The sequence below is a fragment of the Saccoglossus kowalevskii genome, chromosome 3, assembly GCF_978046115.1.
Source record: "Saccoglossus kowalevskii chromosome 3, keSacKowa6.1, whole genome shotgun sequence".
Taxonomy (NCBI): domain Eukaryota; kingdom Metazoa; phylum Hemichordata; class Enteropneusta; family Harrimaniidae; genus Saccoglossus; species Saccoglossus kowalevskii.
Window position 1 is genome coordinate 12541637 of NC_140643.1, and position 60948 is coordinate 12602584.

General features: G+C 36.2%; 2 protein-coding genes across 2 annotated transcripts in view; one reads left to right on the plus strand and one right to left on the minus strand.

Moving 5' to 3' along the window:
- Positions 1–1456, plus strand: part of LOC146747486 (uncharacterized) — a 1932-nt gene extending 476 nt beyond the window's left edge. Inside the window, exon 1 of the mRNA XM_085497288.1 lies at positions 1–1456. This exon is cut by the window's left edge and continues 476 nt beyond it. Coding sequence (XP_085353414.1) covers positions 1–1456 — 1456 coding nt within the window.
- A 28860-nt stretch (positions 1457–30316) lies between these two features.
- On the minus strand, positions 30317–58962 carry LOC102805561 (glycine receptor subunit alphaZ1-like). The gene is made up of 9 exons (XM_078013762.2): positions 58892–58962; positions 53432–53526; positions 52690–52757; positions 41066–41289; positions 36912–36994; positions 36136–36273; positions 34408–34637; positions 32393–32518; positions 30317–31307 (listed from the first exon to the last, which is right to left on the minus strand). The coding sequence occupies exons 1-9, from the start codon at positions 58960–58962 to the stop codon at positions 31017–31019; spliced, it is 1326 nt and encodes a 441-aa protein (XP_077869888.2). The 3' UTR covers positions 30317–31016.
- Between the last annotated feature and the right edge of the window lie 1986 nt (positions 58963–60948).

The window sequence follows — 60948 nt, forward strand, 5'->3', positions numbered from 1 at the left end:
GGCCATAACCGATGATAACATAAATATCCCTTCCGCTAGAGATCTACAAACAAATATTTATGTGGACGAAGTCGAGCAATCTAAACAATATTACCGTGAAGCCAACAGACTTCTTGCTACAAAGAATTTCAACTTGCGTTCATGGACATCCAACGATTCAGACATCCGTGATCTTGCTGAGTCGGACAATAAGCATAAAAATAAACAGCAAGTTGGAGTACTAGGCATCTTGTGGAATACTGTGAGTGATACGTTATTATATAATGACACAGGTGACCCACCTGAAAGTGAACTATTAACTAAACGAGACATTGTAAGTTTTGCCCAGAAACTGTATGATCCTCTTGGACTATTGTCTCCAATCCATATTAATGCCAAGCTCATGATTCAACGTCTATGGAAACTTCGTCTGCAATGGGATGAACCTGTTCCTGACGACATAAATAGTGATTGGAAGAATGTCCGTGATAATATACTCGCTGCTAGAGATGTTACTATGAATAGACTCTATTTTCAGAATATTCCGACACGTAGTGATGTCGAAATACACGTGTTTGCTGATGCATCACCTAAAGCGTATGGTGCTACAATCTATCTGACAGTTGCTGGTCAATCTGCACTTGCCATGGCGAAATCACGTGTTGCGCCTGTCAGCCAGTCTACATTAACGCTACCACGCCTGGAACTTATGGCGGCCGTAATCGCCACTCGTCTGAGTAAATTTGTAACTGACGCATTATCATCGAAATACAACATAACAGGACATACTCTCTGGTCAGACAGTCAAATTGTACTGCATTGGATAAATAACCGAGGTAAGCAACCTGTATTCGTCTCAAATGGGGTGAAAGAAATAAACAATTTCAAACAAATACACAAATATGTGCCTTCAGCTTCCAATCCTGCAGACCTATTAACGTGGGGAATCACTACAGCTGAACTTATTAACTCCCAACTATGGTGGGAAGGGCCTTCCTGGATTACTCGCCGCCAGGACTGGCCAACATGCGATCTATTTGATCCTATCATCAATCATATATCTGTGACACAGTCACCCGATCAGATAACCAACTCGCGTGGCATCGTTAATGACGCTTCAACTCATCTCAATGAAGATGCTATAAAAAGAACCAACTACGCTTTGACTAATGACGTCATCCGTGCAAATGACCTTTCGGTACCCATCACCATGGATACAAATCCCCTCTCTTTGATCCAAGATACAGAAAACCTTTCAGATGAACCCATTAGCGGTAACGCACAACCAGAAACTGACCTCCTTAATACGTGTAAAGGTTTATCGGAAATAATCAAAGTTCAACGCTTTTCGAGCTACAAACAACTGTTGAGAACTACCTCCTTTGTTCTACGCTTCGTGAATCGCCTAAGAAATAAACCTGTGCCTGAAACCATAACAATTACTGCTTCAGAAATAAATAATTCTGAACTTCTGTGAATCAAGAATGTACAAAGAGAATGCTACCCAGAATACTATGCTCCGTTGCAACGCTCCCAACGTAAATACGGACTATTGACCCGGCAATTAAAGGTATTTATCAATAGTGAGGGCATACTTCGCTGTGGAGGGCGACTCCACAATGCACCCCTTGAGTATGATGCCAAGTTTCCAATATTGCTACCACATGGACATAAATTGTCATCGCTGATAATACGCGAAATTCATCAAAAACACCACCATGTCGGTACACAACAAACAGTCACATTGATTCGTCAACACTTTTGGATAACCAATATTCGTCGCACCGTAAAAGCTGTCTTGAGACAATGTAACATCTGTAAACGAGTTGATGGAAAGTCGTATACATTACCTGTAGCTGCGCCATTACCCTACAATCGAGTAAACTCAACCCGTCCTTTCCAGACATGCGGTGTTGATTTAACGGGACATTTATTATTCAAAAATATAAACAACACCATTGTAAAGGCCTACGTTTGTTTATTCACCTGTGCTGCATCACGGGCCATTCATTTGGAATTGTTACCAGACTTGACCGGCAAGTCTTTTATGTTAGCCTTCCGTCGTTTTGTTTCTCGATGTTCCTTACCTGCACAGATGATGTCCGATAATGCGACAAACTTTCTATCTGCCTCCAAAGAACTGAATGAAAATTATGCACGATCCAGAAGTACACAAATACCTTGCGGAGAACCGTATAGAGTGGATCCACATACCTGCAAGAAGCCCACATTATGGCGGTTGGTGGGAGAGACTCATAGGCTTGACAAAAAATGCTATCAAGAAGACATTGGGTCGGTCTTGTGTCACATACGAGGAACTACACACACTCATCGTAGAGGTCGAAGCCACACTGAATGACCGCCCCCTCACATTTGTCTCAGCTGAGGTCAATGACCCGATGCCATTGTCACCATCACATCTTTTAAACGGACGAATGATTACTTCACTGCCATACACCACAGTAATGCCTACGAGTGGAATCGCAAATGTTGACCACTATTCTTTGAACTTGCGTTATAAATGTTTAATTGAACTCAATGAGGCCTTTTGGAGGTGTTGGTCCAGGGATTATCTTACATCTTTACGTGAAAGACATCTATGCGCAAGGTCAGGTACTAAACGCAATACAATTAAAATGGGAGATGTCGTACTTGTTCACGATGATGTCACAAAATGCATTCGCTGGCCCCTAGGAAGGGTCATGAAATTAATCACCGGTCGTGATGGTATTATTCGCGTGGCAGAACTACGTATCAAGAACAGATTCACTACACGCGCCATAACAAAGTTATATCCCCTAGAAATAAGTGTGACTGATGAGGTCAGAGACACTCCTGTTACAACTGCGGACAATACTCCTATTGAAGAGGAATCTATTTCTCCAGAAGCGGGGGAGACCCCACCCCTGAGAAGATCATCAAGGAAAGCAAAGATGTATGCCTGCAAACGTATACATCAACTTGCAAGAACAAATAGACTCTGACAAATTCTTAAAAAGATGCACACAATCACCAATTAATTAATTACACACACCATTTCCTTCAGGTATTGAACTTATTGAACTCTTCTATGGACACTAAAATGAGATGTTAAGAATTCTAGCCAGTAGTGTAACTTCAATATACCTACCAATTGTGTTAATTGTGAATGTCATGATCCCAACAACAGATCATATCATTATCTGACCCTCAAGGTCAAAAGCATGTGATATTGTAAATATTTTATTCTGATTTACTCGTTCTTACAGCGATATATTTCTTACCTTCGTTTAATGTCGCTCTTTCAGACGGGTCGCGAATGGCGCCCCCCAGGATGTCGTTGAGACTATCGATAATACATTGAGAATATTTGCAATCAATAATATATCATTTATATCGTTATCATTTATTGTATTTTTACATAGTACATCGATTATATCATTTTACATTTATTCATGATGTAAGAGTGATCGCTGTTTGACCAATCATGACTCTTTGCGGGCTTTTACTCTCAATAGGGGACCCCCCTATTCAAAAAGGTAGAATTCGAGAGTTGTGTTATTGTTTTACCAGTGAGCCGTCTGCTGTAAGTTTTGTCGTGGAACTTTACATTGTAAACCTACATAGTTTTGTACTTGCTACTGGACATTGTGTTACATTGTGTTAGTGTTTGGTTCCTTCAAGAATTCTGCGATAATAAAGTGGTTCGAGTTCAGTGTTATCGCTGTGATCGTGATTCTGTCAACCGGCGAACTGTCCATTGCGGCAGTATTCCAGGTGAAACCCCAAGTTAAATATTTCGAACCTAGCGTGGGGACCAAGTTTAACGACGAGTCCCAGATAGTTATTCAGTATCAAATTGTCCCCCCAACACTGTAGACCAGATATAAATTGGCATGGATAGTGGGAACATTGGATACTGAAGACCAGATATAAATTGGCATGGATAGAGGGTACATTGGATACTGTAGATCAGATATAAATTGGCATGGATAGTGGGTACATTGGATACTGTAGACCAGATATAAATTGGCATGGATAGAGGGTACATTGGATACTGTAGACCAGATATAAATTGGCATGGATAGTGGGAACATTGGATACTGAAGACCAGATATAAATTGGCATGGATAGTGGGTACATTGGATACTGAAGACCAGATATAAATTGACATGGATAGTGGGTACATTGGATACTGAAGACCAGATATAAATTGGCATGGATAGTGGGTACATTGGATACTGAAGACCAGATATAAATTGGCATGGATAGTGGGTATATTGGATGCTGAAGACCAGATATAAATTGGCATGGATAGTGGGTATATTGGATACTGAAGACCAGATATAAATTGGCATGGATAGTGGGTACATTGAATACTGTAGAGCAGATATAAATTGGCATGGATAGTGGGTACATTGAATACTGTAGAGCAGATATAAATTGGCATGGATAGTGGATACATTGGATACTGCAGAGCAGATATTAATTGGCATGGATAGTGGGTACATTGAATACTGTAGAGCAGATATAAATTGGCATGGATAGTGGGTACATTGGATACTGAAGACCAGATATAAATTGGCATGGATAGTGGGTACATTGAATACAGTAGAGCAGATATAAATTGGCATGGATAGTGGGTACATTGGATACTGTAGAGCAGATATAAATTGGCATGGATAGTGGGTACATTGGATACTGCAGACCAGATATAAATTGGCATGGATAGTGGGTACATTGGATACTGTAGACCAGATATAAATTGGCATGGATAGTGGGTACATTGGATACTGAAGACCAGATATAAATTGGCATGGATAGTGGGTACATTAGATACTGCAGTGCAGATATAAATTGGCATGGATAGTGGGTACATTGGATACTGAAGACCAGATATAAATTGGCATGGATAGTGGGTACATTGAATACTGCAGAGCAGATATAAATTGGCATGGATAGTGGGTACATTTGATACTGAAGACCAGATATAAATTGGCATGGATAGTGAGTACATTGGATACTGCAGAGCAGATATAAATTGACATGGATAGTGGGTACATTGGATACTGCAGAGCAGATATAAATTGGCATGGATAGTGGGTACATTGGATACTGCATAGCAGATATAAATTGGCATGGATAGTGGGTACATTGGATACTGAAGACCAGATATAAATTGGCATGGATAGTGGATACATTGGATACTGCAGAGCAGATATAAATTGGCATGGATAGTGGGTACACTGGATACTGCAGAGCAGATATAAATTGGCATGGATAGTGGGTACATTGGATACTGAAGACTAGATATAAATTGGCATGGATAGTGAGTACATTGGATACTGAAGAGCAGATATAAATTGGCATGGATAGTGGGTACATTGGATACTGCAGAGCATATATAAATTGGCATGGATAGTGAGTACATTGGATACTGCAGAGCAGATATAAATTGGCATGGATAGTGGGTACATTGGATACAGTAGACCAGATATAAATTGGCATGGTAGTGGGTACATTGGATACTGAAGACCAGATATAAATTGGCATGGATAGTGGGTACATTGGATACTGTAGAGCAGATATTAATTGGCATGGATAGTGGGTACATTGAATACTGTAGAGCAGATATAAATTGGCATGGATAGTGGGTACATTGGATACTGAAGACCAGATATAAATTGGCATGGATAGTGGGTACATTGGATACTGTAGAGCAGATATAAATTGACATGGATAGTGGGTACATTGGATACTGCAGACCAGATATAAATTGGCATGGATAGTGGGTACATTGGATACTGCAGACCAGATATAAATTGGCATGGATAGTGGGTACATTGGATACTGAAGACCAGATATAAATTGGCATGGAGAGTGGGTACATTAGATACTGCAGTGCAGATATAAATTGGCATGGATAGTGGGTACATTGGATACTGAAGACCACTTATAAATTGGCATGGATAGTGGGTACATTGGATACTGAAGACCAGATATAATTTGGCATGGATAGTGGGTACATTGGATACTGCAGAGCAGATATAAATTGGCATGGATAGTGTGTACATTGGATACTGCAGAGCAGATATAAATTGGCATGGATAGTGGGTACATTGGATACTGAAGACTAGATATAAATTGGCATGGATAGTGAGTACATTGGATACTGCAGAGCAGATATAAATTGGCATGGGTAGTGGGTACATTGGATACAGTAGACCAGATATAAATTGGCATGGATAGTGGGTACATTGGATACTGAAGACCAGATATAAATTGGCATGGATAGTGGGTACATTGGATAATGCAGAGCAGATATAAATTGGCATGGATAGTGGGTACATTGGATACTACAGAGCAGATATATATTGGCATGGATAGTGGGTACATTGGACACTAAAGACCAGATATACATTGGCATGGATAGTGAGTACATTGGATACTGAAGACCAGATATAAATTGGCATGGATAGTGGGTATATATTGGATACTGAAGGCCAGATACAAATTGGCATGGATAGTGGGTATATATTGGATACTGAAGACCAGATATAAATTGGCATGGATAGTGGGTACATTGGATACTGCAGAGCAGATACAAATTGGCATGGATAGTGGGTACATTGGATACTGAAGACCACATATAAATTAGCATGGATAGAGGGTACATTGGATACTGCAGAGCAGATATAAATTGGCATGGATAGTGGGTAAATTGAATACTGAAGACCATATATAAATTGGCATGGATAGTGAGTACATTGGATACTGCAGAGCAGATATAAATTGGCATAGATAGTGGGTACATTGTATACTGAAGACCATATATAAATTGGCATGGATAGTGGGTACATTGGATACTGAAGACCAGATATAAATTGGTATGGATAGTGGGTATATATTGGATACTGAAGGCCAGATATAAATTGGCATGGATAGTGGGTACATTGGATACTGCAGAGCAGATATAAATTGGCATGGATAGTGGGTACATTGGATACTGAAGACCAGATATAAATTGGCATGGATAGTGGGTATATATTGGATACTGAAGACCAGATATAAATTGATATGGATAGTGGGTATATATTGGAAACTGAAGACCAGATATCAATTGGCATGGATCGTGGGTACATTGGATACTGCAGAGCAGATATAAATTGGCATGGATAGTGGGTACATTGGATACTGAAGACCAGATATAAATTGGCATGGATAGTGGGTATATATTGGATACTGAAGGCCAGATATAAATTGGCATGGATAGTGGGTATATATTGGATACTGAAGACCAGATATAAATTGGCATGGATAGTGGGTACATTAAATACTGAAGACCAGATATAAATTGGCATGGATAGTGAGTACATTGGATACTGTAGAGCAGATATAAATTGGCATGGATAGTGGGTACATTGGATACTGTAGACCAGATATAAATTGGCATGGATAGTGAGTACATTGGATACTGCAGAGCAGATATAAATTGGCATGGATAGTGGGTACATTAGATACTGCAGACCAGATATAAATTGGCATGGATAGTGGGTACATTGGATAGTGAAGACCAGATATAAATTGGCATGGATAGTGCGTTCATTGGATACTGCAGACCATATATAAATTGGTATGGATAGTGGGTACATTGGATACTGCAGACCAGATATAAATTGGCATGGATAGTGGGTACATTGGATACTGAAGACCAGATATAAATTGGCATGGATAGTGGGTACATTGGATACTGCATAGCAGATATAAATTGGCATGGATAGTGGGTACATTGGATACTGAAGACCAGATATAAATTGACATGGATAGTCGGTACATTGGATACTGAAGACCAGATATAAATTGGCATGGATAGTGGGTACATTGGATACTACAGACCAGATATAAATTGGCATGGATATTGGGTACATTGGATACTGAAGACCATATATAAATTTGCATGGGTAGTGGGTACATTGGATACTGCAGACCAGATGTAAATTGGCATGGGTAGTGGGTACATTGTGTACTGAAGACCAGATGTAAATTGGCATGGATAATGGGTACATTGTGTACTGAAGACCAGATATAAATTGGCATGGATAGTGGGTACATTGGATACTGTAGAGCAGATATATATTGGCATGGATAGTGGGTACATTGGATACTGAAGACCAGATATATATTGGCATGGATAGTGAGTACATTGGATACTGAAGACCAGATATAAATTGGCATGGATAGTGGGTATATATTGGATACTGAAGGCCAGATATAAATTGGCATGGATAGTGGGTACATTGAATACTGAAGACCAGATATAAATTGGCATGGATAGTGAGTACATTGGATACTGCAGAGCAGATATAAATTGGCATAGATAGTGGGTACATTGAATACTGAAGACCAGATATAAATTGGCATGGATAGTGAGTACATTGGATACTGCAGAGCAGATATAAATTGGCATGGATAGTGGGTACATTGTATACTGAAGACCAGATATAAATTGGTATGGATAGTGGGTATATATTGGATACTGAAGGCCAGATATAAATTGGCATGGATAGTGGGTACATTGGATACTGAAGACCAGATATAAATTGGTATGGATAGTGGGTATATATTGGATACTGAAGGCCAGATATAAATTGGCATGGATAGTGGGTATATATTGGATACTGAAGACAAGATATAAATTGGCATGGATAGTGGGTACATTGGATACTGCAGAGCAGATATAAATTGGCATGGATAGTGGGTATATATTGGATACTGAAGACCAGATATAAATTGGCATGGATAGTGGGTACATTGAATACTGAAGACCAGATATAAATTGGCATGGATAGTGAGTACATTGGATACTGTAGAGCAGATATAAATTGGCATGGATAGTGGGTACATTGGATACTGCAGACCAGATATAAATTGGCATGGATAGTGGGTACATTGGATAGTGAAGTCCAGATATAAATTGGCATGGATAGTGGGTTCATTGGATACTGCAGACCATATATAAATTGGTATGGATAGTGGGTACATTGGATACTGCAGACCAGATATAAATTGGCATGGATAGTGGGTACATTGTGAACTGAAGACCAGATATAAATTGGCATGGATAGTGGGTACATTGGATACTGCAGAGCAGATATAAATTAGCATGGATAGTGGGTACATTGGATACTGAAGACCAGATATAAATTGGCATGGATAGTCGGTACATTGGATACTGAAGACCAGATATAAATTGGCATGGATAGTGGGTACATTGGATACTACAGACCAGATATAAATTGGCATAGATATTGGGTACATTGGATACTGAATACCATATATAAATTGGCATGGATAGTGGGTACATTGGATACTGCAGACCAGATGTAAATTGGCATGGATAGTGGGTACATTGTGAACTGAAGACCAGATATAAATTGGCATGGATAGTGGGTACATTGGATACTGCAGAGCAGATATAAATTGGCATGGATAGTGGGTACATTGGATACTGAAGACCAGATATAAATTGGCATGAATAGTCGGTACATTGGATACTGAAGACCAGATATAAGTTGGCATGGATAGTGGGTACATTGGATACTACAGACCAGATATAAATTGGCATAGATATTGGGTACATTGGATACTGAAGACCATATATAAATTGGCATGGATAGTGGGTACATTGGATACTGCAGACCAGATGTAAATTGGCATGGATAGTGGGTACATTGTGTACTGAAGACCATATATAAATTGGCATGGATAGTGGGTACATTGGATACTGAAGACCAGATATAAATTGGCATGGATAGTGGGTACATTGGATACTAAAGACCAGATATAAATTTGAATGGATAGTGGGTACATTGGATACTGCAGAGCAGATATAAATTGGCATGGATAGTGGGTACATTGTGTACTGAAGACCAGATATAAATTGGCATGGATAGTGGGTACATTGGATACTGCAGAGCAGATATAAATTGGCATGGATAGTGGGTACATTGGATACTGAAGACCAGATATAAATTGGCATGGATAGTGGGTATATTGGATACTGAAGACCAGATATACATTTGAATGGATAGTGGGTACATTGAATACTGAAGACCAGATATAAATTGTCGTGGATAGTGGGTACATTGGGTACTGAAGACCAGATATAAATTTGAATGGATAGTGGGTACATTGAATACTGAAGACCAGATATAATTTGGCATGGATAGTGGGTACATTGGATACTGCAGACCAGATGTAAATTGGCATGGATAGTGGGTACATTGGATACTGAAGATCAGATATAAATTGGCATGGATAGTGGGTATATATTGGATACTGAAGGCCAGATATAAATTGGCATGGATAGTGGGTATATATTGGATACTGAAGACCAGATATAAATTGGCATGGATAGTGGGTACATTGAATACTGAAGACCAGATATAAATTGGCATGGATAGTGAGTACATTGGATACTGTAGAGCAGATATAAATTGGCATGGATAGTGGGTACATTGGATACTGCAGACCAGATATAAATTGGCATGGATAGTGGGTACATTGGATAGTGAAGTCCAGATATAAATTGGCATGGATAGTGGGTTCATTGGATACTGCAGACCATATATAAATTGGTATGGATAGTGGGTACATTGGATACTGCAGACCAGATATAAATTGGCATGGATAGTGGGTACATTGTGAACTGAAGACCAGATATAAATTGGCATGGATAGTGGGTACATTGGATACTGCAGAGCAGATATAAATTGGCATGGATAGTGGGTACATTGGATACTGAAGACCAGATATAAATTGGCATGGATAGTCGGTACATTGGATACTGAAGACCAGATATAAATTGGCATGGATAGTGGGTACATTGGATACTACAGACCAGATATAAATTGGCATAGATATTGGGTACATTGGATACTGAATACCATATATAAATTGGCATGGATAGTGGGTACATTGGATACTGCAGACCAGATGTAAATTGGCATGGATAGTGGGTACATTGTGAACTGAAGACCAGATATAAATTGGCATGGATAGTGGGTACATTGGATACTGCAGAGCAGATATAAATTGGCATGGATAGTGGGTACATTGGATACTGAAGACCAGATATAAATTGGCATGGATAGTCGGTACATTGGATACTGAAGACCAGATATAAGTTGGCATGGATAGTGGGTACATTGAATACTACAGACCAGATATAAATTGGCATAGATATTGGGTACATTGGATACTGAAGACCATATATAAATTGGCATGGATAGTGGGTACATTGGATACTGCAGACCAGATGTAAATTGGCATGGATAGTGGGTACATTGTGTACTGAAGACCATATATAAATTGGCATGGATAGTGGGTACATTGGATACTGCAGAGCAGATATAAATTGGCATGGATAGTGGGTACATTGGATACTGAAGACCAGATATAAATTGGCATGGATAGTGGGTACATTGGATACTAAAGACCAGATATAAATTTGAATGGATAGTGGGTACATTGGATACTGCAGAGCAGATATAAATTGGCATGGATAGTGGGTACATTGTGTACTGAAGACCAGATATAAATTGGCATGGATAGTGGGTACATTGGATACTGCAGAGCAGATATAAATTGGCATGGATAGTGGGTACATTGGATACTGAAGACCAGATATAAATTGGCATGGATAGTGGGTACATTGGATACTGCAGAGCAGATGTAAATTGGCATGGATAGTGGGTACATTTGATACTGAAGACCAGATATAAATTGGCATGGATAGTGGGTACATTGAATACTACAGACCAGATATAAATTGGCATGGATATTGGGTTCATTGGATACTGAAGACCATATATAAATTGGCATGGATAGTGGGTACATTGGATACTGCAGACCAGATATAAATTGGCATGGATAGTGGGTACATTGGATACTGAAGACCAGATATAAATTGGCATGGATAGTGGGTATATTGGATACTGAAGACCAGATATACATTTGAATGGATAGTGGGTACATTGAATACTGAAGACCAGATATAAATTGTCGTGGATAGTGGGTACATTGGGTACTGAAGACCAGATATAAATTTGAATGGATAGTGGGTACATTGAATACTGAAGACCAGATATAAATTGGCATGGATAGTGGGTACATTGGATACTGCAGACCAGATGTAAATTGGCATGGATAGTGGGTACATTGGATACTGCAGAGCAGATATAAATTGGCATGGATAGTGGGTACATTGGATACTGCAGACCAGATGTAAATTGGCATGGATAGTGGGTACATTGTGAACTGAAGACCAGATATAAATTGGCATGGATAGTGGGTACATTGGATACTGCAGAGCAGATATAAATTGGCATGGATAGTGGGTACATTGGATACTGAAGACCAGATATAAATTGGCATGGATAGTCGGTACATTGGATACTGAAGACCAGATATAAGTTGGCATGGATAGTGGGTACATTGAATACTACAGACCAGATATAAATTGGCATAGATATTGGGTACATTGGATACTGAAGACCATATATAAATTGGCATGGATAGTGGGTACATTGGATACTGCAGACCAGATGTAAATTGGCATGGATAGTGGGTACATTGTGTACTGAAGACCATATATAAATTGGCATGGATAGTGGGTACATTGGATACTGCAGAGCAGATATAAATTGGCATGGATAGTGGGTACATTGGATACTGAAGACCAGATATAAATTGGCATGGATAGTGGGTACATTGGATACTAAAGACCAGATATAAATTTGAATGGATAGTGGGTACATTGGATACTGCAGAGCAGATATAAATTGGCATGGATAGTGGGTACATTGTGTACTGAAGACCAGATATAAATTGGCATGGATAGTGGGTACATTGGATACTGCAGAGCAGATATAAATTGGCATGGATAGTGGGTACATTGGATACTGAAGACCAGATATAAATTGGCATGGATAGTGGGTACATTGGATACTGCAGAGCAGATGTAAATTGGCATGGATAGTGGGTACATTTGATACTGAAGACCAGATATAAATTGGCATGGATAGTGGGTACATTGAATACTACAGACCAGATATAAATTGGCATGGATATTGGGTTCATTGGATACTGAAGACCATATATAAATTGGCATGGATAGTGGGTACATTGGATACTGCAGACCAGATATAAATTGGCATGGATAGTGGGTACATTGGATACTGAAGACCAGATATAAATTGGCATGGATAGTGGGTATATTGGATACTGAAGACCAGATATACATTTGAATGGATAGTGGGTACATTGAATACTGAAGACCAGATATAAATTGTCGTGGATAGTGGGTACATTGGGTACTGAAGACCAGATATAAATTTGAATGGATAGTGGGTACATTGAATACTGAAGACCAGATATAAATTGGCATGGATAGTGGGTACATTGGATACTGCAGACCAGATGTAAATTGGCATGGATAGTGGGTACATTGGATACTGCAGAGCAGATATAAATTGGCATGGATAGTGGGTACATTGGATACTGAAGACCAGATATAAATTTGAATGGATAGTGGGTACATTGAATACTGAAGACCAGATATAAATTGGCATGGATAGTGGGTACATTGGGTACTGAAGACCAGATATAAATTTGAATGGATAATGGGTACATTGAATACTGAAGACCAGATATAAATTGGCATGGATAGTGGGTGCATTGAATACTGAAGACCAGATATAAATTGGCATGGATGTTATTAAACAATTGAAATATACATGAATAATGGAAATCGGGGGCATGTGCCACTTCAGCTATAATACCCTTCTCAGCCAAAATGACAACATTTGACCTAATTAGCATAATCATGTATATAAACATTGTGTGTATGCGTCCAGTCATGTGATCAGATCACACTTCAATCAAGTAACATCGTATCGCTTTTATCCTCGCAATATTCACTGCTACATTTTGAAAATAAAATGGAAAAGAGAACATCGACTAATAAAAAACGGTAAAACATGTTGCTGAACATGTACATACCTCGATTGACAGACCAGAAAGAACTAATTTATTATTGTTTTATTTTTATTATTGTATTAATTGCTACAATTATATTTCTATTGCTGTCAACTGATTTTTAATCATATATGTAATACTGCTTTTGTATACTATATTGTGCACATTTTTTTCTTCTTTATTAGTAAAATGCAGTGCTTAGCAGCAATAGAGGATTTCGAGCTGATTTGCATGGCAATATTTTAGAAGATTCTGAATCACTTGACTTTTGACTTTCTCATAATTTCTGACAGCGTTGTCATAGTGAGTGAGATTATTCATCGCCATATTTACTATATCTACATTAATAATTTACTGAGATGAGAAAGATATTACAACAGCAAGTTTTTCCGACAGTTAGATTAATAGCAAGATTGCTTGCAACTTGCAAAACACAAGGAGGGTGGTCAGTGTAGTAAATTGTAAATATTGAAAATTGGGTGCTGCTGAAATTAACTGAAACATAAGCATCCCTAGTTTATGGCAGTCAGTGGAAAAATGGACTGATCACAATCAGAATCGTGCAAGTTTATAATAACACCATTTCAGTCAGTGCCAACCAACTTGATTAGTGCTCTACAAAAACAGTGCTGATATATTAAACTTCTGCTAAACAGAAATGTAAAAAAATTGGGGTTACTGATGTTTCTGTGAAAAAGAAAAGATTCTGAAAAAAAACTTGTTTTTGAAAGGTCTAATTGACAGTTAATAGCATTACCACAATACAGGTTCTATTCAGAACCACTGCAAGTAAATTTGTACATATAGCTGGAGGCAAATATCATATCTACATATATTATAAGTAAGAAAAGCTGAATACACCTTTCCTACGAGTCACGCCCCCAGTGACGATGATGTAAATGATCTGAAGTGGATAATCAGTGAAGATTATGCTTTTTTTATTATAGTTCACAAACGACCACACAACCAAATACAGTTGTCATTTGAGCGATCTTGCCTACTTCCATAAACGTCATTTGGAAGTCACAGGAGCGCTGCGTCACACAGAACGCGAATAATTTCTTTGAATGGTGTATCACAAGTTTAGGAACAATCCTTTTTTGAGCACGTGCATATTGAATACATTTTGTTATGAAATAATCTTAATATTTCTGAACTCACTTGTCAAAATATGTTGTTTTATGGGTTTTTCCTGAAAGGAACGAAAAGATTGCACAATGTCTTTATTGTAGTGTTAGGGTCTCCCAATGTTCTTACGCGAAGGAACACACGTTAATATTCGATCTGTGATATTTATGAAGTACATGGATTTCTAATTATATGCATGAATACTACCCCCAATAATCACACACATAAACGGTTAAAATCAAACCAAGCTTCAGCCGATCCCGCCAAATACCCCGGATGTTCTTATTCGAAAATCGCATTTGTGTAAAGGAGAAGCTAAGTAATACAGATGTAATTTGATTTTGCAAGTCCTAAGAAGAAAAAAAAATAAGACGAAAAAGGCTACTACAACGATACAGCTCTAAATCTAATTAGTGTCACGCTTTGTCACGCTTTCTAATGCTTTAATTCCGACTTTGAATTCAACAAAGTGCTTGTTGTTTCTTCAGATAAACTCAAAGTACGTAATTATTTTAGTTTGTTATATCCACATAATAACTTTTATAGTAATAATATCATACTAACTATTGTATTGTATTCCTAGTACAACTATTATTGCCAATGCGTTGTATTTTTTAGGACATTATAATCAACTGTACTGCAGCTTCTCACTTCACCGTGAAGTCATATACTACATTCTTGAGCATTATGTACCATCTACTTTGATGGTCATTGTATCGTGGGTATCGTTTTGGTTAGACGTAGAAGCAGTTCTTGCCCGTGCCAGTCTAGGTATATTAGCCACGCTCATTTCAACTGCAAGGTATCAGATGGCGAAACTCTCCTACACAAAAGTAAGATAGATGAATTTTAGGAGCAATGTCAGTTACGTAGTATCTGTAACACTACAGTTGCAACCCCCAAACTGTTTTGATCATAAATTGTTTCACTAAGTATATTGACAATGCAGTATATAGAAAATATATATAGCATATTAACAGTGTAGTATATAGTTTATAGAAATGATCATAATGTAGGCTATACCGACAAATCTAACATTGGTTGTACGTGCCTCTGTTTACAGAATATCGACATATGGATGTTGGTATGTACGTTGTTTGTATTTGCGGCATTGGTGGAATTTGCATTAACAAGTTACATACACAATAAATCGAAAATATTCATTGGTACGTCACAATGGACTGATGTGCCACAGGTGCCACAGGTACTTATTTATTTTACGGTTATTAAATAATATATTATTTCAAACATTTAAATTAAAAAAACTATAATATAGATATTCTACGTATGTTTATTATACCATTATTAGTACGCCGACTCTACCCTGGAAGCCCCGAGATACATATATCTTCTAGTGTACGGAGTGGTAGGATCGGAGAAAGGCGCCCTCAAATTCGGACATCTGAAAAATTTGTGAATTTGAACTCAAGGGGCAGGTTTCTAGAACAATTGTGTTGGCTGTTAATCAAGCTACCAACAGAAAGAGGAGTGACATTGCTATGCCACTGATAGAATGATAAATACTTAATTCTAAAATAATTAGGCCTAGGCAAAAAAAATCCGGTAAATATAAACAAATATTGTGCGATTGACGTTATATGATGGGGAGAGGGGTTACTTGTATTTTCGACAATTCCACTCTTTTACGAAGGTGATTGTATGATTTAACTTGTACAATTTTTCAGGAAGGTGATGAAGATTGTAAACCGAAGGAACTTCGAGTCGATGACATGAACACCTTAGAAAGACGTGTTAGCAGCGAAGTAATTGAGAAAGAATCTACTGATGCCGAGCCCCATAATAGAAATAACATCTACTATGAGAGTATTTCGAAAAAGTTTGACCAATACAGTAGAGCTTTATTTCCATGTGTGTTCGTTCTCTTCCATTTGATCTATTGGATTTATTATATACACAATCACTAAGAATTTAACCTGAGGCCTAAAGAATCTGTCACCGGAATACTGCCAATAGTTCTATTATATATTTCTCACTAATTGGCACTAATCTTATCACATGCCATCAGTCCACCTAAATCCGAATAAGATATGCTTATCTTAACAAGTGATTAGTATGTATTCCTTATCTGCGCGTAATTTACCAACAATACTGGATATAATGACTCTGAGTTCATATTCCAAATTAGTCAAAATGTCATCTTAATGTGTCTAGCAGCATGTGCACATTCTTTGAATGTGTAATCTCAGCCTGCTGTCATACATGTGCAGCGCCCTCTACGCAATGCACGAGAAATGTTCTTGTTAAAATTAATTATTAAAAAAAATCATTTTACCACGCAACTATGTTAAAACGTTTCAATCTGCCATCGACTGTACAATATTCAATATTTTCGTTGGGTGATTGCCGTAACTTTTATTTCATGCCAGCCCTTGTATGAATTGATGATCCAAATAACAACTTGAACATGATTAATGTAGTTGGTAGTGGTAAACCATTCATGGATTATCGAGTATATTTTTTATGATATGATATATACATTATTTTTAGGATAATTTTATGCTAAAAATAAAGAATACATTACACACTACACTGACTGACTGATATCAAATAGAACTTGTTTGACTATCTGTTCCCAATGAACTCTACAAATACTCCATTACTAGATATATTATTAGATATTACGATCAATGTCGACCTCGTTATTTTATATAACCATCACTTAACAGTGTTATATGAATACCATGCTGTGAATTTGTGTTCGATAGTGCCATGGTGATTTTATCCATATACCCTGTATTCAATTTATATCTGAAAAAAAGTACTGATCTTTATTGAATTGGATTGATTTCAGGAAAAAACTGTATCGAAAATTAACCAGGTTACTCAGTATGATATCTTATTATTCATTTAACAATACTATTACTATCGACACAACAAACCTACTCTACCAATTTTGTAAATTATGTCAATCAACGAGTGCAGAGCACAATAACGTAATTTGAAAATGTTCCAATGTTAATCAATCGGCCAATAGAAACCTCTTGTTTCAGTTTGAATTGTGAAATTCAGAAATATTCATAGCAGTTAAGGGAATATGTTTTTTGTGTTGATAGTGTAAAACAGATGAATTCACTTTGAATGAGCAAACTGCTTAAATTGTGCTGAGATTGACTACCTTATTTTGCCCCACTTGTTTACAATGATGACGCTCTTCTTATCATGGTCAATCATTAAATCGATAAACATTTTATTTTGTTTCCGGATTTTGTTACGTTACCACAATGTTTATATATGTGCCATATGATTCGATGTTGAACCTATCGCGTAATGAGAACTTATTAACCGTTAAGCAAAGTTCTTATATGAATGCGATTTTCGATCTGTGGCACATCGTGGCCATTTCACAATGTAATCTCATTCTTACATATAATTAAATACAAATTTAGTAATTAGTCTTATTTTTGACTCGCTGTTAACATAACTATGTACTATGGTATTGATGATATATAAATTGGGTGCCATAGGATGGTACTTGATGGCCAACCAACCTAATAAAATATGTATTTTGCATTGTACGAGTGCAAAATAAGTTATTAGGAAATTAGAATATTAGGATATTAGTACCAGCTGTTTTTACGCATGCGCATCCTGTCAAATCCCGTCATCTGTTTTGGGGCGTGTCTGGTCGATGTGAAATTGTTTCAGCCATTGGGTAACGGAATTAACTGGTGTCGGCGTGAAAACCGCTGTAAAGTGGTGGTAAAATGATGAATTTGCGCGGTTTTTGCGTTGCCATTTTTTGAATTATTTGGAGCAGCAATGGAAGCCGACCATTTAATTGATACAAATCTTGTCCAGAATATGATTTTAAATGGCCGAACTTATAGAGAAATCAGTCTCGTATTGGAAAGCATGTTTCCGGGAAGGAGAGGTGTCGAGGTGGCGTGGCGTGTTGAGTAGAATTCCTCCCCGGGAAGCGTCGGTACCGAGAGAGGCGGTGAATATGGTGTCGAGCGACCAACATGACTTTGGTGTTGCAAATTTAGCACAGAAATAAAATACACGCCCACAGTTGGACAACCAATCATTTTATTATTGGTCACGATCCCGGGGTCACGATGTACCACAGATCATCTCCTCGTCCTTTGTAATACCACACACACGACGTTCCGCCATCCAATGGCGGGATGAGCGGCTTCCTTTGTGCACAATCAGATTCAACTTCATGAGAAAAACACGACGCACTTGCTAAGCCACCGTCTGATGGCGCACTACTATTTAATCAATAACCAAATATACTAGTATCCTGTTCCCGAGTTGGGCATTTGTTTATTTGGAGTAATTTCCAATTCTACGCCAGGTTCTTAGTAATTAATGATTCCACGTATTTATTTGGCCGTTATTTTACATACGGAAAATGCCATAATGTTAATTCACGGAAATTTAAACACACTGATACTGACAATGAATTACAAATTTGTCAAAAAATACTAAATTTGCTATCCCATGGAAATAATTGAAATCAAAATATTTGGCAATATATTAAGTTTTTCGTCGCATGCACACGATTAAAATATCATATAAAATGGTCCTAATATACTAATGTTGTATTTATTTAATTGTAAGAACGAGTTTACACCCTGGAATGGCCACGATGTACCACGAATCTTTTTCAGAAGTGTATCGTTTAGCTGTAGCACCATCGACGTTTAATGTGGATATGTATTTGTTTTTATTTGTCGTTCTTTTCTAGTTGCATTAGTTTTATAGATTCGTCTTTTGTTGGATAAAATTTCACATGTCTTCTTCGATAATTCTATATTTTGTAATGTATTAGTTTAATATCTACGCCGCAGTGTCACAGCCCATTGTAACGAGTTATGGGGCGAATTGATTCCCTGGAACAATCTTCTATTGTGACGCACTTCACCCATCATGCAGTTCGCAACTGAGCATGCTATCAACACCCACCATTTTGTCTTGGTTGGTTGGTGTCTGTGGTTGTCTGGAGCTACCCTTATTCATATAGTGCAGTTCTTCTGTTTTATTTGAAATTGCCAGACTTTACTGGACGTGGGCGTTTGGAAGAACCGGTATTTGACTTCAAGTATGCAAAAAGGAACGTCAGACATTTGTGGCAGTGATTTTGTGTTACCGCCGTCACTTGTAGTCTGTGCAACTTATCGTCTGCTGCAATCTGGGAAAATCTGATTCTTGTCACTTACATTTTCTTGGTGAAATGTTCACGAAGATGTATTTGGATGGTTTTGAAAACCGAACCATGTTTCAAATCAGTGTTTTACGGTTTTCCTTGTGTTTATCATAGACCCACAACAAGAGGAAAATGCCTCGCTTCATTTTAGTCGGTTGTCCTTGTCTGTACCATGCTCCACGTAGCGAAACCCTAATAATAACCGTTTTTATGTTTGTTATGCTAATTTACAGTGCAGTTAACAGTGTAGCTGAGCGCAGTTGCTGCTACAACACAAATCATTTTTTTAATATTTATTTTTTACAATCAACAATTGTCGACCAGTGTCTCGTAGTTGCTCGTGCTGCTCTCTTTGGGTTCTTGTTGTATTGTAAATAGGCTATGTATTGCTGTGTTGTACCACAAATAACATATTACCATTACACCACAACCTTGAACATGCAATTCGCTATGGGTTGTCATATTTATTATTTTTGAAGCCGGTGTCTGACATACAAGACGCTGTGATTTTTATTGCCCTGGTCCCAACTCCCTACAATGTCTACGATGGTCAAGCACGTCTGCTAGCAGTCCAACTCTCCAGCAAAGTAGCCGTTCGCTTGACGAATACATGTGTTACTTGTACGCAATATTAGAGAGTCACAACTTATTCGAAATCCAACAGTTTTTCAAACTCATTATATTAAGCCTAGTTTAACGAAGAGCCAATCTGCCAAATTGTAATTTGTGCGGATGCATTCAACTAAAATTTTTAGGTTGGCTGTTTTTTTAATTTTATCGTCAAAAACATTTCCAGCAACTAAAATATGAGTATTTAGTGAAGAAAGTGGAGTTTATTTTACTATTGTATATATTAATCGAATATATTGCCAATGCATTTCGTATTGTATGTTATTTAATCCTATTGTTTGATCACAGTACGGAATTTTAGAGTTGGTCCATCGTTTGAATCATCTTCAGTGGGATTGCTGGGTCTGACAGCCGCATTTGTACTAAGCTGCCACGGTATCTGTAAACCCACAAAAAGTAATCCAAGTTGAACATAAATCACCACATCCTATTACAACCAACATCGCGAACACCTGGTTCCCTATTTGTAAATTTTGCTCATATTTGTATGATTGGTGGCGATCATCCAATAGCGCGTCTTTTATGTTTTGTTTAGTAGTGTTCATTGACGTACTTCACAATTTTCATTCTTGGAATTAGTGAAGCTTGCAGTCACTGCACTAAACTGAGCTATATTCAGCCTAGATTTGTCTGACAAATATTCCTGTTGTTATTACACACAAGACAATATATAAAACAAAAAAACTGTGGCCTTAGATGTCACAGATAGAGCTTAATAAAAGTGGGTTCATTTGATTGTAAATAGTTTTATTCAATATGAAACCTGCCCAGGCCACATTTAGGACTGGTTGCGAATGTAGAAGAGAAGAAACCTACACAGACATAGCTGTGGGTCCATTGCTCTTCTTGTGTCGGTCTTTAGTCTGCGTGATGATATTTTAGTAATGTCTGATATATATGGTTTTAAAGAGCTATGGCTCCTCTCATAGACAATATCAATGGTATCATAAATTAAAGTAGGTACAAGTATACCATTTTTACTATCACACCATCGAAAGTATCTCCAATTGATAACATCTTAAATCTTACCAGAGCGAAAGTCGAGCCAAAAAGATCGGTTTAATGTTGCTGGCATGTTTTAGTGATTTCTCGTCCTATTCTGGTCTGTGGGAGCCGCTGTAAAATATGATATAACTTTGTGCTTATTATTTGGCTGATTTATTAAAAAACGCACTAGTAGTAGCATTGTATCTTAACATACATTATTGATATCACTGTTTACCTAAATTGTTGTACAGGGCGCACATTCGGGGATATGTAATCAAATATGTGTTAAGATATGTTTGATTTGTATCACCAAATATGTGAAGTACAATAATCTTTCAGCAAATAAAAGCAGTGAGCGAAATTAATCTTTTGACTACTACTCAATTGACAGTAAATTAATGACTAGTACTAAATACTCGTACACTGGATAATGTCTCATGGCTTTAAAGTTAATACAATTTTTCTCAAAAGTTATTTGTTTGCTCAAGAGATTAACAAGAAAAAACATGAAATATCTTACTTCCGAACAGATTGATTCGATATTTGCCTTAAGTTTATTGAGATTATGTGAAGCTAAAATGATGTATATGTATTGCATTGCAAACATATATATTTTTACACATATATATATACACATACTGTGCTGAAATTTGTTTTTACAAGATGGCGTTCGCATTTATATTGTTATTTTGTGTTTTCGAAAATGACACTGTAATAGATAAAATAATTAAAACTCTCAGCTTTGATAACGCATTCTTATATCGTTGATCTTGGCCCGCAATCCTGGTCACATAATACAATAAACATACACTATTTCATAAAATACTAACATTATCATAAATACATCTACATTAACTAATATCTCCATACTGACAATATAACTGAATTATCTCCCGCTCAATTTGTAGTACGTTATACATGTTTAAAATTATCGTGATATTATTTTGCGTCTGGAGATATGATTATGGGTAACTTTGATTTACGTGTATTTGTAACTGACATTTTGTTGTGTTATATCACCTGGATTGATTTGTGTAGACTGTGAGGTGCTGTTGCATATCACCAATAGGAGTGGGATTGTAGATGTAGTATTCTGTGATATATCACCTGGATTGTTCTGTATAGCCGGTAGGTTGGTGGTATACATTCCCTTGCCGAAATAGAACTAGTGTCATTCATGTTCTGGACAAGTCTGGAACATGTCTGGCGACTGTGTCATGAGCCATTCTTCAGATGTTTTTCGAAACATGTTCCAGACACTAGTTTGAAACTAGCTACAGCAACACAGATTTGGAACATGTTTAGAGCTTTATTGAAACATTCTACGTAAAATTTATGTAAACATATCTGAAACATGTTTCAAACATATCACAAATATAAACCTGTTTCAGACACATTTCAAACATGAATACAATTCGTGGTCATAGTGAATAAATACACCTATAACTGTGGCTTTGAAGCTGTGTTGATATTATATATCACTCGAAGTTGGTTGTAGCCGATATTCCGCGTGATATAGCACCTGGGTTGATCTGTGTGGTCGGTGGGTTGATGTTATATATCACTCAGAGTTGTGTGGTTGTAGCCGATATTCTGCTGTGATATATCACATGGATTGATCGGCGGGTTGATGTTATATATCACTCGAATTTGTGTTGTTGTAGCCGATATTTTGCTGTGATATATCACATTGATTGATCTGTGTGGTCGGTGGGTTGATGTTATATATCACTCAGAGTTGTGTTGATGTAGCCGATATTCTGCTGTGATATATCACATTGATTGATCTGTGTGGTCGGTGGGTTGATGTTATATATCACTCAGAGTTGTGTTGATGTAGCCGATATTCTGCCTGGATAGCCGGTAGAATGATTGTGGGGTTGAGGGTCATATTCACCTGTTACTTCATATTTATTAATATGTTGTAGTTGGTGGGCTGTTGTGACTTATTACTTGGGTTTCTGTGGTTCGCGCTGATATTTGATTGCAGAAACACTTAAGACTTTAGCGACAAAATCCGTGGATTCGGACCATCTTATTTCAACTCAATCTGCGGACAGAAACGTTTCATATATCATTTTGCTGTTGGGTATGTAATTCATATATTATTGAATTGATATAGGCTGCATTCTCTCTCGAAATCCGACTCGGTCATTGTATGTATAACTGACTTTGTTGAGTGAAGAATGAAATTAAACAGCAGTATCGGTTATCCGAAGCAGTACAAACAATTGTTTTCTCAGTCAAAACCAGGTCAACCATATTAAAATATTTGTCGCGCATATCTTATTCTCAGAATATGTTCAGAAAATTCAAAATATGGCCAATTTGTTTCCAATGCCACTCACATCCAAATCATTAAATATCTACTTAGAATTGACAAGCTATGGACATCGTTAATTAGTTTTGAACAAAATCGTTCAAGCATATTTTATTTTGACCGCATCCAACTATTTATAGATTAAATGTCTCTAATCTGCTAATTAGGGTGATGGCACAATATCATGAAACTTTTACTTGGGAAGATTATGTATCTCATGAGACCGTTTTCATACATTGTATCCTAGGCAACATACCTGTAATACACCCAGCCTACTGACGAACAGCGCCATCTAGGCACAGGGATAATAATATTAGTTTTTTTGTTCTGCCTGTGATTAATGATTTTCAAATTTCATGTATAGGGGCTGTGTAATGGACCAAAATGTAGAAACAGATTTAACAATGAGAGTATATTTTTCAATTATCCAGACAAAATTACAATTATAGACAAGATATAGCATCCGCTGTTTCAAGAAAAAAATGTTAATAACACAACCAACAGTTCATGGTGAATCAGACAAAGTCATTATAATTGCTTGAAAATGACAAAACCTCGACCTAGATAGTACTCTGGGTAACAGGTGCAACCAAAGATCAATGCTTTTAAAAAAATTAACAATTGCCGGCAGAAAGCAATCCACTTGATTTTCGACTTCATGTCTCCCTCCAACTGAACATTTGCTCACTTCATAAACAGACAATTTTCAAATCTTCCCAAACGTTATATGTTTCTTTTTCTGAAACCATTCCTCATTTGCATTGTTCCTCGTTAACTGCCTTTTAAATGCATTTATAAGAATGGCACGGCAACTAATTTTAAGAATATCTTGGAAAACTCGTTTACTATTAATGAATCATAAATGAAATTCCATTGACCTCAACACATTTTAAACAATCGTCCTGTCTTGACATTTTAAAACATTCGCCCAAATATTAATCTGTTCAAAAGAAAGTGTTATGGAAAGGTTTTTAGAAAGCCCTCGCTTCCCAACATTTTTCGAAACTGCATATCACATTTGGGTGTTCAAATACAAATATTATTCATATAGCATATGCTGACTAATATTTGTATTGACGTAAAATTATATAAAATTGTATCTTTTAAAGCAGTGTACATTTTGGTCATTTTTGTCAAATGTTATATATGTGCATATTTGACACTCCGGAGTCTTTGTCGGGATTTCGGATTTCACATTTGTTCTTTGATATCGATGTTTACAATACGTATAATGGAGGTCTATGTCCATGGGATATATTGAATTGTTTTTATTTCGATGTACTTGTATTTTTTGCTGTATCGGACGATGGGCATTTTCGCTATGGAAAATAGTACAACAGTCTGTCATGTATACACCGCATTACGCAACGTGTTTTGTTATAGTATGCTATGTAAACATAATATGTTCGTATTGTGAGAATAGACGAATACAAATATCTCTCTTGGAATATTTTTATTTCACCATATCCACTTCACTTGGGTTCTCTGAAAGTGAACTTTATCCGTACAGCGCAAAATCAGACACTGTAATCAGTATGACTGTATGCAAGTATCTGCATATATTAAAAAATTAAGTTTTCAATAAAAGATTACTAGTAACGATAACGAAAAAAACAAACAAACAAAACAAACTCAAGCTGTGTATTGCGCAGTGTAAGGGGGATTGCTCGAAGTCGACAATGCAGTTTAATAAACGATAGAGATGTACAAAGTCAATTTCGAATTGACAAAGGACTGACAACTCAGGTTATGGACATACATACGACATAGTTACCAAATTGTGTATTATTTAGATAGCGTGCAGTTTTAATTTTATAATGGCAAACGTTACGCGTTTACTAGAATAAGTTATAGAACATAATACATATAGCGATTGGATAATATAAATTGAAGACCGTCATCACGTTCGTCGTAGGTGATATATATCACTTAAATCTTTGAATTAGATTAATGATTCTAATTGATCCTAAAAGGATCAGATATAATTGCTCTTTCTTTATTTGCATTTGATATACCCTGCACCGATGTTCTTGTCTTTCAAGGCAGTGAGTCGGTACGCTAAAGTAATAAATTTTGTGCTGAGCGCTGCTAGAACATTAACAATCCATGAAGTAATAGCTGTAATGGTACTGAGTAATTATCTTCTGGTAATCTATCCAATCTGATCAAGATCGCAATTATAAAAAGATCTGCCTGGGCCAAGTACTTAACTAATTGCTATAACTTTATCTTTTCATTATAGATTATCATGTGATTTAATCTTCTGTCGGTCATCGGGGAGGCGAACATCGATATGTAACACCGAGATTCCAGAATAATAAGAGAAATGCGTCTGCAAGTAATTCAGTTGTCAGTATATTTCGTTATATTCAGTTCCATGACTTGTTATATAACGTCAACGTATTTGTATGGAGACTGACTGTTGCCATACAACGAAAAGAAAGAACTCCCCCATTTGCTTTTGCTGTTTTATATTATATATAGGCATGGTTATGAATGTGATTGTTGGTAGTAAGCGGTAATGTACCCAAACCACGGACCATCAAACAAAACACACATGGAAAATACAAGACAAAACATGATAACACTCAGTTAATTAATGTTATATGAATTCAGTTGTATACAACCAAGAGCTGAGTGAGTACATCCTGCTCCACACGTGGCACCTGCGATATGTCAATGGGGGACAGGGCGCAATCTCCTAATGTTTTTTTGAAAACAATTTATCGTTTGTAAGAATATTATATCGTACATACTTTCAGAGTATGCCAAGTGTGGTCAACAGTCAACTAGACAATATATAGATTTTTTAACTTGCCCTTTCATAGAAGAGGTGGAATCATCTTTGATCTCATCATTCATTCTGATAACATAAATGAGGACGGGGAATGGTATTGCCATCTTCTAGATCCAGTGTTTCAATTAGATTCATATTTCGAACCGCTGAGTATTGTGACCTTTAACCGTAGGTCTTGTAATGATACATTTCAAAATCTACAAGTTGACGTGTTTGCACTGGATTCTTCAGAAATTATATTCGTTATACCGGAGAAGTGACTGTTACAACATAGATTGACGCTCACTTCAACATGTCTTGCACTATATTCGACACGGAGTTGAACGAATACGTCGGGAGACCTAACCTTATTTTCACCAAACAGGGCTCCAATCTCATCAGAATGGATTATGTGCGACGACCTGGTTAACATAGATTTAGCGGTTTCTCTTTATGTCGTTATCAACATTTTGAGACCATGTCTATTTGAATGACGAGATGCACCGTTTCTGGTAACCGGTACTTTTTGATTACTAATCCCCTTCTCTATATATTAATACACAGACGTCATGTCAAATTGTCAGTTTAACACACAAAAATGAAATTGAAACACAAAGCCACTCATATACCGAGACGAAGTCATAACATTCTTTAATGTCCAAATGTCCGAATATGATTCCACATTTAATTTTATTTTGATGACATAAAAGCTCATTTAATTTCCTAACCTAATTGGTGTGTGAGTTTACTCGAATTGTGCTTATTCATAAATGGCCGACGAAATTTCGCAAAGATCTCGTCGAGCCATGCAAATCGCCATGATTGCACATGTTCTTTGCACCTGAATAGGGCATTCTGTAACGTCATCGCATCTACTGTTCTCCTGGACACGGAAACCATTATGAATAGGATATATTGTGCAACAGTAATGAATATAATAATAATTGTTATATTATATACTGCAATGCGACTATAACATTGTTATCTCACTCAGAAAGACATAACACATCATTCTCGGGTTAAGTTTTGATGAAGTATTAAACATGGCACATAATATAATGAGAGCAGTTATCGAATTCCAACATTGTCCAATCAGCACTCGACTCACATTCGAATGTCAAAACAACGCCATAATATTGGTATATTAGTATCAACAACTGTAGAAAAATTCAAACATATATATTTGGGAGAACTGGTATATTGCTTAAACGCTCAGACGCCTCTTTCAGACTAAAGGAGCGTGTCTTACTACCAAGTAATTCTGATTTGCATAGGGCTTAAATATGCTGACGCGCTATCTATATATCTATTTGAAACACCGCGATATCCTGAAAAAACAACAACATTTGTTTGCATGCATGGGATAGTGATCATGCGCTCCATGAACATTTTCAAACGAGGCTTCCAAATATCATTTGCATCAAAACCCCGCTCATGGTCACATGCTAGTTTTGTGACCTGGTTAAACCAATTAATTCTGCTTTTGTGCCAAAATAATCCATAGAAAGTCAACATATGTTATATGACATTCATGATGAAATTGTCTTGTCACTACTCGTAGCACTCCCGATTATTTACACCTTTGCATTAAACACACATTGTAATATTGGTACACGTATCATCACGTATCATTACTACTATCCATGAGTACACTATGAGGAAAACATATTTAAAAACCCTATACCATGGCGGAAATTGTATAATTTCCTTTTCGGCACACACAAAATAGGACATACATGTGCGATTTTTACTTACCCCACTATACATTCTATGCCAGCTGCATCTAAATTACGTATGACAAACTAATTAGTGAACGGAAAATTAATAGATTTGTCGGATTCTTGTATGTATTTGACCTATGTGTGTCCTACATATTAGACCCCAGTAGAGTTCATGTTTTGAGTGTATTGACATTCCATGTCTCGGAATTGTATGTTTGGGAGACGGAATTGTGTGTATGTGTGGTTGGTTGGAAGTCGAATAAACACAGTTAGAATTCAATTGTTCAACGTGGACTTATACACCAATGTATAATTCAAATGCCAGGCACTGCTGAATGGCTTTCCTAGAAATTATGGCTATACATTTATTCGACACGTATTGTATACATGTAAGCGAGGACGCAGCTAATACTATCAACACAGCAGTGTTCGTGATTTTCGCTTGAATATTATCTATGCCTGATTGTTTGAAAGTACGACTTGTATGCATTTTGACCAACGCTAAATTCAAAATGATAGCCGATGTTGGAAGTAACGCCTCGGAGGAAGTCATAAAACCATTATTACTTGGAAATAAGATCGGATAACCTCGCGTTGTATTTTTAATCGTTCTTCTAAATATACCATATTTGACAGTTAGACGAGATAAAGTACAGTGATGCAGAATACATTCTACGTTTTTAATAGTTCAGGTTAGCATTTACCACTGCACTTGCGATGCCGATTTTATCACAAGTAGAGAAATCACCTGGCGTTGCTTATTACATTAGTTTAAAAATACGTACTTGATGACGTTAATTGCCTTATGTTACCATATAAGATATTTGTCATTACGTCAAGTAACACTACACTGACAACAGAAACATTGAGAGTAATCTTCTAGTAAATTAATTCCTTGTGCAAATTCATCTAGCAAAATCGATGAGATGTAGCTGTCGTGTATATATCACTACATGATGACAAAACGGAAGTCATTGATTTATACTACAAATACTATGGCTACAGTACTTTTGCACAGTCAGATACTTAATGAAATAATGTTAAGATGAGTCACTTTGCCCGTTAATTTGATTTGATATTTACAGCCACATATGTGTTACGTCATAGCGGTTTGTCGAGTTTTACTAGCGATTTGTTTGTCCGAATCAAACCTATTGCATATCAATGAGGTGATAGTGACGTCACTCAAATCAACGCAATTGTCCTGCGATCCAATGACTCGTCTCAATCATTGACGTGTTTTTAGCTGAAATTTACCCAACGATTGTTCACATGTGGGGAATAAATAGTGTTCTTTGTGATTTGATAAATAGTTGTATGACATATTATTGTGCAGATTTTATAGAGAGGAAAACCACTTGACTCCCCAAAATGACCTTCTATATACTATTTCCAAATCACTGTATCTGTATTGCTATTTACACGTGAAATTACATGTTTTCTGCAACAATATACTAGAATGTTACAATTTTAAAAAAAATGTGCGTTGTTTTAAAAAAAGGAGAACAAATCTTGAGATAAGATAGATGGATTGAACAGACGTCTATTTTTATGCATAACGATTGCAATACCCTTTAATATATATGTTTTGTATTGGAAAATATTCATTTACAAATAATTGAAAAAAAACAAACAAAAAGTTCGACGTTCGGAACTCAAATGTCATCGCAGTACACACAATAGGAACAAACGCACATCGAAATCAACATTCACATAGATTGAAAACAAAAATAGCTGTTTTTATCCAACATCAACAACAGCAACGTAATTTCACAATAAGTACTATGCGCATGTGCGAAAGAATAATTGTACCAACACTTTTTTCACATTTCCAAGTACATTATAATGAAGTTGTTATGCACAATATTACTCGGAATAATTGACAATTTTCCGTTCACTGAGAGATACCGCGGCAAACAAATGCCTTAGCGTTACAGGGGCTTCAAAACATAACGTTTTGGGAAATTTCCACGCTTAAAAATATGGTATATACATAAAGATTAAGGCATTTCGACATTGAACTATATAAAAAAGAAAATTGAATACCAAATCACCCAATTTTCGCGGCAGATGTCTGATTCGCGATTTACATGCATTAAGACGTTTTGCTTTGAAGGGCAAATTACATATTGTATCCCCGTCAAAATATGAAACTGTTGTTTTTGTTTCAACAATGCAAAAACGTGTAAAAATACATATCATTATATTTTGATAGTATATCACGATATGATGCGAATGTTATCACGACAGTGTCTTGGTTAGAATATATAGTTTCTATTTAAAAAATCAACCTTCATGCAAGTCGCCACGAAGGTAAATTGGCCAGTAAACAATATTGAACAGTAGAAAAACTAAGGGAAATAATCCCCGTGAATAAATATCAATATTTCTTGAAGCTCGAAACAATCTTTCTGGATCCTTTGCGGTTTTGCGTTTTGTTATAATCCTTTTTCCTATATGTGATAATGGCAGATCGATATTCAGCATAGCAGACTCGTGTAGGCAGTGCCTTTCTTCTATAGATATCTCGGTTGATCTTATACGCCTCTTCAGCGGGCTGTTGCTTACTGGAGAGTCCTGTGGGAAACAGTTATATTACGTTTATTTGGCAGTTACTAGAAAAAAAAACACATACGATTTTTTCTGTAAGCCTAGTTCTTTATCGTCTTCATTAGTACCACCGAGACTGGCTTAATCGTGCTCTAGAGAATAATAGTTTTCAGAGGAAATCAAAGGAAATGCCCACAACACAATTTGACACCTCGGGGCTTAGCAGTCATGGCAAATATTGTTACGTATGTAGGCCCATATCTACTTGCATTAAACTGACAGCTACTCGTAAAAAGGGATAACGTGTTACTTAGAAATTTGAGTCATCTAGGTTTATGGGATGGGCTGTGAAAAAAAAAATTACTGATGACATAACACTTCAACAATTCTTGCATATAACTCAAAATGTCAATTTCCCAAGTAAAATACGAATTCCTTAACCTGTTTATGAACAGGGACAGAACAGTGATTTGCAAACAACAATAATATGATGATAAGTCGATTTGAGAACGGTTAATATCATTCCTTGCTATTTTTATTGACACCTTCTGAAAGAAGCATTAATCCTATTTCATCGTGCTGAGATATGAAGACTTATCATATGCATTGCTGAAATATTCAAAACAATTAGCACGTATCACTGAGTTTGACAGGCGCCATGCATGACACGATCAAAATAATCTGTAAATGTTACAATTTCATAATATGAACAGAAATATTATTTGACTAGAATCCATCAGCAAATGCATTCTAGAAATCGATAACTGTCTATCGTGAGTGCTTTAATTCATAACATCAGTACTCATTAACTCGACGAGTGTGTAACTTAATTCAATACGAACACTCCGTAAAAAAAACCTTGACATGTCATCTACATAGTCAGTTCCATCATAATTGTTTATTCTTTGTAGTCTCGGTAACTAAGCTAGTTGTATCATAATTGCTTCGCTGGATAGGTGTTATGTTTGGATTGTCGAAAACGACCCGATTTAAATCACCACTAACAATGAAACTAACAATATGACAACTTGTGTACTGCACGGGAATTCAATGATTTTGTACAGAATATATTGATTGTTTGATTGAGAATAAAACTTAATAATATATCTTACCAATGGTATATGTCTGTACTTTTTGGACATCCCAGTCGCTTTAGTGTGTACATAACTCGTCATAGCAAACTCCAACAACGCAGCAAATACAAACACCGAACATATAAGCATCCATATGTCGATTGCCTAAAATTAGAGAAACAAAAAATGCAATGTTTTCATTGTATGCCTATATAAAGAGCCACGCATGTTTCAATGCGGGTTCACATATTACTCATCAACGATTGTTTTTAACATACAACATCTAGCACGGATCAACAAGCTGCAACTTTTGTTGACAACAAAAGTTGCAGTGTGCTGAAACATAAGTTGCATCTTATGACAGAGTTCAACATTAGTTGTCACCTCGATTTAAAATGGACGCGGAAGAAGGTTGTTACGGCTCAGTGCAGCGAGTATAGTTGTCATCTATTACTTAATACAGCGTATTCCAAACATACCATAATGATATGTCATAGACACGTTATACATACACCTATTGACTATAATACTCACATAGAAACGTCATTGATATTTAAAGTCCAAATATTACAAATGTTACATTTTCTCAATCAAATATACTCTATTCTAATAATTACTAGTATACTACAGATACAACTTGCAACATTGTATGATACACGAGTCAACTTTTGTTGTCAACAAAACTTGCCCCGTGTATCATGGCTTTAAGTTATTTGTAATTATATATGTTTTGAATGAAACAAACATTTGTAGTGATTTGTTAATAAAAATGTACAATAATGACTTTGTTTTCAGATGAGATAGGCTCTGCCCTAATGCGTATAGTTGACTAATAATGTGTCCAATTGCAATGCAAATGTTTCTCTGAAACGTTGTTTGATGGATGTTTCTTCAATAATAAGAGTGTCATTTTGTGCCGATTGTCGAGGTTAACATTATTTTAAATATTTTAAGTACACTTACGTAAATTTGTGTTTGTTGTTTCTCGGCGCATGCGCATATGCAGTGTAGCATTGATCCACTACAAAACAACAACACTCTGCATTGGACGCGTGTTATACGTTTAAGAGAGTGTTTTATGCATTTAATTGGGAACTATTATTCGCCAATATATGATGAACAGGTTTTAATCCGGCCACCACTTTGACAAGTTAAGTATGTCAATGAAGTAATAACATGAGTGTGCATCTGTATGTTGACGATAATCTGCTAATTTAAATGCTTAACGTGCCAGAGGTTACATGATGCTGTCAAACGAATACTTTACAAAATAAACCGCACGCCAGAACGCTCCATCTATTCAATACTGACATCCGTTTTACAAGGACGCAGATGTTTAATTCACACTGTCATATTGGCAAAATGGGGGAAAATACGGTTTTAGGAATACTTTATCTGCGATAGATCAAAGACTTGGAGCCTCATTACTTTGCATGCCGCCTTCTTGATACATGAATGTAAACCAATTCTATGAATGTAACCTACTAGATGTATGTTTGCTCTTATCAAGCGATGAGTTGAATTGAATATCTGAAGTGGTCCTGTCACCACCTGATAATTTGTTATTCCGAACCTGTTTACGTTAAATCGCGATCGAACTAGAATATTTCTAATGTTATGTCTGCGAATGTCTTCGAATAGTTTACAGACGTGCATGGTTTTACATAGATTCGCCATTGTTCGAGCCGCAATGGTGAGTACGAGCGAACCCCTGATTATTTTCCGACAATAGTCACAATACTCAATAAACTACAGAAATTATCTCAGAGTGCAAATGTAATGGTCACTCTCATCCTGTCATCCGCAGGCACATTTCTCATACTAAAACGTTGGGAATGCAATTGCGTGATATAACACTGAGTTAAAGCGGAGGGGTCGTCCCCCATACGCACGCGTGGGAATTAAGTCTCAAGTGACGATAAAAATAACACATAAAAAAACGTAAAGATCCATGGGTAGACGCTTGTGTGTAAACAACAGCACGCTATGGCCGTCTGCCGCATGCGCAGGTGGCGACTCTCCCGTTTTAAATTAATGCATGATAAAAGACGTACCTTGGTATATGAAACCCTCGCCATGTGCGCACGTGCAGCCGAGCTTAGCGTTGTTAAAGTGAGTGCAGTGGTGATGCCTAAACTGGCCCTAGCCGGTGATGCTTCTATATTCAGCCAAAACGACACCCACGAGAGCACTACAAGTAAGAACGACGGTACATAATACTCCATTACGTAGAAAATCAGCTCTCGAGAAAGTGGGAATGTGCACTGAAGTTGGTCGTAGTAACCTACAATAAAACACCACACAGTATTACTTTTATGAAATATGTAACTGACTTGTATGACACATTTGAGTATATTGCTAAATCGGGCAAAACTACCAGGAAACAATACCAGGTGATCTGAAAAAAGTTCATTTCAGAAATTATAATCTGCACTGATGCCTCGAGGTTTCTAATTAAAGGGTGGTAGTCGTCGCGCCACGCATGCGCGAGATATATGGGTCTCGTATAAACAGAGATGGCGACTTTGACTGTTGCGCAGATCAACGAGTACAAACTGAGACGTTATCAAGCTTTAATTAGGTATTTGTAGAGAATTGGAAGGTATCGCAGGAGTCACCGGCGGTAATTAGTGCAAATCGTGCCCATGCCAAACTTCAGACTTGTGATTTCCATTAGAAGAGCGCATTGGATTGTGGGAAAATCAATGTTTGTCAACACAAATGTCGCACATGTGCAGCGCGACGATCACCGCCCTTTAGCATAACCTTATCTAAAAATCTGCCTCCTTAGTAAGTATTATAGATATAAAAATATGCATATGATGTGTTTGTATAATAACGCTATGCAGCTTTCATAACCATGTACGTTGAAATACGATAAAGAGCATATCCGACACGAGCGCCGTTTGTTCATTCTGACCAATAGAATCAAATAACCAAGTCAATATCCATGGGAAGGATTTATTGTAGAAACGCAAATGAGGAGCCTGTAACTATTCAGCGAGGCAGAACATGTACAACCGCTGGAATTGCACAAGGGAACTAGCAAATATCTGTTGCGATTTTGTGACCATCTCACAAATCACGTGACTTCAAAGGGTATCTTCATGTCATATTACATCAGTTGCATCCCTTATCTTATATTCTCAGGGGCGGAACTACGTCACAGAATATACTATGTTGCCAAGACGCGCACCACTGTACCACGTATTTTTATAGGGCTCTGCGCGAGCTACTGCGGAACGCCGGCCAAAGAGACGGTGAAAACAGCTAAATTCAAAAACACAGCACAAACTCAAGTATGAGACTTGAACCACCAAATTTGGATATCTTGCAATCTTATTATATACTGTTCAGGAGAGTCCCAACAACTAGCACAAAGTAAATGTTTTGAGAGTTTTCGACCTTTTTTCACCGGTTGTGGATGCCAGTTGAAAATGACCGGATGTTCGCTCCAAAAAATACAATATTTTACGTAGATATTTGAATTACAATTTACACATAGAACAATATCACTAATAGTAAATTCCAATGCAAATATTACATAACATCATCACGCTATGTGTCTGGGCAACACAATTGTGATTATATTCATAATATGACGAATCGTTGAATCAATCAATAAATTTATTTATTGGCATGACTGGATATATAATAATAATGATTATGAATGTTGTCTGACTATTACTATTTCCACATTAAAATGAGTATGCATTGCTATTACATCCTAATAAAATGAAGACATGGTAATATATTTCCATTCAAATATACCGACTAATTACCTAAACCAGGATAAAACAGCACCTTTCTGAAAGCCACGGGCTCGCCAATAGAGAACTCAGGCATTGCCAGTTCAGAGTCTAGATGCACCTCGACTTCCTCGTCCCAGAATAACTGAATATCCCGCGTTGTATAGCCAACTAATGATAAAATGGACAAATTATGATCAAGCTGTGCATCTCATTCATTTTGTTTATGTACAAATTTAAAGAACACTTGTTACGATGACAGATATGTAATATTCATGATTATAACGTTGTCATTGCTATATGTAATAATATTTTACCCAAACTCAACCCCAGAAACCCAGTTCTGTTTGAGTAGGTGCATTACAAGTAACTGAATCAGTTATAGTCACATGCATTGTGTACAGGAGACACATTACGAAACAATCTAATAGTCTACAGTTTGATAATTACGTCGACAACTAAACCCACACTCCATTCGCCTAAATCTCATTCACTGTATATCTACCCCATAACCGATGCAAGTCACGTACATTTGAATTGCGTTATTAATTTGACCGTTACCTGAATCAAAAGTACTAAAAAATACAATATACCAGATTCGGTACATCATGTCTTATGTAATTGTCATCGAAGAGATCGGTACACGGTACTTAATTTTGACTAATTTGTCAAATTACTTTGAACGCTTATTGAAATGTCGTTGTACATATCTTGAAGGGGGGCTCCCAAACAATATATATGAGCGCCATTCATCACTATAATAGCAAACTGATTGAGGTTAAGGAAATTAAAGCATACTGTCGACTCACAGCTTTCTAATTGAATCCCACAGCTCTGCTCGTCCATTGGAAACCGATGAAGATAAAGATGGCAGATCAACGTTAGGCTTACCCTGTATAATATAAGAAAGTGATATAGGTAATTGCCAACTTATTTACGGTGTCACTTCAAAGATACGCAGCGTCATATCAACACCGTATTGCGACAAAGTAATTTTATAAGCTATGCAAGTAAATGAGTATTTGCCACACCCTCTTGACAGCAATGTTTATTGTGGCTTTGTTCCAGTCTAGTGGCGAGCAAAGCACCTGCTTTGATGGGAATGTGCTGTTTGGTGTCATGCGTTTATATCAATCAATCAATCAATTAATCAAAAAACGTGTTTAGCGCACAACATGTAAATGTTAGAATGTCTTTTCTTCCATCCCTGGCCGCTGGCCATTACGTACCCGTGCGCATTGAACGTCAGCTGTGAATTTTTTGTCAGCTACTAATGTGAGACAGCTTACGTTTACTGTGAACACGTATCGAGGTTGCGCCCCCTGTACAATAGCGTATTTTGAGGTGATTCGGGAAAAAACGTCTGTGATGACATTTCGCACCTTCGTTAGGAGAAATATTTTCCAGGCATTTGGACCCTAGGATTCTATCAATCAAATATATGAGTCTATATTTGGCAACTATAGATGACTGGCACAATTCAAGTGTTTCATAAAGCAGATGCTGTATGCAAGAAATCGCTGTGTGATCTGAGCTCACACAGTGGCATGGCGTAGACATATGTCATTTGAACGAATTATTTTCCAATGTGGCTTAAATCAACAATATATACACCTCGTGTGTTTTGAAGGTTATTACCAGAACATTGTATTGTATTATGTCCTGTACATAAAACGCAGTTGAAATCTTTTAGAATGTATGAGGTATGATTTTCTAGCACGCTGGAGTTGGAGTGGCATGATATCTTTGAATGTATACCATGGTCCATATAATTTCTCTGACTGATATGACTATGTAGTGTTGTGTACTTTTCAGTTGTTTGATTTTAATTAGTTCAAACTTGTTTTGTTTAGGAATCTAAATTTGGGGGGGGGGGTTATTTCCACTTCAGATAACTGCAACCGACAGTTGACAAATCCAGGGATAAATGACAGATATTAACTATATTATAATGGTTTGTTCAATTGCCAACGGTCAATAAAATCTTCAAGTTATGGAAAACACGTTTGCTTATTTGTGAAACTATGTATTGAGTTTACGCGACGGCGAAGGCATACAATAAAATATGGCGGAGAATGAAGATAACATTATCAACGATTTTGTGTGTGTAGGTCTGTTAATTATATAGAATATGGATATAAGTATACGGCGATCGGAGAAAACTTGATTTACTGTAATAGTGCAGACTCAGACAAACCTCAGTATAGAACATTACATTTCACAATCTTTGAATCAGGCTACTATCATCACAATAACTGCCTTCGTACGCTTTCCTTTGGTATTTGAATAACGTGTGTATCAAATATTAAATAGAGCTTTAGTAAGAGCTGAATATATAATATAAACTTAAAAAAACAAAATTGTTTTCAATATTGTTTGTTTAATTAGTTGATAAAGAAGCCAGGAAATCTTCATTTCTTATATTTACTAAATACGTTCATCGACCCATTTTAATTTAGATTGCGGATGACGGGCGATTGCCGTCAAGGTCGCTTGAGATTAATACAACCTTGGCGGTCACTCGTGCACATTATATCAAACTATGAACACACTTATCAATCGAATGTCAGACATAAAGATATTCCTTAAGCTTCAATGAATGGAAGAATGGATTGATGGATAAATCACTTAGGGAACCCTTCTGTGCTGCATGCGAATATAAGTAACTAACAAATAATACTCGCCGATGATAATTCTTCATATAAAAGCCAACGCACGCATTAACAATTTATAATTTGGGCAGCACACCAGAAACACCGAATGTTGATTTCAGTAGTACCGAATTTCAGCAATTGAAACTAAGATAATATGAGAATGCCCTGAGAAACTTCTGCTTGCAACATAGTTGAAAACAATCTTGAAATATTCGTTATATTTTTATGAATCCAAGTAGCTCATTTGAAACATGATTACCCACCGTTGCGTATTACCGGTTATCGTGTTCTCCAGTCCATAGTTCACATGATTTAATAATTAAACGAAGAAAGATTTAATCCCCCGAGGATTCGGCAGCTTTCATGTACATGTATTATGGCTCTACTCTTCTGATTTTTTTTAAATAATTGCCATGCATATGTACTGCAAGTCCCCCTTGTATCTTCAATAAATGCATGACGTTGATTGGTTCTCAGCAGTCTTAACAACAATCACTTTGTTTGAATGAGAATGAAGTAGTATACTGTCGTTAACCTGTATCTAGACCTCGCCTAGCCTTATTTTTTGAACAAATAGCGACTACAACTAAAGATAACGAATGACTTCACATTGGCATAACACCACAAAGCTGTTTTCATGTCAATAAACAATTTTTTGCAGCAATATTACTGTCATAATTTTACATTCCCAGGCAGATACATTCTATTGTCAGCAGGGGCACTCAACAACATATTATTCCAATTTATGACTTTTCCCACAAGCTGTGTCACATTGTATGTGTGTTACTATCTTATGAGACGAGACATCAGTTCACCTGGTTACATACTTGATTTTTAACGAATATGACGATGACAACACCTGATGCGACCACATCCGAAACCTAATCATTCAAATGACGGATTAGAAGAATTGACGTTTTTCAAAAAAAGCAGTCGGTAAAACTAAAATGAAGAGTTTACAGTTCTTAATACTAATTCTATTGATATAAGTCACGTGACATGAATATCCGGCTTTATATGAATATTCGACTTGGTCACTTTGGTAATGTGATTGTAAAAGTATCATACCCAGAACGATAAGAAAATGTATGTCGTCTACTAATATTAGAGTCAACGAAATGAATAGACTACAATTAGAGGTCTACTGTAAGTTGATAGAAAATGAGATAACCAGTACAGCAAAGTAATTTAATTGTTTCTCTTGGGTCTCAATTGAACATTTTTGCCCCAATAGATTTAATTTGCTTACGGCCTATATACTAAAAGTTTGTTTATAGCAAGCAAATCCATACATTCAATAGTTTTTATTACGTCTAGTCGATTGAGAGAATTTGAATTATTATCAAATCATTACACGAATTTGTAAGTGTCATTTTGTATCTTCCTTTGTTTACAACTGATAAAACCGCAAGATTAAATTATGAATGGACATTTTGAAAGATGAATTATCAACGTTAATCATGTTACAACAACGAGACAGTAGATGATGCGAACGTCGGAAAATGAGACCCAATACACTGTTTACACTGATATTGATATGTCTTTGTAGTTTTACTTTTGTTCAAGCGACCACTGCTTAAATATATGCAATACACGTCTATTAATGTTACTATTGTCGATATAATCATATACTTGTAGTCTTCTGCAAAACGAGACGCTTCAGTGCATTTGTCATTCAGTGGAGAATGCAGCGTTATGGAAGCTTTTCAGATACAAAAAATGACGATAATACAATCCCCTGATCATCGACCCTAATATACTTATCAATAGTCTAGGGTTGGGTGCGCTTCATGTGCAATTTCCATTACCCCGTTCGGGAACACAAAAGATTAATTTATAGTAAGCTGAGAGCAGCACATGTGAGTTTTTTCGCCCTGCGTCTCGTCGCAGTTACGATTGGAGTGATCTCAGAGGCTTCTAATTACTCTTTATTTCAGTATTTCGGCATTCTTTTATTTAAACCTTAAAGTGACCTTCCGGGGATAAATTCCTTGATGAGCTGCTCTGATTAAATAACGAGTATGTTGTTTGTGTAGCAGAATGCACCGTCAGATACTTAATAATGGAATCCATATCATGGAAAGTATGTTATTACTGATAATATGGTCGACGAATGATATGAAATTGGAATTTCAGCAGAATTTTATACATGGATGATATTATACACGAGTATATTATTACGTCTTTCATTGAGGATCAAACTTTCACTATTATACTTCACAAGCTTGGTTTATCAGAATCTCTAATGTAAGTTAGTACCCTTGTGATCATTTTAGGAGGGCAGTGCCCACTTTTTTCTTAGAACTCACCTCATATCGTACAAAATACGACCATCTGGATGTACTCTGATGTGTTTGTTCTTGACTGTCACCTCATGTAAAGAACCTTCCTTGACGTTTACAAAGTATAAATCTGGAGTCCAAATCTGTGAGAGCAACTGTGAATCCGATCTTAGATCAATTGCTTCTGAACCATTGAACTCCAGCCGTGGATCTCCCCAGTGTAATGATAAAAATAGCGTTATTCCATAATCCTGAAGGAAAATTACAAGAATATAAGTGGAAAAACTAACACAAAATCACGATAAATTACGAAATTGTTTGAACGTCAAAGTCTACTTGTCACTGTTCACAAAATGCACCTGCATATTTTTCTGTTGAGCCAATGGAAAATTAGGTCTGTTTGATCTAACATTTTATTATAGTAAATAATTATAGTATAATAATTATAGAACAATACATAAATATATGCAAAATATTGCACCAAATAACGTTTATAGCATTAAGTTTATCAGCTCAAAAATCTCGATGGTGTTTTAGATATCCCGCTCTTCAAAACGTATAGTCTCCTAATTTATAACCAGGTATTGATATTGATGTATCAGCCATGGCTATGCCAAACACACGCGTAATTTAACTCAGAATATATTGTTTAGTGGTCTCATTTGTCTCTGCTACGTTTCCTCTATATTCCTAATGAGATATAAATACAAGTCTTAAAGCACTAAAATCATTAACGCATCATTAACAATGTCAAACCATTTACAAGTCTGATTCCACAGGACATTTTAATAGAATTAAGGGATTGACTTCACTGGCATTCGTATAATTTCCTATTTACGTTGCTGTGCGCAAACGTCACTCGACCATTAACTTACCGTAGTTACTGGGCGAATCATTATCAATAAATGAAACCTAGTCATCAAACTCAAAATGCGGCTTCAGTAAACCACTGTGCTTTGAATCAATGTAGTTTAGCTCTTTGATCGCTAAAATCTATATTTGTCACCAAATACAACATAAATTATTACATTTTTCGCAGATCGTTTTCCAACATTTTGAACAAAACCTACAGCTAATAAAAAATGATGTCCATTTAGCTCACAATTATCAAATAAATTATAGAAGTACATAAAAAGAGAAAAATACTGCATCAATGATTAAACACAATCTTTCAAATATCATTCTTCTTAACGTTTGCCTTTGCTAATTTACATATAACGAATCCTTATAAGCATTATCTTTATGATAAAAATCTGGTAATTATAGTAGCTAGAGTTTGTTATAGTATTTTCTTCGTGTGTTGTTCCAGAGTAAATGACAAATCTAGTCTGATTGACACCGGGTCTGGGTGTTATCACGAACACCTAATTACACTCAACTACCCATCAGCCCGTCCAATTGAAAACTGACAAACAGGCTAAAATTGATAAAATCGAAGTCGACATTAAAAGACACATTCAACAAACAACAAGCTGAATTCTATACGCTGGAAAGTACGGCTCAATTTAAGAGTTTCATTTTATTTATGAATTAGCTATAGATTTCAAATAATGTTAAAATGCAGAAACCCATATAAATCAATGTTGAAATAATCTGAAATCATTAATATCTGTCATATAAACTTATAACCGTAAGCCGCCGTCTTTACAAGACAGCTGTAAATAATATGTAATCTCGGAATTGTCACCATTCATCATCTGAATGCGACCAAACTCATATATCACGACAATTCACATTGATTACATTCATGCAACCATTTAAAGTGGATACTGATGACTTTTTCCCAACATACAAAGATTCAAGTAAATACTCTTTAACTTGCAGAGTATTTACGTCATGATATTAAGTAAAACTTGAAAACAATTATTTGATTGAATGCTGTGAAGTACCTAGATGTAATCCCGGACGTGATACTTGCTTTTCAAATAAGCAGTTCACACATACATTACTCAAGGCTGTCATTTAAGTTGATATCACATACATATATAGGAGATGTTTTTTATTTATAGATATACACGATGTATTGATGATCCAATGTCACAATTTTGTTCGCTTGCAATTTATCAAACCATATCAAGTATATGTAAATACAATTTAATCTCCCTCTTAGCGGTTACAGTGTGGAAAGTTTAACTACATTGCTAGGTCTACCAAGAAGGTAACTTTGCTGTAACTGTTTATTGTACATATGTTATTTCGGCTGAAGCATAGACAATTATAATTTTACACCGCAAATTCACTTTTGCTGGTACATGAATACAAGAGTTTTGTATGGGATTTCAACTGTCAGGCCCAATGTTATCAGCGTGGACTACAGGAAAGGAAGATTTAGAAGTCATTATAAGGACGCCGACATTCGACACGAACACACACAAATGTTGGATTTTTATTGATGGGTTCCAGCTCTATTTGTTAAACGGATAACGAAACTCTTTATACGACAATGTTCGCAGACATTGTAGTTCTGTTTTTATAATATTTATACAGTAAACCAGTGTGATTGTTATTCCATCATTCTACTGAAGCCCCAAAACGTGGTTTTATGATCTACAAAATGCCTCGCTGAATATATTTTTCAAGGACGATCTCATTTAAATTTGGCATATAGGGTACATATTATTCACATACATCTCTGTACGATCAAAGATGTATAGTCAGCGAAAAAACGCACTGTATTTTTGTTGATTTGAACAAACTGACATTTAAGAAATAAATCATGCATAGGGTCAGACTGTGGTCGATATGGTTAATTCAACAGAGCCGGGCTTTTGCCGGTATATCAAGGTATCTAAGCAATCCCAGTGTATTATTTTCAGGGATTTTCAGGATGATTTCGGCGGTCGTGTGTCATGTTTCTGTGATCATCCCTGAAATATCATCGGTTATTAAGACATCATTGAGGGTATATGCACCTGAATATGATGAACACTGTTGTAGTTTCCTCTGATCGGTTTTATTCTATGACGAAACACAGCTGCTGTATTTGAAAGCATGGTGAAATAGTATACTATAATAATGCGTTATCTACGTAGTTCCTTGAAACAAGAACTGTTTAACCTATAATATAGATCGTTTTTTCTGTGTGTCACTCATCCTCTGCAATGTGTCATATTGTCAAATTTCCGGATTTTGCGACTCGCAAATAATTTACGTAATCGTATTTGTTATTTCCTGGTAAAACATCGCATTCAAAACTCATGTGTTTCTTGCCCTATTATAATCCAAAAAAGGACTAATAATTTACATTGTGGTCATGCGTTCGTCTGTCCATCAGGCGTATTCTTCTGCAAACTTCGGTCATTTTTGTTAAAATATTTTACAATTACCTGGATGTACATACGCACATTGTTTTAATTCAACTTAATGGGGACCATAAAACCCCATTATTGAAATGTCCTCAACTGTGCCTGTCCTGAAGACAGCTAATAAGTCAAAACCTCGCTCATTCAAGGGCATACTGAAAGATGCACATATGCATGTAAATTTCTTTATTATCTAATACAAGCTGTCTGACTCAGATACTGGTTCAGAAACCCAAATTTTATATTGTGTTCTTAAGCACTCCTTGGCCGATTGCAACAAAAAATCAAACATAATGTCGTACCAAGTTGAGGCAGGCATAACTAGATTCAGAAATACGAAAGATGTCATTTAAATTGGTCAAAAGACGACAATATGTTCAATTGTATTTCCAGTGTACCCATTTCTACAAAATGGAAATGCATTAGAAGTAAATTGTTTATTTCATTTGTGAATTCTGGAATCACCTATTGTACTCACTAAGATTCACTAGGACTGAGAGACTTACTAAACAGGTGAGAAAATATATTGATTTAATATCACAAGCAACATTGTCGAAGCCCAAGCAAGTAGGTGTCATAACAATTTTAGATGAACGCATTGATTCCACACCCGGTGTTTTAGCGTGTCCAGGTTTTTGAGGCTCATGAAAAACGGCATCTGGGTCCTGAATATTCAAGACGGCCACCAAACCACAACACAAACAGGGGCTGGCGCCAAGACCACACGTAATATTCTGCAGATCGAATGAGAACAATTAATATTACGTGACCAAATGATGTCGGACTTCCCTCGTAAAGTGGAATAGCGAAGACGCGCGGACATGGTTGTCTACTACTATTAGTAGTGTACAATGTGCTGATTTGTATTAATTGTTATTGTCTATTGTTTTGAAATGGTCGTACATTTTCTACACAATCTTTCAATCGACTGTCGAAGTACATATACTCATTTATAGCAGACAACATTACGGGAGTATCTAAAAACTACTCTCTACGGTGATGTAATGTGGTCAGGTAATATCGTACTCGTTTGACCTGCAGAAAATGTTTCTCGCCAGAGTTACGTACGGCTTAGCAAAACTCGGGATAAGAACATCACACCGACTGTTTTGCGTTAAGATGTTCGCTCAAACACAAGTTTGTGGTGTAGATAACATCTCAAAATTCAAGAATATCAACTATAAAGAAACTAAATCTAATCGGAAACACAACCACAAACAAATATAATTGCATACTTTGTATCGTTTCCGTTCACGATCTACTCCATTATGACTACAAACAGGAACATATGTAAAAATCAATAAGGCTATCATGCGAATACTGCAATGTATGAAGCCAGACAGGACAGGATCACGTCGATCTTCTCGAACACATCGGTCGATACGATCATCGTAATAATTTCGTACAATCATTGAAGTATTCTCAGAATAACCTCTTATTGTTTCTCAATATATGAACGTAGGCACGTTCAGTTTTTAAAAAAATCAATACTACTTTGTAAATGTGAATAAAGCAAGAAGAGCATATACCGTACCTGTTCGGTTTGAACGCCTGCCTTTATACTCAACTGATATCTAACATGCATACTTTACATTATGCAATGTGTCCTATTGTCTATTTACAGATTAATAACCTTAATTAACAACGCTTCCGCCAAATTAATATTCAATATTTATACGCTGCATAAAAAAGCTAGTTATTTTTTAACTAAAATTGATCAAATTCGGATTCAAAGATTTACAAAAGCAATATATGATTGAACACTAGTTGCAATTTAAACCGGCGTCGACAGTAGTGTTAGAAACACTTTGTCCAAAAATATGGACACAATTCGCAATTGTCTGTCACACACCTGGGGACTTTTCGCGACGCTTCATATAATACGTCATTCGTGTGTGAGATATCGTTTAAAGCAACAGTATTTGTACAATAATTACAATTCTTTCTAGATTCCTTAAAATGTTTCATACGTGTGCGTAAGATGGATCCTACCATCAACAAAACACCCTCCTAACCATGTTTATTGTGCAAACCGAAGGTACGGAATTATTCACCAAATAAAGCCACGAGCACATTGCAAATCCACACTTATACACGCCAGGCCACAACGATTAAATGTTTTGTATACCCTAACATTTTTTAATAACATAAAATAAGCGTGGGCAATAGTTTTGTTATATATTGGTTAACTTAAATAGCGCGACACGAGAAAGATCACAAATACAACATGAATACTGTATTTTCAGATTTTCAGTTTATTCACAAAAACTACGTGCACGAGTACAGACAGTTTTATTAGAATGGCCTTTACCTGAATGAAACGCAATTGTACTAGAGTCAAACTGTTTTAATTATTAACTGCATTCATACATAATTGCAATGCAATTTGAAAGAGTCCTTCAGCTATGTTTAAATTGTATATGACTGAAGCAACAAGGTTTTGTTATAGAACGAGGGCTTGACAGGCTGGTCAACATTACATCAATTGCATAGCGTGGGAAACAACAGACGTCGCCTATATGTAAGATACTGGTTTTTAAATCACGGCGTTTTATCAAGATTAAATTAAACATATAAGTAATATTAAATGCCACAATAAAAGATTCGTTAGTCTATGTAACACTGCATTAGGTTATAATGTTATTAAGCAATCAACCTTTATCTGTCATGGTATACCACGTGTTATTGCACGGCAACAAGATTTTACAAACGAGGGCTAGTGGGTCTGTATACTGAATACTACAGTGCAAAATCGAGTAGTACACCTGTCCGAGAGATGTGTTTTCCATAATCGTGTCAGCCCTATGTACTTTTACACCGAATCATACATGGGTTACCAGTTTCGTGGACATTACCGTATTTAGATACACCGAGTGGTCTCGTAGTCATAATTCTGTTCATTTTCACACGTTGACAAATTTAGTATTATAAACGACCTATTTTCTATACATAGTCACTACATAACACAGGTTTAGGGAACGTGTTTGTTGTAAGGCTATCGTCGTTTGCGTTATACTGAATTCCAACTTAATATTAATACCTATTATTATACATCTGTCACCGTAACGCCATAAGTTACAGTGTGTCGTAATTTTGCGGTATTTCACGAAGTACTTTCATCCTACCATATTAGGAAACGCGAATTCCAAATATGGAATGATTACGCGCACAAGTGTCCTCAAATAGTAGAAACACCAGGGTTTGACCGGACTCCAGACAAATAAGTTCGCTAATTCTGTTCTAAACATTTTGCATTCCCATGATGTATCCTTGAGAGGAAAAGATGTATGATAATAAGGTTATTACGAGTGTACCTCAAAATATGCACTCAGGCAGTACACCGTCGCATTGACCTCCGCTGCGCGCATACTTTGAGGAATCCTCTTAGTAACCTCATAATATTATTTGAATACTATAATAATATTCACAGTATAATTTTGTTTTCATTTACTTGAAGTAGTGTTCACTTGATTTTGAAAGTTACTGGTTTAGTATGAATATTTGAAATTCATTGCTCGGACCTGAATAATAAAACGTCATAATGATGGTATATCGCGCATATAGGAATAGTTACCGAGGTCACAAGGGAGAGGTTGGCCAATCGCATCGACGTTGATACACTGGTATAATTTTAATGTGTATAATGTATGAATACGGTATTCGCAAATATGATTACATAGTATGTGAATTTAATATCGGGAAGAAAATTGTTAATAAGCCAAACGCTCATGATTGGTAGGTTGCCAGGAATTTCACATTTCTTTCAAAATTACACGTTACTTGAATAAACATTCTACGTAATTTCGTAGAAACCATGGGTTAAACAAGTATAAAAATATGTTACATTGACTGATAAAATAACGAAACAGATTTAGAAAATTATTTAAACGCGTTCATGCTTGCAAATACACTCTATCAGAATATCAACACGATACGCCTACCATCAGTCACTACGTCTACTTTCAGTGGACTGAAATGATAGAATCAACAAGTCATTTCACACAAACCCCAATGCGTGGGCTGGTATGCCATTAGACAAAACAGTTACAAAATGCAGTTGAACAAAATTGCTTTATGACTTCGCGTTGTAATAAGTAGATGGTCCTGGAATGGATGATTATCCGTTAAATTTGAAATTCCGTGCTATGTGTTAAATTGAACATTGAAATAGGACACACATTTTGCTGGTTCCCGACGTCCTTTGCAAATAGCAACTCGGACGCTGGTAATCGCCATGTTGTTCCACTGGGCCGGGATTTCGACCGAAAGGCACGTGACTAAGTAACGTAATTTGAAAAATTCGAATTTTCATTTCCCGTAAACAAGTCTGTATTACTGCAACAAAGCCATGCCCATTCACTCTAACTGCTCAGACATCATATTTGAGATATTCTTGTCATTTCGCAATAGTTGTATAACAAAAGAAACTTTTGAGAGCAAAGGGAGAACCCTGCTTTATACCACGAGGGTAAGCGCTGTTGTCAGGTAACCAAGGGAAATAGAAGAAAGAATGAGAACGTAATCAACCAATCAGAATGCTGGTTCAATTACTTGTTATCTGCCTCTTGTAGCTTGGTAAGCCGACATTTGGGCGGGAACCAGCCAAAACACACATAAGGCATAGCGTCGATGCTGCGTCAAAACGTCGCGTAGGATTCGTCAAACGCAGTAGTATTTTTGATATTCCTACGCTTAATAATATGCTTTACACATTTAATAATGATAAATTTTGATGAAGTAAGTGTATCGCAACACTATATTCCCATTGAAAACAAACAGTTCGACATTGAACTATAAAAAAACAATTCAATTTAAAATGTTTGTGGCTGACGTCCGATACGCGCCTTTTATACATTACGCGAGATCTCGCAGTGAACGAGAAATCATCCATTTCAGGACCACCTAGTTTCGGAACTTATACGTAGAGTCAGTGTGTCTGACCTATTAGAATTACTCACAGTTGCTTGATAAAATAGGTTATTTTCTTGTCAAGTTGATTACTTCACACACTTCAAAGGACCGGGTAATTTAAAACAATGCGTTTAACCCGTAACGCACTATTTCATCACACACTATTCGGCCAACCACGAAGCTAATTCAAGAAAACCTATCCTATCGTAATTCCCAAGGCCTCTGTGCCATTGCATTAGTGACGTATATTACATATCGTGACGTCACAAACCCTTCTGGTCAGGGATTATGCTTACTACTTCATAGAAGTCTACGTTTGTCCCCACTAGCTAGAAGCCCGACAAAGCTCATACTAATTAAAAAAATCGCTGTTTGATACCCGTGGTCTTAGATTAGACATGTCCGACCAGACACAGGATGCAAACTAGCGTAATGGCTCGGCGGATACAAAAACATAAAACAGACGAAATCTTAAATTAGCTCCAAGTACTAATCGTGTGAGTGCACATACGGTTTACGCCGAGTACCTGGAGTTGATTAATGTCACCACATTGGTTTGAATTATTGAAATTCTTTTGATTAATGACATATTTGTATAGGCGAGCAGCGGTGCTCACTATCACGGAACAGTGAACGATTTAATGACTGGGTATTTCAACAGTCGGGTATTTACTTTTACGTGTTCCGTAAATAATATATGTTTTAACAGTGGTGTCATGGTAAACATGGTAGTATATTATCAACAAACGAGAACTCAAAGACCCGTGTATCCAATGTCACAGATCACTTGCGTCGGAGAAGAGGATTTTTCAAGACACTTCAACTGAAGAAGGCAAACACATGTACGCAATAGTTGCACAGATTTATGTCTGGTAATTTACACGGAACCTGACACGCTTTGTAGCTAGTGACCTTATACATTCTAGGTGTCGTAGTTTTGACTGAATATACTACTACTATACATAGTATGAAGACAATGTTATATCTCCAACTATATATCTTGAAAGATTCTCTAATCATAAGTTGCAGCCAGTGCGTGTGCGAACTTATTAGTACGTGGGTCAAATATTCAATGTATGAAATGGGCATACCGCTACGTCAAAACCCGTTCTTGCATTCATGCCATTAGAGAAAATGTGATACTTATATATTACTGGATTCCTGCATGTTCTCTCATTGACCTCAGAAGGAAGAGACACATTCAGTGCAGATAGTTCGCTTATCATATGGTCTATTTCACCACTGTGCCACGGTTAACACTTCACTATACGGTTTTAATGGGATTGAAAGTAATTATATATTGGAGGTCGTATTATCCTGATACGGTCGTCCGACTACATTGTTTGAATTGGTACAGGTAAATGCCATTGCTCCACCTTAGAGCAGGCACCAACAACATTTCAAGGCATCGCCGAATAGCTTTAAAAGTAATTACATACTTAGAAAATAAGGTCGACGTATATGATCCATTGGGAGAAGATTTCACTCAATCGCAGACATTCAGAGTCTGCTTTTTCTAGGACTCCAATTAATATTGTCTTTTGAGTACGAATTTGCAGATGTTTTCAACGGCAATTTGGCATGCATCATTCGGACCATTTCTTGTTAAGAAATAGTAAAAGAGCCACCCTTGAACTAACGTATTAGCTAAAACTGTGATTGGAATTTATATTGTTTATATATTTATAGTTTTTGTAACCTTTAAAGTATCTGCTTTAGAATATATAAATATTGTAATCAAACATTCCACCTGAATCTAAATCTGCTGTTCACTTTCAGATATTTAGTATTTATGTCATTTATAGCGGAAATCCCGAGGGAGGATAGCCCACCTGAGCTACTGTACCCTAATGTACTTGCTGAATGATTATACACAGTATAGAACTTCTAAAACGTTATTTTAATTTAGATTTTGATTTCCGATATCTCGCTTCCATGTTCTAAGAGGCAGTCGGAGAAGCAGTCGTTCATATTACATCTGCCACTACAGATCGATTGAACAGCGTCCTGACAATCTCCCATTAAAGAGGATTAATATCCTGCCACAGATAAACCACAAAAGGAATACGTTTAAATCTATATGTATATGTGTTTGAAATTGCTTTGCCCTCTGAGTGTATGGCCGGTAGAAAAGCTGGGAGGCGACGTCACACCAGGAAACAGTGTAATATCGTATTTCGTATTAACAATTTCTGCCAGAGTGGGGTCACGGTTAGTAAAAAAAGCATATATTTAAAGTCTGCTGAGTGACAAGGTATTGAATACGTATACTCGATGATTGAAGTAGCATGTCGTCTCTCAAATTATAGAATAAATTTAACAGAAAGTCTGATTTAACAATACAGTAAATACTTCAATATTCATAACATACAGCTAAGCTGTGGAATTGAAGTTTGAGAAAGTTTTAGACGTGTAATTTGTCTTCGCAAAACCCTAATAAATTGAAAATCTACAGTTACTTATTTTATTATGATTTACTATGAATGCCGAGAAACAAATTACACATCAACACCACCCAACGCACAGTTGTGAGAATAATAATGATTTCATTTGACAAGTCATGTGCACGTGAGTTCCCGTGTAGTTCTTATTATATTTGTGTTCTGTGAAACTCTCTCATATTTAGCGGAGTACGAGAAAAATAAAAACGATTAAATATTGCTACCTTACTGAATTTTAAAGTTACTCTATAAGAAATACAAATACGAGTGTTTCACATAATGAGTACCGAATACTTCACCAAATTACACAGTAACATAGAGCTTATTACAAATGTATGTCTAATACTAAAATTCGCAAATTGTATTTTATACAAATAATGTATATGTAATATGTATGAACAAGTATTTCACAGAGCACGTAATCACTCCAACTATCTTAGCTGCACAGATCGCTGACGACTGATGGATTAATATTCACTGATGAACAGGTGTGGAGGGGCGTTTAAATGAGGTATAAACCTACACGAATATACATATATGCAGCAGATGGAAATGAAAAGAATATTTAGAATATCAGCATCTGCATTTATCACGTTTTTTGAGAAAACAGTTTTGAGTTCACCGCACCCATGTATAAGTAGAGTCGGAGTTGTTGGCAAGAGATACTTCATGTACTGGGAAATGTCAGTACTCAATTTATTGTGAAGTACTTACTTACAGACGACGGTACAGATGTAAACGAAATACTTCACCTAGGCTAAAAAATAATAACTGAAGCTATGATAGAAATATAATTTTCATGCATAAAGTAAAACTGCTAGAGGCGTATTTGGAAATATGAAAATTCATAAATAAAGTGAGTGGATACGAGACAGATATACATTATGACAACAGTATGACGTCAATGCAAATAATAAATTATCAAACAAATAATTATTCAATAGTTCAACACACCATAGTATGACGCACACTTGTACTTTTTGAATAATGAACTCACCATTGATATTTCTGACAGGGAATGAATGCTAGTAACGAACATGAACACTGATATATTGACAGGAGGGCCTAGACGAAGAAAGTGGAGAAAGACGGAAGCGATTATTAATGTCAGCTTGTACAATTGACACAGCATGTTATCAATTCTTTAATCCACGCCAAGACATGATGAAAAAGTCAGATCTCATGATACTAAGCCATTCACATGTTACAACGATATCCAGCACCACTGACACAAGGGAAACACAAAATAATGTTATTTCGGCGTTCTTTTAATTTTCTTGTCAGTGCTCACAATATTTTTTTTATAAAAATACCCTATGACCCAATACAGTATTAACATATTGAACTAAACTCAGTTGGGTCCGTCAGCATGTCTTGGAGAATCATAACAGTTCCCTTCTAAAGTAGAAAACAAGTAGTTTTATTCTTGAGACAAAAAGACGTCAAAAATGCACGTGTTTCAAACATTTGCAATTGTAATTGCATTTCGGACGCAGAATTGAACGAAAGCATTTCAACACTTTGGTCAACCTGCGAGCACTTAAGCTTAACAAGTAAATTACCGACAAGTTTTTGCTTGCTCTTTTTATTCACATTACAGTAAAATGAACCCAAATGAATTTATAAAGTATGAATCATGACAGTACAGCGTAACAATACGCATTATATTGTATTTCGACACATGAATGATGTGAATAGATTGCAATCAAAGTATATTGTAACAAATGCCATTATCATACCTCCAGCAACTGGTCTCAGATCCTTGTCATAGTCTTGCTGTGTCATTGCATTATAGAGCAATTGTGCGTATCTAGTAATGAGAAGAGACGCCCAACTGTGAGATTCAATATACAATATGTTTTTTTATATGATGCTCGTATTTTATTTATTTTTATGATGCTTGTATCTTATGCATATCGCTTGTGTTTATTTAGTACGTATGTCTGGCGAAACACCACATGCTATGAAATGAAATATATATGCATGATGCACAAGGCAGGGAGAGGTTAGCCTCGGAACATGTGGTAGTATACATCTCACACTATGCAAAACTGTCTGCTACATAACGATACTTATATAGCGAGTAAGTTGACGCGTATAAATGTTGTATTCTTCGTTTTTGAATTTTTTTGGATTAAGATAAACTACAAGCATATTACACACATACATATATACAATTACACAAACCGAGTTTCAAATCTAGCATGAGCAGCCTTCCAATTGATAACAAGTGGACCGACTGAATGTAGCATTGTACTAATCTCACTAGTTGTAAAATTACGGTTCTATATGTTAATAAATTTCGCACGTGATTTCAATTGCCACTAATTTAAACGATATTCTCAATTTAACATATGAGGTTACGATATAGGTACACTAATTACAAATGGAATTTCGATATCAGGACTTAATTAACATGCTCATAACAGTAAATACCGACGATAAACACACAATTTACTCCAATTATAATCTAATATTTCATATCATGGCCTAAACTACCGTCTAATTTATAGAATAGTACACGACGATTATATATGTAAACGTGATTTGTGTATACCATTATATGTCCGGGTCACCACTGGAGTTGTCAGGTAATGAGGTAAATTTAAAAAGGTGATGATTGATCGCGCTGCTGTTAATCTGTCGCAATGAATAGTCCTTTAATGATGTTCGCTATGGCAGATTAAGTATTACCTATCTCTGACTGTGTGACAATGTAAATAATGTTAATTCTATAATAACTGATAATAATTATTGATCATCTTGGTCACGCGCCATAATATAATCATGAATGATTTTATCTGTCTCTGAAAATACCTAAACCACGTGATTGATTTAAATAATCGGTTCGCTCCTAGTGTGAAGTAGAACAACTCTAGTTTTGATCCAGAAAATGCAGTGTGACCGGTTCAGCGCGTATCGTACTGCGAATAAGATATATTTAATTGACTTGTCTAAAGCGCGATTGTGCATTCAACTACATGAAATAGAGTATAAGCAGTGCGATATCTGGGAAGTACTGTCGTAACTGATGTCAATGAACGTCTACACTTCGACATGTTAAGCTACTGCTTGTTACATTTGTCATTACTATAAGTGAATTGACTCTCGCTGTGAAACGAGTGATACTGATTAGTAAATGATGACGTAATTGAAAAAAAAATTAAAATAAAATATTTCAGCTACAATAGACCGTTTTCCTTCCCTGAGATATCCCACATCATGCGTGAAATCGAACGTAAAACACAAAAACAAAGGTCACAGTTTACTAGTGACAACAAAAGTATTTCTGTTCTTAATAATGTGCCATACACAATTGATTATAGTACAGTCTGATGAAGTAAAGGTATCTCAATGCAATATTCCCTTCTCAAATATCAGCATTTCAACATATATAATGAGAAGTTCAAGTTCAAAATCGAATCGTTCGGTCCGCACCTTTTACTCAATACGCAAGATCTGCATTGAACAGAAATCACAATTGAATGGAATTATTTTTTTGTCCGTTGAAAGTTGAGCGTCTGATTTGTCTATGTGTGTGAACCAGAAGCTTGAAATAGATTAAAATTATTATACAAAATATGTATTTATTATACTACTGATTGTTGACGGCGAGGTGTTTCGTTATCCGTAAAAATGTATTTTACGTCATAAAATCAATGAACGTAGAAATACCTACCACGTGCCTTCAATGCCAGTTGTTGTTCTTTGTCTATTTTTAGGTTATCAGAATTGACAATTGAAGTGGTTCGTTTTTTCAATAGTTTTAATTCACTCACAACGTTACACTGTTCTTTGAAATCTTTATCTTGTCCACGTAATCGAGCGAACGGTTACTGGGCAACGCATTCGTGTCATATTGTTGTTACAACGGAGACCAGCCGATGAATTTAGTCATTCTTAATTTATATCTCCTTGCAACTCATTTAAAAAACCGAAAGATATAATGGACTTAATTCAGAGTTATCGTAGTTTGTTCAACTTACTTCGCTTAATCACATGTAAAAACAGGTTTTCAGTGAAAATAATTTATATTTTGAAATGAGCTCGAGCGTGATGAAAACTTCACAATACGATGGAAACATACAATAATATAAATAGTAACACACAGTCTCTGATGTATATATTTATGATTCAGTCATGCCAAGAGAAACCCAGGAATGGTTATTATACTTTAGGTTGGACAAATCAAGAGTTGTTGTATAATTATAATCACAGTTGCTTTAAATCGAGTAGTGTTTTACTTTTTGTGTTTTAATATTCACGTTGTCAACATTCCAGAATTTAGTCATGCACATACCGTATTCAGTTCTACGATGTAGAACCACATCTGGAAAAAATTTACGGAGTACTAGCATTGTGGGTTGTTTTTGTATATTATTTCGTCGGATCGCATATCATTGTGCTGGACGAAATATATACTATACATCTTTTATTTATAAGTGTTGTAGTTGATAACATTTCTGATGGGTGTTGATTAAAGTTATACATTTATGTTAACGAATACGACATGAAACACAACACCAACAACACAACATAACACTACACAACATAACACTACACAGCGTTGTATTATATGAGGAAACCCTGAAGGCGATTAAGGTATAGTGTGATTTATGACATATCTGACACACAACACTAGCAACCTAAATTAATTTTGAAATAAAAAAACGTCTACGCAACCTCGTCGTTATTTTCCCTTTGTTATCCGAATTGCAAATGGACTAATATTATTGTAAACGCGGGTGTAATTCCATCGGAATTCATCATATTTATGTACTGTCACGTATTTAAAAATAAAAAAAACTGTAACTCAACGATGACATATGTTCGTATATTTTAAATTTGTGTTATTTATTATATAACATATGTACATGTCATGTATGCGATTCCATATTTTAAAATCCAAACCAGTTGAACAAAGGTTTACTAATATTCTGAAAACATATTGCAAAGATTTGAGTCATATCAATAAATCTGACAACTAACAAATGAGTATTGTGCAAATAAATGTTATTTATGGTGGGCATTTGGCAAATTTACATTACTCAATAAATTGAGTGCATTTTACCAACTGACATATACTCCCTTGGCGTCTTTACATTGTTTCAATATTCAAGCATAATTTCCTTTCTAGAAATACAGAATAAAATTCACATTAATTCCAACTCATAATGACCCTTGTTATTAACGTGCATCACCGTGCATTACATTAGGTTCACTGCACGTTAGACAAATACAACTGAATTATATATATTAGTAGTTAAGTAGGTTGGCTCGCTCTTTGAATATACCGTTATCGTGGTTATGGTCTATGTAGGAAATGTAACGTGATGCCTCGTTCAACTACGTGTCTCAAACGCTTTCAATTCATTCAGACTATTATGCAACTGCCAAATCTGTGCGTGCTTGGCTTAATTAGTACAATTTAATACTGAGATGATGAGATGATAATTAAAATGTTTACGATGTGAAAATGATCTAAATTGCCCTTCATTAGTGTTTTTATTACTATAATCATTATTCACAGGGGTTATGATAGACGACGACTGTAGAGTGAAATATTCTCAACTAACGTTGGTAAAGTGATGTAAAACAGGCAAGAACAAAGTTTACTTGCCACTATTTGCTATCTATTACAACATTATATAACTTTCATGTAATAATATCATTATTATTATTATCTTTAATTGTGGAAAACAATATTTGATCACACTAATCAAAATTCATATTCATATATGTAAATGTATTATTGAACTTATAAACAATATATATATATAAATAAATAAATAATGTTTTCGAAATTATTAACGATCAGGTGTTGATGCGAGTTTATCTTGTATAAAAGCTAAATGTGCGGAAAGTAGATTGGTAACGTCAGTTATATTACGATGACTTAAGTTTTATGTCGAATTGCAGTTCAAATTGATATATTAACAACGTAAATACTCAGTCAATCAGTCAGTCCGACAGTCAATCACGAGTATAGGTTAAAGTATAGGATTATCATAGCAGTATATAGTATAACATGGCTGGTTACCAGTAGCAACTGAACCAAACATCGAAAAATAAACTAACCTACGCTATCACCGATTTATATTACACCACCATATTGGGTGATATTGGCGTTTCCTAGCTGTGTCGATTGTTCACACACAGACTAGTTCCAAAGTATCAATGTTATGCAACTTAACTATACAGAATGTAAATACACTTAAAGAAAAGTCTTCAATTTCTTGTTCACCTCATTGATGAAGAACATAATAGTTACGCATGATGACAATGTCTGTATCTGTTTGGATACATTTATTCAGCTTCTATTTAAAATTATGGCATGCTTTATATCCTTAGCAGTGATATGACATGGTATGTCATTTCTTTTTGTGTTTGGGTAATTATATCATTCATGCTAATACATCAAACATTCAACGTGTTAACACACTCCGAAGTGTGAAAAGAAGACGTATTGTAGCACCGCCGTTTCAAACAATCAACATATATCAGCATAACGAGTATACACTAAAGACTTATATTATAATGCCATGACATACACAATGCAATCCGACTGTTGAAACTTGCTCATGTGTAGTCCAGTTACTTAATGGGTGACATTGCACCGTTAGTTAATGGCGTTTGACAAAATAATGCCTCGCTGTTAACATCGACAGTATCACTTACTCCTAGTTTGATTTATGAGTGTTTCCTCCTTGGTTACACAATAACAGCACAGTACTGTGGTATAACAGTAGATGAGGCACGCTTGGTATTAACGTAAACATACCTCTGCTTATATTGACTTGACTACTGATTCATACACTTGTGCGTTATATGTTTTTTGTGTATTCTACACATGAGTAAGTTTTGTGGGGGATACCCAGTTACGATGCTGTAAGACCTAATCGTTATTATAGAAATACCACTGATGTGATTGTGGTACTACGAGGACGTGATATAACATATGGCACCATAGTCTAAGATGGTCAACCGGTGATTTACATACGATATTAGTATATGTTCATCAAGTGAATATTCATCTGTAAAACGCAATCAATTGCTCATATGCTACATATCACAGTGAATTTTAATAAATGTGTTAGCAATTTAGTTAACACCCACGATGAACTTCTGCTTCTAGCATGACGTGCAGCTGAACAGTACACAGCGTACAAAATAGGAATTGATGATCTTAACTAACATACCTGCATTCGACCTCAACATCCAACAGCAGTATTGTTAATACGATAGTTGGAAGTAGTTGTAGAGCGTACATTTTTGAAATACAGACGATCCCTCCGTTCCATTGATGTAACTATGAGGCATATATATACTGAGCGAGGAGAGCATGCGAACCTCCCTAGCTTTATGAAAATATGCAGCCGACCATTCAAGTCAGTGGCAAATTACAAGCTAATTTTGAAAGAAGACACTTCTCATTTAAAACGGATTTTAAGAGCAATTTGATAACATCCTCACGGAAACCTGCTAGATATAAAATGCTGCTCAGTTCTGTAAATGCCAGAATAGGGGCTCGACTAAATATCTCAAAGACAAGCCTCGTATTTTAGTGTGAGTAGCTGGCGGTGTTTTTGTCTTTCTTGGAGAATCGTATAAGTGCGTCAGCGAAAACGAATTCAATATTTACTATGACACCAACCATGCACGATTATCTGAATTGCAAAGTCATTTGCAAAGTTGAATGTCTTTGAGTTGTTTTATATGATGGCAGTTAATTGACTATAAAGAAACTGTATCCATACATGATGGCACGTCTAGACGTTTTTGTTAAAGGAATTTGATGTATGTGAATCAACTTGTTAGTCATATTTAATGACAGGATACTCTTTTTCATACTTGCAATTAAGTTAACTAACGCCAGTGAGTGCTTACGTATAGTTTGTCTTCAAGATGCTCGATAAGACGTCACCATATAATATACTAATTGTTGATTCATCTACCTGCATTGGAAACACTTTTTCTGCCAAGCAGCAATGATTCAATTGTTATTAATATACTGAGTGTGATTGTAAAAAAACATACTATTATGTAGTGTCGTTAATTAACATAATCTCTGATATCAATGTATACATATCAATCATGCACGGAACCCTCCCGGCTCCAGGCCAACGGTTTCCTACTCCGCTTTTAAAGTCTGTATTGTTTATATTTGACGTATAGTTCTCGCACCACGATGTGACTGTGCATTACAACGTGTACATGAACTAAATAGTTAAAACCCAATTAGTGTAAAGCATACTGAATACTGTGAACATTCCGCTGTTATGGTAGACACCTACGTCTACTGACGCTGTCTAATGAATACTGTAGTGAATGATTGCATGAAAATAATGAAACGTCACAAGAGTATGTTCACTCAGACGTTACAACATAAATATGTCGATGCGACGGCGTACTGTCTGAGTGCATACTTTGCGGTATCCTCGCAATAACCTTATTATTATACATCTTTTCCTCCCAAGGATACGTCATGGGAATGCCGAAATCCAAAAACTTTAGAACAGCTTTAGCGAACTTCTTTGTGTGGAGTCCAGTCAAACCCTGGGGGCTGACATGTTTGTTTTTATTATTAGAGGAAGCTCACGCGCGTGATCGCTTCATATTTGGAATTCGCATTTCCTAATATGGTAGGATGAAAATGTCCAGCGCAATACCACAAAATTACGGCACCCTGTAACTTATGGAGTTACGGTGTATAATATTATATAACATTATGTGACAGAACCCAATGGCCTCGCCCTTAGGTTGTGAAGTATGGAAGTCGTGTTCACGAGTGATGTTCTTTATCCTGCGGCCATATTGTCACGTGCAAAGCCAGGAATCAAGCAGTACGGATACAACACATCATGTGCAAGGGTTGTGACTTATTTCAAATATTTCGGGGTTCCATTTTATTGATAAGAAAATCATTGCAAACGCGTACAAAGTGTGTTAGCAACGAAAATACAATCAGATAAATGTAGCAGAAAAAAATATGTAAGCGCTCTTTAAAAAAAAACAATAATTATAATATAATATAATCCACAATCCTTGGGTGCACATGGCGACTTTGAACATCGATATCAAAGAATAAACTCGTATTTTAAAAACATCGAACCACGGCATCCAGAGGTTCGACTCATGTAATTGGCAAATTAGTCATTAAATCACGTACTACGGTCGGTCAACACGTCATATGCTAAACCCAATTTGTTGTAGTTTCTGATGTTCTATAATATTACTATAATATTATAAAATATTT

Excerpts from the sequence above, each read along its gene's own strand:
- LOC102805561 (XM_078013762.2), bottom strand. The coding sequence starts at position 58,962 with ATGTACGCTCTACAACTACTTCCAACTATCGTATTAACAATACTGCTG. Across the intron at positions 53,527-58,891 it reads GATGTTGAGGTCGAATGCAG|TTGGGCGTCTCTTCTCATTA; the intron begins GTATGTTAGTTA and ends TGAATCTCACAG. Across the intron at positions 52,758-53,431 it reads TCTGAGACCAGTTGCTGGAG|GCCCTCCTGTCAATATATCA; the intron begins GTATGATAATGG and ends TTCTTCGTCTAG.